At 48.0% G+C, this 72089-nt stretch overlaps 2 protein-coding genes and 1 pseudogene across 2 annotated transcripts; all 3 read right to left on the bottom strand.

Moving 5' to 3' along the window:
- Positions 1-19805: 19805 nt before the first annotated feature.
- On the bottom strand, positions 19806-25049 carry LOC133913532 (DNA replication licensing factor MCM4-like). Its single transcript, XM_062356711.1, has 18 exons — positions 24839-25049; positions 24011-24724; positions 23788-23916; positions 23132-23213; positions 22902-23034; positions 22730-22801; positions 22501-22623; positions 22308-22421; positions 22010-22222; positions 21814-21912; positions 21568-21728; positions 21390-21486; positions 21077-21238; positions 20919-20999; positions 20704-20782; positions 20474-20610; positions 20328-20378; positions 19806-20241 (listed from the first exon to the last, which is right to left on the bottom strand). Exons 1-18 carry the CDS (start codon positions 24870-24872, stop codon positions 20167-20169), a joined length of 2556 nt encoding a protein of 851 aa, XP_062212695.1. The 5' UTR covers positions 24873-25049; the 3' UTR covers positions 19806-20166.
- Positions 25050-60219: 35170 nt separating this feature from the next.
- Positions 60220-60399, bottom strand: LOC133891238 (U2 spliceosomal RNA; annotated as a pseudogene).
- A 1435-nt stretch (positions 60400-61834) lies between these two features.
- Positions 61835-63168, bottom strand: LOC133888445 (SPX domain-containing protein 6-like). The gene is made up of 2 exons (XM_062328697.1): positions 62571-63168; positions 61835-62475 (listed from the first exon to the last, which is right to left on the bottom strand). Exons 1-2 carry the CDS (start codon positions 62956-62958, stop codon positions 62099-62101), a joined length of 765 nt encoding a protein of 254 aa, XP_062184681.1. The 5' UTR covers positions 62959-63168; the 3' UTR covers positions 61835-62098.
- Positions 63169-72089: the final 8921 nt, after the last annotated feature.

The raw sequence follows: 72089 nt of genomic DNA, 5'->3' as shown, positions 1-72089 counted from the left end.
GAAGGAAAGCAAGAATTCAAAAGGGTTGTAATGAAATGCTTGTTTACTTCCTTGAACTAGCCACGTCTCTATTTATAGCCCACACTCCAAAATATGGCTGTTGCTATTGACAAGACAGCTCTACGACTCTAGCGGTCTGACCGCAGATCACATGGCGGTCAGACTGTCGCTTTTACAACGGCTAAAGAAATTGTCATGATGACCCTGACACACGTCAGCGGTTAGACCGTGAGCAGGGAACAGAGTGCCAAAACTCTCTGTTCCCTGGGCGGCCAGACTGCCAGCCAGACTAGAGAACCCAAATCTCTCTGTATGATTGGCGATCAGATCGGCACACCCTTCGGTCAGATCAGGACTGTGTTCTACTCAGCATCGATGATATTTAATACAGCGGTCAGACCGGCCTCTCTGGCAGCCAGATCGCAACTGGGTTCTACTCAGCATCAATGAGGTTTTATATAGTGGTCAGACCGGCCTCTCTGGCGGTCAGACTGCCACTACTCAGAAACACGCCAAAGATGAGTTTTTTCATGGGTTCTCTCAAACTAAATTTTTAACTCTGTATGAAATGCAAGTTTGAGCAATTTTGACACTATAGATACCTCAAGTAGACGCACATCAACCTCTCTTTATAGTACGGCCCTTATCCCATCAATCTGGTCAATTTCTCTTCTCTAATCTCCATTGACCGGTGAAAGAAAATACCCTACAATTATACCTTTGCCTTGAGCTAGCGATTCTTCATGTTTTCCACTCATGCATCTTCTAACTCCACAACATCTTTGTGACTAACCTTTTCATAAATCATTCAAACATGTTAGTCCACAAAAGATATATTATCATTAATTACCAAAATATGAATTAGGGACCTAGATGCTTTAGAGGCTCCAGAGATAGAGCCATCCAGAGCCTGGCAATGGTTTACCGGAGGCAAAACCAACAAGTTGGCCAAGGGAGGCAGCCTGTGACCCTCTCGGCCCTTAGCTTCCATGAGGCTCCAGAGGCAGAGCCATCCGAAGCCCTGTGTCAGTTCACCGGAGGGCGAAGTCGACGAGTGGGCCGAGGGAGCTAGTATGTGACCCCCTCGGTCCTTAGCAACCTCGAGGCTCAGGAGGTAGAGCCATATGGAGCATGGTGATGGTTTGCTAGAGGCGAAGCCAATGAGTGGGCCGAGGGAGGCAGCCTGTGACCCCCTCGGCCCTTAGCCACCGCAAGGCTCAAGAGGCAGAGCCATCTGGAGCATGGTGATAGTTTTCTGGTGGTGAAGTTGATGAGTAGGCCGAGGGAGGTAGCTTGTGACCCCCTTGGCCCTTAGCCGTTGCAAGGCTCCGGAGATAAATTCATCCGAAGCCCAACGATAGTTTGCTAGAGATGATGCAGTTGAATGGGCCGAGGGAGGCAGCCTGGGACCCCCTCGGCCCTTAACCACCGCGAGGCTCCGGAGGTAGAGCCATGCAGAGCCTGACGATGGTTTGCTGGAGGCGAAGCCAACGAGTGGGCTAAGGGATGCAGCCTGCCACCCCCTCGACCCTTATCCACCATGAGGGAGAGCCATCCGGAGCCCGGCGTCGGTTTGCTGGAGGGTGAAGCAGATGAATGGGCCGAGGGAGGTAGCCTGCAACCCCATCGGCCCAGATCCAGAGGCAGAGCCATCCAGAGCCTGGCGACGGTTTGCTGGAGGTGAAGACGACGAGTGGGCCGAGGGATGCAGCCTATGACCCCCTCGGCCCTTAGCCACCATGAGGCTCTAGAGATAGAGCCATTCCGGAGCCTGGCGATGGTTTGCCAGAGGTGAAGCCGACAAGTGGGTCGAGCAAGGCTGCTTGTGACCCTCTCATCCCTTAGCCGCTGTGAGGCTCCAGAGGTAGAGCCATTCGGAGCCCGGCGTCGGTTTGCCGGAGGGTGAAGCCAACGAGTGGGCCAAGGGAGCCAGCCTATGACCCTCTCAACCCTTAGCTGCCGTGAGGCTCGTCGGAGGGTGAAGCCGATGAGTGGGCCAAGTAAGGCAGCTTGCGACCCTCTCGACCATTAGCAATAGCGAGGCTCCAAAGGCAGAGCCATCTAGAGCTTGGTGATGGTTTGCCGGAGGGTGTAATTGCTTCGGTGGTGCTTAGTGGCATTGGATGGTAATTTTGAGGCACCCAAGTGTGTCTCTGGCATCGAGGATATCCCTCGGGTGCGTGGCATCTACACTACCAAGACTATGCCATACCTTTCAGGAGACCTAGGCATACTCTGCCTTCTAGGTGACCAAGGCATGCTGCGCCTGCAGGTGCGTCTCATCACTGAGGATGTCCCTCTAATGCATGGTATCCACACTACCGAGGCTATGTAATGCCTTCCAAGTGACCTAAATATGTTGTGCCTACAGGTGTGCAAGCTCCACTGCCTACCGAGGCTATGCAATGCTTTCCAGGAGACCTAGGCTCAATGCCTTCCAAGTGACCTAGGAATGCTATGTCTATCGATGCGTGGGCGTATCCACTACTCGAGGATGTACCTTGGGTGCGATGCATCTCCTCTACCGAGGATGTCACTCAAGTGCATGGCATCCACACTACCGAGGCTATGCAATGCCTTCTACATGACATAGGCATACTCTCTACCTTCTAGGTGACCTAGGCATGTTGTGCCTGCAGGTGTGTAGGCTCCACTGCCTGCTGAGGCTATGTAATGCCTTCCAGGAGACCTAGTCTCGATACCTTTCAGGTGACCCAGGCATGCTATGTCTATCTGTGAGTGGGTGTATCTACCACCCGAGGATGTCCCTTGGGTGCGACACATCTCCACTATCGAGGATGTCCCTTCGGTGTGTGGCATCCACACTACCGAGGCTATGCAGTGCCTTCCAGGTGACCTAGACATATTCTACCTTCCAGGTGACCTAAGCATGTTGTGCCTGCATGTGTGTAGGCTCCACTGCCTACTGAGGCTATGCAATGCCTTCTAAGAGATCTAGGCTTGATGCCTTCCAGATGACCTAGGCATGCTATGCCTATTGGTGCGTGGGCATATCCACCACCTGAAGATGTCCCTCGGGTGAGACGCATCTCCGCTACCAAGGTTATCCCTCTGGTGCGTGACATCCACACTACCGAGGTTATGCTATACCTTCCAGGAAACCTAGGCATACTCTGCCTTCCAAGTGACCTAGGCATGCTGTTCATGTAGGTGTGTAGGCTCCACTACCTACCCAGGCTATGCAATGCCTTCCAGGAGACCTAGGCTCGATGCCCTCCAGGTGACCTAAGCATGCTATGCTTATGGGTACATGGGCGTCTCCAGTACTCAACTACCTACCGAGAATGTGCTATGCCTTCTAGGAAACCTAGGCTCGATGCCTTCTAGGTGACCTAGGAATGCTATGCCTATGGGTACATAGGGATCTCCAGTGATGTGTACTATTTGAGCAAGGATATAGCTTAAGTTTGACAGTCTACTGTTGTCAGTGAAAAACTAGTTACATCATAAGTTATAGCTAGGTCGGACGACTATTCCTAGCACATGCCAAACTAAGATATAACTTAAGTCTTGTTGTCTACTAATGATTAGAGATATATCTTTAAGTTAAGTTTATGTACCTGTGGCATTGACTTGTCGGAGGGCCTTGTCGGTTGTGTGCTACATGGCATTTGCGAGCAATGGCACAATTTGAACCAAGTTTAATACACTATTGTTGAACTTTGATATAACTTAGGTTTTACTTTCTACGGGTCACGTGGCAGTTATCGGCTATAAGGGCTTTCAACAACTAGGCTTGCTAACTTCTATGTGCGATGATCTTACTGTATGAAAGATTAGTCAGCTAGGCAAGCTATTACTAGGGGGTTATAGGCGTACCTTTTCCAAAATGAGGCCTCCTTGGCGGAGTTAGAGGCCCGGAGGCCCTCGTAACCTGTAGATGGGGAAGGGCTGATCCTTCCAGCATATGAAGCCTCCGTAGCACATTAGGCTCCTGAGGCTCCAGAGGCCCGGGTCAGCCCCTAGAGGATTTTAGCCTGCAGACCTCCAGAGCGCCCCGAACCCTCTTGTCAGGGCCTCGGATCCTTTTACCGTGACCGACTCTGCCCTCACCAACCCTGACATGGGAAGATAGCTAAGGGCTCCGGCCATCAGGAGTTTATGGCAGGGCCCCCCATGTGGGAGACCCGTCGGGCTCTACTAAGACCAGGTTGTTGGTGTGACTCGGTCCTCATCGCTAGGGTATTGTATCGATGGTGGGGGCATAGCTGGCCGAGGGGGGCTCAAGGAGTCCCGAAGACCTAACATGTGGCATGCTCCAATTTCACAACTCCTGGGTCACCTATTACCAGCTTTTTCCCCCATCAAGTGTCTTGCCTGTCTCCCGAGGTATTCCTCCTAGAAAGTTGTGAGGGTTCGGCAACCATCTGTGTTGTGGCCACGTCCAGCCCCGTGCAAAATGCACTGGTACCCCCCTGGTGGTGCCAAATCATGTGGTTGGCATCGTGGACGCTGGCGAGGGCTATGCGTACTGGAGCCCATGATCCCCCTGGGTACCTTTTCCACCAGGAGAGGTCGATGCGGCTGCCGGGCGACCAAGCCCCTGGAGCCGAAGTGGTCCTGGCTATGCCTTCGAGACCATGGTGGATTGGAGCCCCATGCACGCAGTTAATGTTGCGACTGCCACGTCAACGGCGCAGGCGAGGTCTGTGCACCCTAAGATCTTGGGCCTCCTCAGAGCCTCATTTCACCAAAGGCGGTCGAGGAGGTTGTTAGGCAACCAGACTCTTCAAAGATGTCAGCTCGACAAACAGGAGACGCCTTGGGTTTGGGCCCAAGCGTGGGTGCCCCTAGGCTCGAGCGCCCAGAACCATTTGAGGGTGGTCTACCTAGCTGCGGCCTTGAGCGTAACCTCCTGGGGTGCAGCGAGGTCCTCGCCGTGCCACTGCTGGAAGACCTTCATGTCGGCCTGGAGCTCCATGCCAACCCAAGCTATTGGGTTGGCATTGTCCGGAGATTCAATGTTCCGCCTAGCTGCGAAGCTAGCGGGGGCACATGGTATGCTTGGTCGCAGCTGCCATGTGTATTTTTGCATGGGTGCAGTGGTGAAGAATGGCCGCTATGGTTAGTTCCTTGGTGTTTTTTGGTCATGTCCTACCTCCCCAGTTACTTCTATGTTCAGCTCCCCACGGATAGTACACTGTTGGTGCAAGAATATATCTTGCGCAAACAAGTGCGGCGAGAGTACACTCACTGGAGTGTGCTCGAGCTTGGAGAAGAAATAGAGAGGGAGGAACACAAGATATTTGATGGTCAAGAAGGATTGGTCCCTTGGTCTGATGACCAAGGGTCTATATTTATAGTGTCATACATGGTGTAAATGTACAAATATACCCTTACAGAGATAGCGATACAAACCATCACTATTCCACAGGGACCTAGAACCGGTCAAGTCACTCGGCCTAGGATGTAGTTTATCCCTAACCAGAATATATTATCTACCATCGCAATATAGTAGTGCAAGTGACCTTAGCGACGTGGTGCCCAGCTGGTCGCCTATTGTGGCACCGCACTGTCCAAGGTGTAAGTCTGACCCTCACTTGCACTTGGGATGTCAAGACGGCTCCCATATGCATCTCATTGAATGACGGTCACTTACTTGCCAGAGGAGGACAAATGGTGGGGGCCCTCTGGTTGATCTTTCTCCAAGACCAGACAGCCCCTCCCTCCGGATTCTGAGGGAGCCTACCTAGGCTACGGGAGATAGAGGCTCCGGAAGACTAGGGCTCCAGGAGGCATTCCATTCGTAGGTGATGCTAGAGCTGTTTTCTCATTAATTGAAGATGAAATTCTTCAATTCTTGATGCAGTACATCCGGAGTCAAAGAGTTCTTGGATTAATTGTCTTCGATCTCCGAGATAGTCTATTAGGGGTCTAATCATGTCAACTCACCTCAGAACTCATGTGCACATAATGACATGCTAGAGATAAGGATGGATGATGTGAAGAGTTTTCCGGATTTTTCAGCCAAAATCAAATACATCAAAACTCAACTCAATCATAATTCTCTTTAGGTGGACTCATCTCATGCAGTTGGAAGAGATGTGATTCGGGGATTTCTTAACTAAGATATCAAACCATCGACCCTCTTCTGAGCAGAGTTGGGGGCTAGCTAACATAGATGTATTATTATTATTATTATTATTATTATCGTATGTCTATAAGGGGTATATGTTGATCCTGCATATCTTACTCGATTCGATGTATATCATGACCACCACAAAGAAAGGTATAAAGATAAAATACAAGGAATGTAATCGTAATAAATAGCAAAACTATCCCTTATTCGGAGAGGTTTCCTATATATCCGAGGAATCCGGGTATGGTACACCTGAGTTCCCTCAACTATAAAAGGACGGGAGGGAGTACATCCAAGACAACTCAACTCAATCAAAACATGCTAAGCACAAGCCTCATAACAACTCACGCCTTCAAATCTACAAAGTTATGAGCCCCAAGAGCAAGTCTAATTAGGTAGAACATCAACACCTTTCGAATATCTATGACAAAAACAACCCTCATCTGACTTAGGCTTTAGTAGTAGGAACACAGAGAAATTCTCCTAGATTCTTAGGATTAGATCGATACACACTCCCCACTTTGTACTTTTAATCCTAGGATTAATCAAGGAGAGAAAGGATGCATGGCTATTATCCACTTGGAGGCTGAACCTATATAAATATGTGTCCCTCTTTGCGATACTCTTCGATGACCAAGTATGTATCCCTTTATTTATATTATAAATATTGGCATTCATGTACACATTCTCGACAATAGGTTGCAGGGTTTAGGTAATTTACCTGACCTAAACCTTGATACCACACAACATCACATTCAAACTTAATTTGACATGGTATCATCAATGGCAAGATATATCTAGCTCTCCAACATTGTCATTCAACTAAATTTCTATTAAAGAGAACTGATCCAATGAAATCCTAAAATACAGCTAAAATTATAGTTGACCCAAATCAGAAAAGTTACCTAAATCATTTACTATGTACCTAAAATCCTCTAAAACTCAACAAAATTACCTCATTGTGAAGGAGGTTGGTGTCGGGGTGGAGGAGGCCGCAATGGCTTGTGGTGGAGGAGGTTGGGGCTAAGGAGATGGTGGCATGGTGGAGGACGACAGGGAGGACACGGTGGCAATGGTGTCATGGAGGCTGACGATGGTGTAGGGCTAGAGCCAATGCGCCGGTGTGGAGGAAGTTGGAGAGGAATGGTAGCGGCGGTGTTTTGGATGCCGATGGTGGCGTAGGGTGGGAGTTGAGGTATAGATGTGGAGGAGGCTAGCGTTAGGGTGAATGAGGAGGCAGTGTCAGCTCTGAGATGTTGAAGAGGTCGCATGGTGGAGGTGGTAGCACGCCATGATGCCGGAGACGAGGCGTCAGTGTGGTGGCTTGAGAGCAACTAAGCGTTGAAGAATGGCAAAGAAGGAAAGTTATATATGACAATGATACTATCAGTGCTAGATCAAGTATCCAACTCGTGGTGATAAACTTATCACTACGCGGAGTGCGGGAACCAAGGTAGTTTATCACTACTGATTAGTAACTAGAACTGACAGTGATACTATTAACATAAATTGAAAAAGGGTGCTTGAGGTGCAATGCCAGGAAAGCCACTCATAAGTTCCCAACCACTGCAAGCTCAACGAACCCTTCAGTTATGCAAGTCAGAGCAGAGGTTGATAAAGCATGCAAGGTGTTCCTTGATAGACCGTGTGGTACTAAAGGATAACAAAGGTAGTAGGTTGCGATGAGCTGTGATCCTAATTGCGAATAACTAGTAGCGAGACTTAATATTAAATACAAAAAATAATAGATAAGTTCATTAAAATTATTACGTAACTCAATATTAATTACAAACTATAAAATAGTTATGATAGCAAAGGTAGCAGGCAATGACAGTATCACTGTCGGTTGTTAACCAGAAATGGCAGTGATAGTATCAATATAAAATACAACTAAAAATGCAAAGATAGGTAACTTAATATTAAGAAATACAAACTAGATGATAATACATAAAAATTCATATATAATACATGTATAAAAGTTCATTACACTAGCTTAAAAAACCCTCCTGATTTTTAAACTGGTTGATGGATCATATTCCTCCTCCACTAGGCTATCATAGCTCACTCTAGTGAAGTTGATACTATTGTCACCAACAATGTAAATATGACCTAGAACACAACAATAATTGTTGTAGGGATCAAAGACAATCCGGGAGGTGTTGCTCGGTCCCAGGGCGTCCTAGAGAACAACAGCAATGGTCATCCATCGACTTTTGGTTAAATGAACCTGACGTCCCCAAACTAGAAGCAAATGTTCCTGTGGGACTAGAACAAGACCCAGGTGACAAGCGACAAGCTGGCTGACCCTAATCTTATGAGGATTCAAATGAGCCATCAACAATGTAAAGGTGACCTTGAATAAGCATAGTATTTGTGCATAATGGGCAGAGAACATAGCAATAGTTGTTGCAGGAATCAAACAAAATCCAGGAGGTGTTGTACGGTCCTAGAGCATCTTGGAGAATAGTAGCAATGGTGATCCATTCACTTTGGGTTGGATGAACCTAGTGTCCCCAAACTAGAAGCAAATGTTCCTAGGGGCCTAGAACGAGACCTAGGTGATGAGCGACAGTCTGACTGGCCCTAACTTTATGAGGATTCAAATGAGCCATCATAATGAAAGAAGTAGACCTGCAAAAAATAACACAAACATAAAATAGAAAACTATAACATAAGACACGGGGATCAAAGATTTAAGTAAGGAAGAACAAAGCACTAGATGATGATGAAAAGAAAATCATGTTTCTTCACAAACCTCTCACGATAAAAGAAAGTAAGAACAAAGATCTAAGTCAGAAGAGTAAGGAAACACCAAGAACTCTACTCCCAATAGTGTTAGAGTGAATTCTCACTTGTGGCGTAGAGAAAACGATAGAGAAAAGAGGATTAAATAGATGTTGCAGTTTTGTCGGTTAAAGTTGTCGATCGACAGTAATAGATCAGGACCTTATTTCTTAGTGTAATCATATATTTCTTAGTACAGCTAGGAACTTATTTTGTTATTACCTTGTTAGGCTAAATTTTGCACTTTCAAGATTGCCGTCTTATTTTGCACTTCCAAGCTCGAGTCCCACATCACTGCTGACTTGTGGCATCAACTGGCAGTGATAAAGTGTATATCCCTACCGGTTTTAGCCATGAGCCAACAATGATGTATCACTGCTGGTTCAGCAATGATAAAGTGTATATCACATTCGGTTGATGCCATGAGCCGGCAGTGATGTACTATTGTCTGTTGGTTTATGATATGAACCAGCAGTGATAAGTGGTACCACTCCCGGTGCTAGCAAAATTGGTACTGATAAGTGATTGACAATTGGGGTTTCTATATGCAGTAGTACAATAACTTTTACATTATCAATTTTCCTAGAGTGCAGTCGACAGGAAATTGCAAGATTTCAATCTATGCCTGCTAGAGGTTCACGGTCCCCTAGCTTAGACCAAATGACTTATGAAATATGCCAACCTTATGGTGGTGGTGGGCACGTTGCTAACATTGCTGGCGAGAGAAAGAGACATCCCAACATCACCAAATTAATGCAGCAGCAATGGATCCGGCAGCAGGAACTAGTGTTGGAGAAGTAGGAGGAGGGCCGAGCGGGGACAAGCACATCATGTGACACTTTGTATTTTATACCATATAAAAAATAAATAAAAATACAACCTCTCGCTCCTCTCTTCCCCATCTATCTCTCCCATTGCGTCGGTCGTATTCGCCGACATTGGCACCATTCCTGTTGCCGTCATCCTCCTCTGCAACCACAACTGCCCCATCCCATTAACACACATCACCGGAAATCATGCACATTGTGGCCATGCCCCTCTCCCAATTGTAGCCACACCAAGATGCCTCACCACTGCCGCCCTATTTTCTATATCTGGTAGAATCCCTCACGGGACCGCCCTCTCTTGCGTATAAAATGGGTGACCAACCACATCATCACCACTCACCACCTCCCTCACTTCCGGATGCCAGCACCTCTTCCCCTTCTATTTTCTTCCCCAAAACCCGATCGTTGCTATCTCGACCCATCTTTCCCATCGATGACCATTGAGTCAGTCGCTCCTTTTTGCCGATAATCCCCCACCTCCCTCCCTTCCTCTCCCTTTCCTCCCTCTACCCTAGAACCGATCCAAGCCGCACCCTCACCCAAGCCCACATACCTACTCCACCATCAGTTTTCCCCTCTCTCGACCCATCTCCATCATTGGCTTCCTCTCTCTCTCACTCTCACTCTTTCTCTTTCTCTTTCTCCACTCTCTCTCTCACTCTCTCTCTCTCTATATGAACCTAACAAGTGGGCTCCGTGGAACCAACCCTATCACGTTAGCCCTGGTCCACTAACGGCGGTCCACGGTGGATCACACACTAAAACCGCCTCCTGTCCACAGCCTCGTGAACCCGATCCACAGAACAGTACCACGTATTGACTATTGACTCAGTCAATGATACTATTGATTGTAGGTCCCACCTATTAGTGTCTCAGCCATTTTCCAATTTGGCAAAAATATTTATTCAAAAATCCTATTTCAGAGAATATTCTCCCTTTTTCTTTTTCTAGAATTAACCTTCCGGTCAACATTCTAAAACTCATGTCTCCTCCGTTTCAACTCTGATTTTGATGATTCTTATTCCAAAATTCATCTATATTCAAGATCTATCCAACCATAACCATTTCATAAATTTAAAAGCTAATATGAATTTTAATTGAATTCAATTAAGTTTAAGTGTATTTTACAATATAGATATCTATAGCCTTTTAGCTTATTTCCTTAAATAGTCTTGAAGGTAGATGAAAGTGATTAACCATATTGTAGGCCTATAAGTAGCTTCAGTAGGATTACTAATAACTTAATTGGTGAAGTTAATAAATAAATACCTAATGATTAGGTAAAAATGGAAAATAATCATAAGAAAAGTGGCACAGATGCACACTTGTACTCATAGGGAACTTTAGTAGTCGTTTCATAGCTAGTTAACCTGTAGAGTCACTTTAAGTTAGATATAATGATTTGATCAGGTTTTCTCTCGATAGCATAATAACTTGATTTGGTTTTCACCAGATAACCGCACCTAGTGTTCACATAATAATGTAGAATGATAGCTTGATCTGGTTTTTGCTAGATAACCACACTTAGTTTTCATACTTTAGATTCACATAGCAGTAGATAATAGGAGAACCTATCCCTCTAGAGCAACCAGATCCATCTCACTTAGTGTTCATCCCTTCCTTGGAGTTCATGTAGGATTATTCAATCCAACGCTTAATCGACAATAATTTGTGTATCCTAGAGGAATAAGCATTTGAGGAGGAGCCTAAAAACTCAGACTAAAAGGAAGGAGCAGAAGAATACTTTGGTGAAGGCAAGTCCTACACCCATTTGACCATATTGTACCCATGTTTTATAAACACAACCCTATAGAGCCAACTATTGAACTACTATATAATTGCATGCTTACTTTAGTTAATTTGAATGATGAGATAGTTATAACCTAGCTTGACTAAGCCAAGGCTTGTTATAAGATTCATTTGTCTTCCATTGAAACAATAGAAGCTCCCCAACAGAAACTATATTGATTGTTTGGACGATTGCTTGATTACTAGCATGCTTAGGGTTCATGCTGATTTAATAAAGAATATGAGTAATTACTCATAACACTTATGCTATTGCAAAACATGTGAAATGATGTGTGTATGGTGGTGGTGTGAGCGGGCTAATAATGGTGATAATAATGAAACCTTAAAGTTTGATTTGACAAGGGTGAGTAAGGTACCCCACGGAGGTGGGATTATCTTAGGAGAAGTTCACCTGTATGATGTCCATGCTGGGAGACACATGCATCTATCATTTAAGGATTAGTTCAATATGACATCCTACTTAGTGTCAACAGTACAACCACATGTCTTATATGTGGTATGACTTGACCCAACCCCTCTGGCTCAGCTCCGTACCCACTCGTAGGATGGTAGTGGCAATGAGAGCCAGGAGAAGACTCAAACATTTTGTGTGACATCTGTGATCCAGCTAGGAGACTCTAAGTGAGCCATATTTACATGAGCCCCTAGTTGTGTGTCATATGAGTGGCTATTGTAGCGATGTTGGAAGGGTGCGATGTCACTAGTTGCTAAGGTTGGAGTCTACGCATATCTTGTGGGCAAAGTATGCAACATCTACAGAGTGAAAACTTAACTGGATAGTCGTGTCCACGGACAAAGAAATGCTACGGTTTGGTCACAATGATTAGCTCTATGGTGTGTGTACCTCCTTTATGTGTGAGTGGATTGTGCGTCCATGATTTGGAAGTGCAGGTTGGACGCTTGGAGTTGGAGAGGACTGGGTATCCACCAACTATTAAATTTGAGAACCAGCAAGATTGATGAATCTCCCCCAAGGCCAATTACCCCATAATCTTAACTTAACATTGCTTTTCCCAAAGTACATTGAGTTAGGCTTTGCAAACTAAACCCCTATTTAGAAACTAGCTTTCCACCAAAACATAAAGACTTAAAGCCTCATCCTTGGTTTATCCATTACACATCTATTTATCCCTTGAAGTAGGACTTGTTGAGTACCTTATGTACTCACCCTTGTTTTGTCAAATTCAAGTCAAGAACTAGAGGACAACTACGCCGATGTTGGCGATGAAAAGTAGAAGATTAAGGTTTTTCTCGCACCCAAGTTACATGCAAACCTTGGCCTTACTCGTACTTTCCATTGTGTTGCAGAACTCTATTATTTAAGCTTGCAAAGCTATGTATTGAACTATGTGTTGTATGCTTATGTAAGACTCTATTCCAGGAAATGTATTCGATCTATGACTATGAAGCATATTCTGTTAGAGATGTACGTATCAACTATTTATCTAAGGACTTATACGAGTTACACACTGGAACCCAAAAGGATGGGTCCGACACATCAAGAAGGAGGAAGATGATGAACAGTGCACACTGCAGAAAGTGGAAGATGTATGTGGATGATAGGATCTCGATCGGAAGGCTGAGAGAGATCGAGTGTAATATATTATCACTAATAGGGCCGAGATTTAGAGGCCTCCCAGTGCTCCGCTCGTTTCTTTGCCAACCCGCACCTGATAAGTGTCCCCCAGACTATCGCCAGCCATTGGATCCTCGTGTCTATTGAGGAATAATAAATTATATAATAATGAATATTCGGTAAATACGGTATATCCCAGGAGATGGTATATGTCATACACATGTCCTTAACCCAATTTGGTAGGTTGCGTAACCGTCATGGGGTAAACAAGACATATGCCGATATATCCGATAGTTTATCATGTTCTATATGAAAATCACCCCCGAGTTAAGAAAGAGCCTTCCAGATATTCGGAAGATACACAATCTAGGACAAGTACACTTGGAGGAGTCTATGTAGGTTACGCCTCTTCTGCCCTGACTATATAATGAGGGGGGTACGTTCGGAGGGGACATGGAGAGCGAGATCATAAGCTAAGCCCGGGACAGAAGAATCGCATCCTTAGCCAAAGTAGAACCAGATGTCAGAGAAACAAAACAAATCAAGCATAGTTGAGTTGGACCAGAAACACCCATTAAGATCCAAGACATCATTATTCTACAATGAGTACATCCGAAAAGGGCTTCACGACCTAGAACCAGAGATAATTTGCCGAGAGCCTTAGGATTAGATTTAGATAAATCTCTAGTTGTAATTGTCTTTTTCTGATATCATAATGTATCGTTATTATCCAAAAAAGATCTGAATCTGTATAAAAACTCATGTCTCTATCTTTGATACGTACATTGATACTAAGTATCCCTACTTTATTATAATTATTTGCATGATCGATTTTACCAATCATCGATAATTTTTATTATTGACTATAATGGTTACCGATTTTTATAATCCCTTACTTGCAGTCGGCACGAAAGTCTACGTACTATTGAAATGGTGATAAACCGACTGAAAACAATTTCTGTAGTAGTGAAAGCATCAACTACTCCTTTTGTTATACTGACTACCCTGTATTGTTTGTCCTCCTGTCTCTTAGAGGTATCAATGCAAGCATCATTGGATGATAGACAGATGCATGTGCTCCTGTGGAAAGTTGACACCAAGAAAGTTTCTTCCACTTTCTCTAACCACTCTTTTGCTACTGCTAGCAGCTAATGCTCGTGTGCATGCCTTCTAGAACCAGAATCTTACATGCACTGAGTTTCGATGAGTGATTGTTTTGAGAACTTTCGGAATTTAACTCAATCTTCAATTTTTATAAAGGTATCTACAGAAATACGTCAGAAAGATCGAGTTGCATTATCAACACATGAGTTCCTTACCGTCCTGTACGAAGTGTGAGGAATAAATGTGCCTATTCCTCGAAAGTCTTCATCGATCTTACCATGAAATTCTAGATTTGTTTCTTTTCAAAGCCTTCGTATAGAAAAGAGAGTAAAGCACAGCGCCAAATGCACCCCCGGTCGAGCGCCGTCCGATCGGCAGTGGTGGGTTGTGGTGGGCAGTGAGCTGAGCAAGTTGTTTAATCCATGTGTACACTAAGCATGGCAGCTAGCAAGGGCATGTTTGTTTTTTATTATGATTCTAGAATTCTGATTTTATAATCAAAATCGAAAATAAACCGACCGATTCTACAATCTGGAGGCAGATTATGTCATAATCTATAATCTAGTGAAGAATGATTCTAGATTATGAATTGTGTATTATGACATATATTTACTCAACATGCCATTACATAATAACATTTCGCTCCTTTTCTCCCTTCGTTTCGCTTCTTTTCTGCCTTCGCCACTGAGCACCGCCGCCGAAAGGAGAGCAAACCGCCGGCCTAAATCCGATGCCGCTAAGAATAGATTTGCGCCTCCCAAGCCTAGTGAAGCGAAGAGAATATCGCATCAAGCGCCCCTAAGCATTTCCCTGCTGAAACCCCTTTGGATTGAGCTTGTTGATGCCGTCTTCCCCAACTCCGGTAGCTTACGCCGCTGCTCCGACCTCACAACATCGCGCTGCTACCTCTCGGTCAAGATCAAGCCCATGGTAAGCTTCATCAAGATCCCCTCTCCATTCAACTGGTGCTAAGAATCTTTCTGCCTAGCAACGGTGCAGCCGGCTCTGAGCGCCGCAGCACCACCTCGCTCGCCGCCGACCCTCCTACGACCGGGCCCATCCATCGGGAGTCCCTCAAACAAGTTCCTCACATCATGTTCATCCTCCTGTGCTACCTATCGGGTAGAACCATGGTTGGAATCGTCGCCGGTGATGACATTGATGAGTTTCCTCTCCGCCGTCGGTCGTCCTCCCAACTCAACCCCTAGCTCTCTCTCTCTCTGTTGGACTTGTTCCACATGGGTTCCACTCCCACCAATCTGTAACAAGGGTGTCGAACCGGATGATTAAGTCGGGGAACACTATCTCGGCCAAACATCAACATTCGAGGGACTTGAGGTTGCCACTCCGGCAGCAATCGATGGCGAACTTCAGCCTCTAATCACAGAAGCAGAGAGAGACTCCAGAGAGAGAGAGAGCAAGTCTATATGGGACGAGGAGAGAGAGAAGAGATTCTAATAATCTGACGCTGTTTGTTTTAGATTGAAAATCTAAATAGTTAGAATCATAATTATAAGCAAACAAGCCCATAGGAGTCTGTTAGAAATTTTTTGGACGCATGCGCATGGTTCTGTACTCTCCCTCCTCTCTTTTCCACGGTGCACCCACTCCATTCATTGCTTTCTCTTTATTCGGTCTTTCTCTCATCCACCTCAATTCAAACATTTTCAACTGGATTCTGAAATTTCGAAGGACGTGTAAGGAAAAGCTGTAGAGGAGGAGGTATGACTCCATGATCCATGGATTGGCCCCTGAAACGCATTTATCTTCGAACATGTGTCATAAAAAAGGAAACGAGCCAGTTCAAAATTAAGCTGGCTCGACTACCGCAACCATCGCCATCGTGCCTGGTTGGCCCCCATGCTCCCCTCCCCGTCGATGCTAAGGACTCCACTGTTGTCACTCCCCTTGCCGCCGCCACTGCGCTACCTCCCTAGCCATCGTCCCTTCACTTGGGATCCCACCACCATCGCGACCCATGCTCCTACAGATCCCTGCTGACGGAGGCACGTGGAAGCTGACAGAGAGACAGTAGCCACCATGACTATAGCGTCCCAATGCGGTGAGGCGGGCCTACTTCCCTAGGGTCCTCATTGAGATGCCGCCATGGATGGTAGCCGGGAAGGGAGCCTAGGGAGGAAGGGATGGCGGTCGGGAGTCCGAGGGAGCTCGGGGAGGAAGGGAGGCGACGGGGGCGGGGAGCCTGGGGAGGGAGGGATGATGGCCAAGGAGGGAGCTCAAGAAGGGAGGGAGGGAGGCCGGCGAGCGAGAGAGGGATCTAGATCAAGAGGGAAGAGAGCAAGAAGGGAGAGAGAGAGAGATCGAGATCGATCTCTTGGCGTAGAAGGTCGAGAGGGGAAGGGAGTGAGCTGAAGGGAGAGAGAGAGATCGAGAAAATATCAGTCGAGCGGTCATGAGTGGACGTGAGCCAAAGGTCGATTGAACAAAAAATTTGGGTCTGCTCCAACCATCACTTCTAGCTTGAATTATAAACTGGCAGTCACTACGTGAAGAAAGTCATTAGTAACAGGTGATAACCGGTATTAGTTTCAGGTCACGTACCTATCACTCTTATCGTGTCACTAATGATAGATCATTAGTGATGAGTGATGACCCGTCACTAATAAGATCATTAGTGACAGGTCATAACCGTGACCCGTCACTAATATTTAGTCATTAGTGATGGATCGTAACTGTGACCTGTCACTATTGACTGAACATTAATGACAGGTCGTAATCTTGACCCGTCACTAATGACCGATGAATATTTCGCATTTCTTGGACAAAAAAGTCAAAAAAAAAATTCACTCAAACAATCCCAACGTAGACCCATTCCATATGCCTCACAATCCACACTTTTTCACATTGTTTTCAAGTTTGCGTTCAATGGGAATCGAACCCATGATCTCCTCCTCATGTGTGTAGCCATCTTACCACCTCTGCTATCACGTAGTTATGATAGAAATTGGATATTTTATCTTTTTAAACTTCTTGCCAGAGGTTATTAGTGACGCGTTATAATCATGACCTGTCACTAATGACTAGTTTTGCCAAATTTCGTCGAGGGTTATAATTTGATATGTGACCTGGAGTGCATTCGGTAAAACGGACATAACCTTTACATACAGACTCCGATTTCGATGTTTTTTGACTCTATGGACATCTAAAAACAAGTTATATCCATTTCTCCCCGATCTTGTTGGGTTCGAAGAATTTTTTGAGGCCAAAAATGGCTTGAAAGGTTGGGTTCTCGTCCCCAGAAGTTTCTGCACCGTTTTCAGAATGTGCGTTTCTATCCATAGCCATCACACCTTACATTAAATTGAGCAGAAATGTACAATAGTTTCTATTCTAGTGCTGCTGAGGTGAGACAAAATAAGAGAAAATAAAATAATAATAATAATATTTGCGAATACCGTCATTAGTGACTGGAGTTGGTCATTAGTGACGGATTACAAGTTAATCCATCACTAATGACTGGCATAGGATGACCCATCACTAATGACTAGCCTAGGACAACTCATCATTGATGACCTTACCATTAGTGACGGGTCACAACTTGACCCGTCACTAATGACTGACCTAGGACGACCTGTCACTGATGACCTAGTCATTAGTGACGGGTCACAACTTGACATGACACTATTATTATCAGTGATGGGTCATGTTACAACCACTCATTAGTGACAGATCTATATCTGATCTTGATCAGAATGGACATTAGTGACGTATCCTTATTGGACCAATCACTAATAGGATATTAGTGATGCGTGTTGAACAGCTGTCACTAATATGGTGTCTCGTTTGCTGGTTTCTTACGTAGTGAGTGACACTCTCATTGCCGGTTTTAGTTATAAGTCAATAGTGATAGTAACCTATCATTGCCGGTTCTTCGCTACAACTGGCAGTGTACTATTTTTTTTTGGGACCGGCAATGTAGAATGTATCATTTCCTGTTCTAATTGATACGACAGTGATAGACCGACATATAAGGTGTATTATGTAGTAGTGCGCTGTGCTCATAACATACTTTTGCAATAGAAAAATCTAAAATGTTCATGTGGGATGGGTTCTGTCTTGGTATAAGGGTAGATAAACAATTATCCTAGCTAAAATTAATGTACGTAGCAATAAGCTGACTACAAAAGAGAATCTAAGAGAGGGCCAAATCATCAAATAACTTCCTGTTGTGCCATGTGAAATCTACCAAACAGAACTGACTGTTTCCTTAAAATCTTTATCATTCTGAATGTGGCAAAATATGGCACTAGAGAGCAATCACAGCATCAAATTCATTAGTATATAATCTGATACAAATACAATGAACACAAATGTATGTAACTAAACACTTATTAATTGCAGCAACAAATACCTGTATGATATACCATTCTACAACCATTAATCACTTTGAAAATATTAAATCAGGATTACATAGTGAAAATATTGCTGTAATCATATGCCTGATCTGCTCATTGGAAAGTTAAATTATGAAACAATGCTTCATAACAAAATAGCAAATATTGTGAAATGGATGGAGTATTTCACAAGAATATAAATTATAAACAAGCAAAGGTTGCTATAATATATCATGCATACAACATTACAACATTTAGTAAATTTTCTAAAATTTTCCACCTATACATGTGTCCTTCAATCATTGAAATACGTTTTGTATGCTAGAATGCAAAAGGAGGATGAAATTTAGACAACCCATTGAGGTGTGGGTTCAATAATACTAGTTCAGTGTTGAAATATGTCTCTTTCTCCACAATGTTTGTTTTCTACAATAAAAATCTATGATATTCATGTGGGGTGAGAACTGGTTTCGAAAAAAAAAATTATCCATGATTCTCTGCGTGTAACAACCATTTGAATAAAGTATGTAAATTCATGTACTCCAGAATTCGATACGAAAGAACATGGACATTATTTGAACTTAATCCTTAGCATGTGGATACAATCTTCAACGCAAAGCAAGCCATCAAGCTCAATTTGTTTGGCACAATTCCACGAGAGTCGAAGCGCAAGTTATTTAAATTATAGGCCCATTGGCGCTGGTATAGAGATTCTTAGCTCAATTGATCCGTATCTATGCAGTTGCTTTTATTTTGCTTCAATTTTTTGCATGACGTCCGTTACCTTTTTTCAAACAAGTAATGACGGCCGCTATCAACTGATGCATCAACTTTGCACTGCCATGTCGATCTATGCAAATGCAAACGGTACATATGTTGTTGTCTTCATGCATGCTCTGTCCGCGTCATTGACCTATGGATGCATCTTCTTCGTTTCCGGCGACAAGAATGCACGACGTCAAGTCTTCATTGCGATTGGGCGGAGGATGGCCGGCGCACATCAAGTCTTGTCCCCTCGTCTGCATCTCTTCTGATGCGCCTCAACTGATTTTACCGATGTGCATGTACTTGATACCGTCGCTCTCCTACCACTCCGTCACTAGTTTAGAATGTTCAGGTTTGTGTTTCTGCACAAAGCAGACATGAATAATACCATTACCTCAGTCTGTGTACATGTGAGTAGGAGCCCACCAAACAAGAGAAAATGTGAGGTGGATCCAAGCAGATACAGAATGTGAATAAAGTACCAAGGGGATCAATAATATGCATGAACCTCAAACACCAACCAGCACATACTACACATACAGTTCAGTAACATCTGACACCGGGCATTCTTCTCTGATAAAAGTAACCTTGTTTCAGTAAAATCAACCATCGCAAGAACATACTGCTTTTGAGGAAAATCTACAGCTACCATACACTACTATCTAGGGAGTTACACAATCAGGAAGGACCTGTTTAAACTTTTGACCAAATAGGTTAGCACTCCGCCCTTCTGAGCTCTACAACTGATCAAATCTTTGCCATTTGAAACGGAGAGAGGTCAGGTCAAGGACATGGTAGATTTTGACTTTTTGAGTGAGAAGCATGGCTGCATCAAATGCCGCAGATTCAAACTCTCTTGACGCTGTCTCCATGGATAACTACGGCACCCTCGGTCATCAGAGTGCCAAGAGCATTGCGAAGCTGTGAAAAGTTTCCATGCATACATTAGCATATACCAAGCTACCAAATAAATAAAAAAGGTGGTGCAAACTACAGTTTAAACTTACTTCGTGCAGATGAATTTCCATAGAGCTCTGTTTCCTCAGTTCTTCCAGCAACTGCATTAGTCAGAACGAACACTTAGCTCACTGCTGAGGCAAATAATGATGCTAACAAGGAAAGAGGCAGGAACGAAAAGCAGAGGTTTCTTTACCTCCATCATACGCATTGAGGGACCTCCAAGCTGCATTTTCTCCATGATAAGGTTACGGGTTGCTGCAATGAGGTTTTCACGTCTCTGCCTTTCGGTTGCAGATATTCCCGTCATGATTAGATCCATATCAATCGTACCTTTTGTGATTCATAAAAATACCATCAGCACTAGAAACAATGGTTACAAGGATAAAAGGGCATGAAGAACAAAGCCAAGCAAGTTTATCTGACCAGTTGCGTGATCTGTTGCAGATTGCTGCATGGCAACTTCAAGAAGCCTGAAGGCCTCCAAAACATCTCGCACTTCGACCTGTAGACAGCAAGAGCAAACTTATCAGTAACAAGAATAATAATTTGTAATAGAAATAAACAATAATCAGTAACCATGATTCAGTTCTCCTGCGTGTTCAAGAAAATAAGAAACAGGATTCAGAAATAACGATTACCACTTCTGAGAACCGCATTCGGGCCAGTGCTTCACAGAGACGAATCAAACTCTCTATTTGTCTAGCTGTTGCAGTTATGACCTATCCACCAAGCAGCAATATATTAGGGGCTTCTCACCATTCAAAGTACTAATAGCATAGTAAAACAGAGACGCTACCTTCTTTCTGCTCCCTGGGCTATTCCCTCTTTTCCTCATCTCAACATAGCCACGAGTCAATTCTTCTGCAGCCTCATCGGATAACTGTGGGTGAACATACTTCCTTGCATAGCTTATGTATGCAACTAATGTGGGCAAATCCAAGACCTCATGCTCCTCTAACTGCACAACAGGATGATGAATGTGCAACTAATAAGGCACAGGATACACTAAGAATAGTGTTGTAATTTGTATACTGTTGCACGTTATTTGTTTCATCAAACATAAGAAGTAACTGAAGCATCAGGTATAAAAGTTGAGTCTGGTGTCTTACATTTGGATTCTCAAAATGCAATGAAACAATATGCTTAGCCAGGCGTCTATCAGTTTGCTCATCCGCCTTGTCCAAGATAAGATAAATCAGGTCAAACCTGCATATTAAGATGTGACAAGAGTTGAACATTTCCACACCACTCATTCACTTTGAAACAGCCAAGCATGTAGTTAGTTACCTTGAAAGCAGTGTTGGAGGAAGGTGGATATTGTCAATTACAGAAAGTCTTGGATTGTAACGTGATTCAGTAGGATTCGCACATGCTAGGACAGATGTTCTAGCATTTAAAGATGCAATTATTCCGGCCTTTGCAATGGATACTGTCTGCTGTTCCATCACCTACAATAATCACAAAAGAGTTAGCATACATGGATAATCGTATCTTGGCAGCCAAATTGTACTGGAAAATTTCAACGAGAAATACCTCATGTAACATGCTTCGGGCATTGTCAGACATCTTATCGAACTCATCTATGCAGCAAACACCTTTGTCACTCAAAACAAGTGCTCCACTCTCAAGAACCTGAAAGTTACCAGGTTATGGTTGAGGCCATCGGAGCAATTCAGTAAGATAAAAAAGGAACCAAAGCAACATTGTGAATGATTCAAGGAAAACTTACAGTTTCACCAGTCTCAGGATCCTTGGCAACGTAAGCAGTAAGACCAACAGCAGAACTTCCTCTACCACTTGTATAAATACCACGAGGAGACAATTTATGCATGTACTGGAGAAGCTGGGATTTACTCGTCCCAGGATCACCAACAAGTAAAATATTGATGTCACCTCGGAAGCTAGCTCCAGATGGAAGCCTTAGGGGATTGCCACCAAAAAGCTGGACATAGAACAGCATACGATATGTTATGGGTTAGCTATTTCACAAACTTTCAAAACGACATCTAAATATTACATGAAATTACCTGGCAAAGGAGGCCTCTTTTAACATCATCCAACTCCCATATGTTCGGAGCCAGTGATCTGGTCAATCTGTCATAGATATCAGGCAACTTTGAAAGCTCTTTTAGTTTCTCAACCTGCAGCTCAGAAAATATGAGTGTTACCAAGAATTCAACACAGGGTGCCATTTAAGAAGGTAAGGGTATTAAAAGACACCTTATCGCTAAGAAAGTTCTCTTCAGAAGACTTGCTAGCATTGGTGTTATCTGTGTCCATGGTGTCCTCCACATGAAGCCTGGACTTGTCTGTCTTCTTTATGTGAAGGCAATCAATGTACGTCTGAATGAAGGGATATCATCAGACAATACTTCAGCACAAGATTTGAAGCAATTTTGATGAGAAGGAATTCAAAGATGACAATGCAATAAAGTTCTGTATTCTTAACCTTGAATATAGACTTCACTGTCCTTTGAGTTGGTCCAATTCTAATACTCATAGCCCTATATATTCCAGTGATCTGTAATAGAAGCGAAGGAGGTAAATTGACAGTTTGCATAAACAAGAACCACATGCCAAGATTTGCGGTATTGATCACTGAAAAAGGTTCGAGTCCTAACCTCAACCCTATCTCCAGGCTTTCCAGCATCCACAAGCTTATCGTGCATCAAGACACTAACTGTATGCGGTGTACCACCTCCTGGTATCTCATCTGGTGTTTCCTGCAACTTTATGATCTGCTTGTCTGCAAATCTAGTCGTGTAACAAAAAATGTTACATCCAAAGTTAGGACTACGAATCTATTAAGCATGCTAGCAAAGACAAAAAACAGCTACAAAAGCATAGCTACCTGCATCGGTTATGCACTAGCGTCATAGAATTTGTGGCTTTACATTGTTCTTTCAGACAAACACGCGGCTCAGTTACTCTTCCTACGAAAGCAAAACCGTGATATTAGTTTCACGATAAAACAATACAAATAAATGAATATTAAACCATCTTCATATAACATGCACTTCTTTCCATATCAACCAGGAGAAGTGAATAAAAATCGTATACTCCTGGATAAAAAAAAAATACTCCTATGCATTTTCACAGCAGCTACAGTTCTAAGGTAAGAAAACCTCAAAGCCTGGGACTACCAAGAGATAAACAATTTCCAAAATGTCGTAACTAACGAAAAATTATGCCCAGCAGAAAGAAAAACTAGCAGACACATAATATGTTGAAGTATCAAATTTACTTCAATATGGCATACTTTTTTGGAGCTAAGGTCCAAAAGTTTCAGAGAACAATTGCACAAGAGATTGATCATCATGACAAGTAGCATACAAGGACAATTGAAGTGAACACTTTCATCAACACAACGGTTTTACAATATCTAAGCAATAACTGAAGAATTCAAGGCACATGGACTGATTATTCAAATGTCTGGATTTCAATGAAAAAAAGACCAAAATACAGCATTGCGCCATGTAAATATTTCATACTAGCATTATATTATACCTCTATCAACCATGACAGGCTCCGAGTAGAAACCACAAACTAGGCAGCGGAACACGGCCTCCTTGAGCTCCGGTATGACCGAGCTGCACCTAATTATCATACCCTTGATGGATACCATCTTCTCGATATCTATAACAGAAGGGGAATCACGAATCAGATCGAACAATGGACACCCACAAACAAGTTCGAACATTGAAAGCCTTGGCGCAAAGTAAGCAATTACCAGACGGGTTGAGATTCCTCAAGCAAATGGACGACTTGAGGTTGTAGATCCTGGTCTGGATGTGCTTCTCGAAGAGCGGCTCGATGCGCGCGACGAGGTCCATGAGCACGATGTCGAAAATGGCGAGCACCTCGAGCGGGTAGCGCACCATCTTGCTGTAGAGGTCGGGGTCGTGGTCGAAGACGTCGTGCGCGTCGACGTCGAGTGACTCCCCGCCCTCGAGCTCGAGGATGCGGTGGATGGCGCGCATGTACTTGCCCTCGTCCATGACCGGGTCGACGCGGCCGGCGTCGCGGGGTTCCCGGAAGTGGCGCAGGAACCGCAGTATGGCGGCGTTGACATCCTGCACGCTGATGTTAGTGCCCCAGACGAAGACCGGGGTGGCGTCGACGCCGGCGCCACCGCCGTCGGTCTCGAGGGTGTCCTCGTCCCCGGCATCGGAGGACGGTGGGATGTCGTCGGTGGACATGGGGGTGGAGGGGGTCGGCGGGAACCGGCCCGTCCAGTTCTGGCGCTGCGGGGTGGCGCCAGCGCCGGATGGCGTGCGGCGGCCAGGGTGCGGCGGCGTCTCGAACCCGCCGAGGGAAGGGGACGAGGCGTACGGGCTGGCGGAGCCACGCCGCCGCCGCCCGCCGGTGCGGCGCGCGGACTGTGGAGGGGAGGAGTTGGTGGCCGGGAGGGGGCTCGACGGCCGGACATCCGGTGACGACATGGCTGCCAAAATCAACAGAAAAGATTTAAGTTTTTTCGCACACGAATCGAAATCAAACAAAAAATTTATCTACAATGAAAGAATGAATGTGATCCTCAGCAGCGGTAGGATCTTACAGGGTGGGGAGCTGCCACCGCCGTTAGACGCCATGGCTTGCGCTCAGACACAACAGGCGCAGTGAAGAGAGAGAGAGAGAGAGAGAGAAGGAGGAGGAGGAGGGGGAGACGGGAAGGATGGGGGACGAGGTAAAATGGCGGGAGGTGGCGGCGGCCGGAAGAAGGGAATGGCGGGAACGAGGGCAGCGTTTCCCGCCAATTGATGCGAGCGGCACCTGACGAGCCGCGTTTGATATGGCTGGGCAACTAGGCCTATTCACGCTTGACAGAGTGGGCCGTGCGCGTGAAGATTAGATTGGACTAGATTTTTATTTTTATATTTTTTATTATTAATATTTAAATAAATAGTTTTACTGGTAATATTTGCACAAATAAACGTTTATTATCCTCTAACAGAGCTGATGGCAGCATAGCATGGGTGGCCTTTACTACTCTCTGAAAAGGTGGTTAGTCCTTATCGCACTTTTAATGGGCACGTAAGCCCCACTCCCGAGCGCCCGTGGTGCAACATCTCTTACCGCCCTCCTAGAAGGTGGTTAGCCCCACTGCTTGTAAATTTTTAATTTAAATTTTGTATATGTCAATTTGAAAAATAGTGCATATTTATTCAGTGAAAAAAATATTAGTTGTGTAAAAAGTGGTCAAAACGACATCGCGGAGTAGTTATTTTTTGAAAATTTTATATCGATGTAAATTTATCAATATTTGTTTATTTATTTTATATCAAACTGTATGAGTAATTTTTTATTGACGTAATATTGGGAGGATACAAAATCTAATTTTTCGAATAATTGTATTGTGAAGCACTATTAGCATAAAACCCGGTACGGATGTTATATACGCTGACAAACATTACATGAGACATGGGTTTGTCGTTACTGTGTGAATTGATCCTAACCATAAAAACATTACGACAATAATCATTGACATATACGGTACGCCTAAAGACTAATCTAACAGTATGCCGCTGCTAATCCTAACATGCCTTAGTGAATGAAAATATACGGGTTACAGTACATGCTATCTACTGAGCGCACCTAGGATATTTACTCTTTCTCAGAGCATCGAGCCCACCCACCTTAGCGCGACGGGCCCTCTCCCGCTTCCTTTCCTCTCTGCTTCGTGTGTTTGAGTCGCGGCGAGCTCCTTCGCTGCCTTCCTCATGTGCTCCTCCTTCTACCGCTTCACCATAGTTCCTCCTATTGTTGCTCGTACTCCTGATATTCGTACGCTTCCCTCCTCCACCGTATGCTCATATCGACCCACCGTTTCTGTTCTTTATTTTGCTCCATGTCAAGTCATTCCATGAAGTCACAAATAGGTGGAGGAGACTGAAAAATTGAAACAAGATGTGAGATTAGTAAAATAGTGCATGAAATCATTTGGGAAGTGTCATATGAGTGATCTATGTCACTATACCGGTGGGTACTCATACGGTCCATGTTGAGGCTTGTATTGGTAGTTGGTACACATGGAGAAATGTAGGTCATAACTATAGGAGATGTTCTTGACTCGCAAGCCTACAAGGACGCCACAGAAGCACATTAGCGATTTGACCCCCTGAGAGACGAAAATCCCCAATATTTCTTAGATGGGCTTGGTAGAAGTGAAAAAGACATTGCAGTTGGGAGAGCTGAGGAAGGAGTGGTCTATCCATATATAAGGATGGGGTTATTTATGGTGGCTGGGGGCTAGTGTATGGACTGAGTGCATGGGCTTGGCTGGGAGTTGGAGCATAGGATTTCCTATGAAAGATGGAAAAGTTGTAAAATTGATGCTAGGTAGAGATTTCATGTGTCAGGATAGATGTATTGTTATTTAATTTATGATTAAAGCTATGTCGTATGGTTACTTTATGTCTACAGGCTGCGTTAGGACAGCGGTGTTGTCATTTCATGGTTAAAGCTGAGTCGTGTTGTCACTTTATGTCTAAAGCCGGACTCACGATAGAGGTGTTGTCTTTTTATGCTTAAAGCTTTATTGTACTTGGATAGTACGCTAATATAATAAACTTACCATCACATTAATTAGACATAAAGTTCATAAATAGTTCATACACATAGTACATTAATATAAAACAGTAACCATATACTCATCGAACTAAATTAATAAAATGGAAATGTAAACAAAAGAAATAGTCGTGGCTGGCATTTGCATAGTTCTTAGTGGATAGATGTTGAATATCTAGATCATCTCAGGATGACAGAGGAAAGTGGCAGCGCAAATTAGCGGAAGAATGCTAGTTGTGCGAGTCAATGCTATCAGAGTAAGATGGTTGTCGTCTCCGAGGTGGTGATGTGAAGTTGTAAGGATGGGTACTAGCAAATCCATCATTATTTTTAGGTCATTAATGTCCTCCGGAGATGAAGGCCTCGGAGGGAGGGGTCGTTGTGGTATGAAATCTGTGTCGTTGTCATCGTCATATTGAGCTAGCATGGTAGTAGCATGTCCTATTTCCTTGTCGGTTGTACGCCATTTCGATGTGGTACGTGAACGTCCTCTTCTGTGTTCCTTAAACTTTCTCATATATTGCTGCTGGAACGTCGGGGCATTAAGGGCATGAAATCATCATCCTCATTGTCCTTATCAATTTATGGGTGAGTAGTAAATGACACCCATGTACCCCTTAGGTTCGTTGAACGTCATTGTCTTCTACACGAACCAGGCATCACACTCCGTCGAAGAGCATATACATCACAAGAAGTTTGTGATTTGTTTTGTTGATCAACTATGCGTCTTTCGGGAATGCCTAACGCAAAAGAGGAGCATTCGAATTAATGAAAAAACGGTAAGTAGTATGACCAAATAGAAAATGACAAACCAGAATGTGGGATGCATACTGGTCGGGCAATATCACTATTGTTCTTTGCCTCCTAGAGAAACCTAGCATAGAAGGATGGTCAGCCAGTTCACACACCTTGAGATACGTTTGACATTGTTCGTACAAGAGGGCCCTAATGTCGTCAGTGGTTACATGTTGGAGTGGAGAGGTTAACGTAGAATAAAATGGTCTTGTATGCAATTTGGCCATGGTTTGGATTAGGTATTTCTTCTTAAAGAGATCATCATTTCCTTTATGCACAACCTATAAGGAGGCATTAAGTGCTATATGGATCGTTATAGGTGTCTATGGAAAGCCTGTACTCGAAGATCCCGCCGTAGATTTATTGATCCTTCACTGCTACGTTATGGCTCTGTACCAAAGTGCGAGTCCTCGATTATGTAAGAAATCTTAAATAAATATTAAATATCATAATTAATATGTAATAAAGCTTAATAAATAACTAACAAATAAATTAAAAATACGAAATGGTGAGCTCTGGTATGCCTACGTTTGGTATACCACCGCTGTTGTACAAGTTCGGAATTGTATGCGAAATGAAGGTATCCTATGAGCTCGAAACCTATGGGAGGAGATTCTTTCGATGCTCAAACATTGATCCTTCGTTTGTGTGTCATAGGGTATTTAATTTATGTCATACTTCACATGATTTATCACTTTTGTTCCAGATAGGAACTAAATCATGCGTACAGTCATCCATTAGGCTTTGTGACTTCATAATGTGGATCGACTTCGACATTAAAGCTGAGGACGAGGAATGGGTCAACCTATTGAAGAAATGCAACTAGTGTGCGGTAACGTGGGATTAAGAAATGCAGTAATGACATGGTAAGTAGTACATAGAAAGTAGACACGTCCGAATATGTAAGACTAGTTCACGAATCGAATATGCATCATGAAACAAACATGTAAGTTATAAAAGCAAAGGTAAATGTGGAAATGAATGTATAGGTATAATATGCAATGTCGTACCTGTATGGTATGCAGGTGCAGCAGTAGACGACCAGGCATGAGTGTTGAAGTAGGGTGCGAATGGTGGAGGTCTGAACGATGGACGTGCGAATGGTCAAGGTGCAAATGAAGACGTCCCAGCTTCATCACCGTAGTAACCTGTGGACGGATGATTATATTAGATATACCATTGAACATATTAAATGCGGCAATATATTGGCGCCTATTACCTAAGAGGCATGCTAACGGTGAAGGTGTCAGCACTGGTCATGGTCCAGGTGTCAGTGTCGATAAGTATGTAGGTGCACCTAATATAATTTTTGAAATTAATGCATCAGTAACAAAAAAATATCGCTAACCGCTGTGCATATGAAAAATATGTACATATTGTGTCCGGCCCTAGAGGCCGTGGTGGAGGTGGCAGTGTGGATGCCGGTCCCAGTGGAGGTTGTTGCACATCAAACCTCCTAGACGACTCTGCATGGACCCCACCCAACCTGGAAGGAGCACCGACGACGTCTGCGGTGGATCGGCATGAGGTAAGCTTCAGGGCCCGCGCGGTCTTATCGAAAACCCACTTGACAAATCTCACTACATCTGCCGCACTAAGCTGCATCCCTTGACTGAGGTGCTCCATGATTCCAGTCGCGTCCCTATGGATATCGTATATGATATCGGCATGTTGAAACAAACATGAAATGAGAATTTATGCTTATAGTGGTTCTTATGGGATTATATGACATTAATTAAACATACCGCTAATGCAGCGTCCTAATCCCAATAGCCCGATAGGCCTCTGTAGTCGAAGTGACGTGCTGCCAGATAGTATCTGGAGTGTAGGTGACCCGTATATGTGTATGCAGGACGTACCACCGTAGGTACTCCTCGAAGCTCGGGTCATTGAAAGGACGAGGATCCTTGACGACATCCTCAAGGGCATGAGCCCATGCCAAGACGTATGGCGCCAAGTGATCTTCCTAGAGGTTGCCACCCGGTTGGCCCTTACGTGTATACCTTCAAGTCAACTGTGTTAGATAGACTATAAATGAGATGAATGATATGGATTATATGTTTAATTTTAGTTAAATGTGAATGTGACCTAGAACCGTGTGAACGTTGATGAGGGAGAACACCTTTTGAAGCGGCTGAACTGCCTCATCACGCGATGGGGGTGAGTACTCCTTGACGTAGATGTCGAAGACGAGCAGCTCGTTCGTAAGCCAGTAGTCCTCGTCGCGGTTGCACAACGGAGACAGACCAAAAGGTGCTCATATGACCACAACTGCAGTAGGAGTGGGCACCCAGCAAATGTGGGTTGTGGCTCCTCCGTGCACGCGTCGCACAAGGCTCGATACGTCGCCATTAGGACAATGGAGGCCCAGCTCAATTGGGGGACATCATCGGGTTCCGCATCTGTGATCCTCCTCGCGTACAGAATAAGGGTCCTCGACATCAGGTGGCCTTGGCCACTAGTGAACATAACCCAGCCGAACAACAACAAAAAATAGGCCTCCAAGTGCCTCAAGATCGAGTACACAACAACGTCCGGGTGGATGTATGCAGGCTTGAAGTAATGCAAATGATGATGAGTAAAATATCTTTGAAATCATAAAGTAAATGGGAAGGTAAATTGCAAGGTACCTGGAACCGGAGGATCCACTTCTTCATGGGTCCTCGCGGATCTGACAGGAACTCGGGCATGTAGGCGGATGTGTCGTCCATTCGCTGAACAGGGGTCGAACCACTGGAGCATGACGTTCATCCAGTCTACATCCACGTCGATGACTCCAACGACGGTTCCGATGCAAGGTAAGACTAACAGGTAGGCTACGTCCTGCAACGTCAGAGCCATCTCGCCGTAGAGGAGGTGGAAAGTGTGGGTCTCAGGCCTCCACCGGTCGACCAGTGCAGCGATCAGTGAGCGGTCAAAATAGAATCGCCTCGCGGCTACCTCAGGGTTCTCTGTCGCTCGGGCCTCCACTAAATGACATGGCGGTAGAAATTCAGATGCTGCCAACCTGTATCATTTGGAATATTAAGTGAATGTAGAGCATGCAATAAGTAAATAATCAGTCACATACGCAGCTAAATCACGATATATTGGTGCTTCTAACGATTGTCGATCGTAAGTAGCTCCCTAGGGCCACGTGGTCGGAAAACTTCTAACTCTGTCTGGTGAACGACAGACAATAAATTGTGGTGATGCATGTCCACTATAGGATCACGAAGCTCGGGGGTCAATAGGTGCATCATTTCTGCATTGAAACCAAATATAAACAGTATGTTACATGAACATATACACACAGTTACGTGAATAGCATATAACATACAAGTACACAAAATTGCATTAACATATTACAACATATAGGTACACAATCAAATACAACGTACATATGTAAGGCGAAAATCTTACAAATATAACATCGAGATATGCTAAACACATTCACACTTGACCGTCATCATGACCCCATCAACACACCAGGTGTATTTTTCGGACAGTACTTGTATGTGTGACCAGTTTCATCGCACTTGCTACATCACTTCACCCTTAGACCTGCCTCAGATTCATCCATATCATTTCGAATCCACCAAGTTTGTCGACGTTCCGGTGTGTACTTCATCCTCTCAAAGTCTAGCACATAGATTCGTGAGGGACCTGGATTACTTGTAAACGTATCAACAATGCATTAGCCATAAAGCTCACAGTTCCATATGTTCAATATCTTATCTTTCATAAAGTAGTGGGAAACATATTGTATGGGTAGCATATTGTGCTCTCCACATGCAGCTATGACGTGCGTACACGGTCTATGTAGCAATTATGGCTTCTGGCACGTACAAATATATGTTCCAATCCTAAGAACGCACTCTTACACATGGCGCTCACGTCTGCCACCCCTACGATCCTTATCACGACTCAAGACACTAAACCTGTGCTCCGTAGTTCCCTCCTGATTGGCACAGTGCATATGTGTCTTCTTTGTGGCCTTCTCTATGTACTCACATAGCATCGATCCATACAACATACGGTTATCTACCATTACCTTTGAAGCAGCTCCATAGCGATCAATGAAATATCTGCAAGTTCAATACACAATACCTTCAACAATTCCAACAAGTGGGAGGGACCTCATACCCCGCATAACCTAGTTGTAGATCTCAGCAAGATTAGTTGTCATTATCTTATACCTTGCCCCTCTAGTGTCATACATCAATACTCATTTCTCTCTTGGCTCATTTTGTATCTACTGCGAAAAGTTCCTAATAGCTGACCCTGACTTTCTTACTATCTGGGAAGTATCTATTGGGATGGGTCCAAGAGCAACCGGGTCATTTCTTGTGTCTGCTAGCTCAGCTGTCTGCTTCGTGGGGTTAGTTCATCTAGTCTTGCCTATAGTGCATTGAACTTTCTCTGGTGGTTTTGGCTGCATAATTTCTTGAAAAGATTCATCAAGTCCTTATTTTTGAATTGTCTATAAAAATTTGCACACATATGCCTTATGCATCACCTGCTCTTCAAGTCGGGTCACTTTGCTCCTGCACACTGTCAAACACTGATGTATTGCATATCTAGCAAAGCTTGCAACAGCCCTACATGTCTATTATGAATCAAACATACATCAGGCCGGTCCAGAACAATAACATGCTTGACCCGCTCAAGGAACCAATACCAGCTCTCCTCATTCTCGCTCTCTACAAAGGCAAACCTTGGTGGCATGACTTGGTTGTTCCCGTCTATCCCAATTGTAGATAATATCTATCATTTATACTTCCTAGTGAGGAACGTCACGTTCAAGAAAATAATGGGTCGACAGTGCCTAAATGCCTTGATGGTTGTCGCAAATATAAAGAAAGCAAGCTATAATACTCGCTTCCCTCTATACTTCACATCAATAGCCTTGTGTTTCGCCCTCCATTTCTTGGCGTAGTTTATTGTGTATTGGAACCTTTCCTCGGCAGCATGGATTATTGATCGTGGCTCGTACTTTAAGTTGTCCACAATCTCTCCGTACATAACATTGGCAACAAAAGCAGATGATAGGTTTCGGTGGTAGAACTATATTTCCTCAATGTTGACAGTTATGCTCCCTAACTATTGAGCACTCCTAGTAGTCAACCCACTTCCCCCAAAATGCATGCACCCGCCATGGATAATCAGGCACCAAACACTTGTCGTCGTCTCCCTTTTGCTTGACTTCAGAACCTTGAACTGTCTCCAAAGAGACTACGACCAGAATTTCATTGCATCAATAACAGCCTCTTTACTAGGGTACATAGCACCTGGGACACCTCATTGTCATGATATTTCTAAGGTGTCTGATGACCCTCACTCACCAGTAGCTTTGAAAATTCTTGATTCATCCACTCCGCAGAAACAGGAACATTTCCTTCTCGTCGAATGAATCCTCATCGGCAATGACTTCCTCCAGCTCCTGATCCTGCCTCACATCTCTTCAATTATGCTAGGGATGTGTTCCCCCTCATCGGCTACAACCCTTAGTTGCATCTCCAGCACATCCCCAACATCTTGCTCGTCCCCTACAGTTACCGGGTCTGCTTTATTCACCACTGCCTGACTTGTTCCTGCTACTACTTCCACAACGTTTATTTCTGTTGGATCCTTTTGGTACGCCTTAGCTAGCAACACAAGAGGGAGACAACGTTTATATGATATATCTACGTACTGTCTCCAAACAGATATCGCATTAATCGGGACGAGCTCCCCGAAGTACTCTTGAGTAGCACAACTCTTAGCTTAAGCTCATGTTGTTGGGGATCCAGTTAAAAATGATGCATCAACCACTTGCACATGCTCACTATGGTTTTCTCATTGGCTCTACTAAGTCCCTTGACGATATGCTAAAATCCAGAGAGATCTACGCCGCTAGGATCATAACCAATTTGACTTTTATCATAATATATATGAAAATATAATTTATCAGACATCCCTGGAAACATCCGAAAATATGTCCAATGTTAATATCGGAAAACTATACTTCTGATTATCGAAACTCTAACCAAATTACCGGTACCAATGATCACATAACAATACATTTAGTTCACTATAATCAATATTGCTCCTAAGCAAACTAACCAATTTAAACTAATTAACCATCTATCTTACTTAATAAAGCTTCTAATTATCTATAATTATTACCTACATCATTATTCTGTAAAATCTAGATAATCAAAACTACCGTACTCTAAATAATACTATACATATGATGACTATCCTACCATATTAAAATTGATCTTTACAAGACAGAAAAACATCACTTTCTGATAACCATTATAAACCCTAGGTCTCATATTTTGGCTTATTTTCAATCTTTTTATAGCGTGAAGGCAGTAGGAGGGGGACAGGTATGGGGGCTAAACGCTTCTTGAGTGAACGACAAGGGGGCTACCCGCCGTTTCAACGGGTGGAAAGAGGCGGTACGGCGGACGGGCATGGGGGTGGGGCCTATGCGCCCTCCCAGAGGACGGTAAAGAGCGCTGCGTTTGGGGGTGGTCCCTACCCGCCCTCTCAAATAGTGGTAAGGAGTGACGCTGCCACCATGACATCCTTACTAGCTACAACCCTTTCAAATGGTAATAGACGTCTATTTTTATAAATATTACCATCAAGGGATCGTGACAGGCACGTGATCTCAGCGACCTTCTCTGCCAACCTATTTTAGCACGTCCGCTCCATGATCGGGCAGATCGCACGGCATTAACCATGTCCTCTCCCCCGCCCCACCATGGCTGGCCTTGTGCAAACCACGCATGCACCTGTCTCCAGTCTCCCATTGGAATCCCTCGACCAGCTCTTCTTCGTCGATCTCCTTCCCGATCCAAACCCGCAGCGACGCGAGGAGAGAGAGGGAGGGAGAGATCGCGCAGGAAGGGAGCAAAGGGGCACGGAGATGTCGTCGTACTCATGGGCGCACGCGTTGGTGCATATCTCGCCCTACACCTTCTCCGCCATCGCCAGTGCCCTCTCTCCCTCTCCCTCTCGCTAGATCTGCACCAGCCCGTGCGTCGGTGCGTGCGTCAGCTTGTATCTCACTGGTCGCTGCGGTTCTGCCTCTCCAGGGGGATCTTCATCACGGGGAGCAGCCTCATCGGGCCGTCATCAAGGCGCCCAGGATCACATCCAAGAACCTCATTAGGTGGGGAATCTCCTTGAATCCTTGTTACCCGTGCAGTATCGCTTGAGCTGCTGTTGCTAGGTTTGACCGTGCTTGGTGGGCTGTGAGCTCGTGGTTGGTACGGAGTGTTTGTTGTGTTGTTCTAGTGGTAGAGCAACGTGCTGTAGTTCCGATAGTGCTAATTAGTTGGGGGAATACAAGCGCTAGCATGTTTCTCGTCCATGCACAATTTTCAGATGTGGATTGGGACATCAGCTTTGATATGTCCTCTATCTAAAAGTAAAATTCACGTCTATTGATTGATTCTCCGCATAAATTCACTAGCTGGTGGACTATCAAGTGCTAATGTCATAAATTGACTTAGATAGCTTTCTGGTTAGGAAAAATAAGGTGTCATCTCATTGCAAGTTGTGTGTACATTGATATCTGTAGAATTGAGATCCTTAAAAATGCCAGGAGCCTGCGATTATTACCGCCTAGCTAAAATTCCTATGTTCTAGATTTCAGGGAGATTGCCACGCTTATCACGGCAATCAGTTTAGCTGATTTCCTTTTCATGTCTTTTGGTTATGTACCTCTCGGCCTCCTTTGACATATACGGAATGTATATTTCCGTTTGCTTTGGATTAACTGTGAGCACTATCTAATTGTTACTACTGTTAACTATAATTAACATATAAAGTCACAAAGAAGCTGCTGTGGTTATTTTTTCACGCGTCTAATATTGTAACCTGTACCCTTTACTCATTCTCTTTTTGTCATTTGTCCAGTAGGATAGCTAGCAGTGTTAGATGTTAGATTTAGATTTTTTTTTACAAATCTAATAGGGTAGTTACTAGATGTAGGTTAGAATGTATATCTAGTTTTAGAATTATAGTTTGATATAGTTTAATAATTAGATTATGTTTATATGTATATTTTAGCAATTAGATGTAATATCTAGATATATGTTAGGTATTAAATGTAGGTTTTAGGTATAGTGTAATTATAATTGATGTGGTAGATGTAGGATTTAGAAGTGTTTGATGTATTACTCGAGAATATTTTGTTGTAGTATATATTACATGTTGGGTTATGTTTGTAATGAATTTTTTATTGTAGATGTAGTTTTATATAATTATTTATGTCATGTTGTAATAATATTAGGGTTTTTATCGATGTTTGCTAGGTATGTTGGATATGTGGTAGTTTAAAATTTTTTATATGGATAGTGAAATATTATATGGTCTGAAAGGGTAGTATTGTCCGTATTTCTGTCAATAGATAAGGATATCTCTAGATATATGCACAAAAATATCAGATACTGTATGCCTGGTTGATGCGGGGTTTTAAAATAGACATCTACCAATGAGGCTATAAAGGATGCTGTGACTCAATAGGTGGCATCACTTTGACGGTAGTTTTATGTTGTCAAGTCAAGCAATAACGAATATGATGTCAAGTGCGCGAATGAGAGTTGCTCGTGGTGGGTGCACGACTTTAAGGGGAAGTGGATGTTGATTGTGGTCGAGCACACTTGCATGATAGACAAACTTGAGCTCTGTCATAGGAACATAACATCATCCTTTGTCGCTAATGTGATGTACACCCAAATTATGAACAACTTGAACTACGAATCATGGTCCATAATCAGACAAATTAAAGAGGAGTAAAAGTACACTATCAGCTACAACAAGGCATGGAGGGTGAAGAGGAAGGCAATCGAGATAAGGTTCGGGATCTATGAAGCGTTGTATGAGAATCTGTCACATTTGATGCAAATCATTGCTCGAAGGAACCCGATGACGTATTACGCTATTGATAAGTATCCATTGTTGTCCAAACCTGGCAAATACGTCCTGAAGAGATGTTTCTTCGCAATAGGGGCATGTATTGAAGCTTTCAAGCATTGTCGGTCTATCTTGTGCATCGATAATATTTTTCTTACCGGCAAGTTCATGGGACAGATCCTAACTAATATTGGGGTCGATGGGAACAATCAAGTTCTACCATTGGCCTTCACGTTTGTGGAGTATGAGAACAACAACAGTTGGTATTGATTCATGTACCATGTGAGGATGATAATTGTTTTTGCTCGGCCAAATGTGTGCATTTATACATGACCAGTATGCTGGGATGCTCAAGGCAATTTTAGATCTGCAAAATGGAACGAACGATGGCTTGATTGGACCTGTGTGGCCAGATCTGCAAAGCAGGTTGTGCATGAGGCATTTGAGTGCAAATTTCTTTCGCCAATTCAAGAACAAGACCCTTAGGAACATGTTCAAGTGGTTGCGCGATTAGAACCAGCAGCAGAAGTTTGATGCTCTTTGAAAGACACTGGATGAGCTGACAAAGAAGCAAACACAGGATGGTGGAGGGAGTTTCATGAGGGAGCCTAAGGACAAACTAGTACCTCTTGAGTTCCTGTCAAAGGACAATGAAGCTGGTATCACGCGGAGGACCAAGTCATCTATCAGGTCATTTAGCGAGTGGCTTGACAATGAGCCGAAGGAGAAGTGGGCTCTTCTCTACGACCCAAATGGGGCTCCATACAATATTATAACTAAAAATTTAGTAAAGGTTTACAACATGGAAGATCAGACGGAGAATGCAAAGATGCACCGGGTAAAGATCCTGGGAACTGCATAGCACAGATAGGAAATTCTATGAAAGGGCAAAGGAAGGAGATGGGGCAAGCGTGAGAGAGTAATCCACGAGTGTACCATCTTCGATGACAGGTGTGTTTGCACCTACTATAAGCCGATGCTACTGCAGAAGATGCTCCCATGTGATTCTCACGTGTGTTGTGATAGGTATGAGGACTCGGAGGTACGTCTCCGACTAATTCAAGAAGGAAGCTTTGTTCGACATCTAGAACCATGATGTCTATGGTTTTGAGATTTATGTTTCTTTCACGAAGGAACCTGGGCCCACAGTGTTCACCCTAATCCTGACAAGATGAAGCAGAAGAAGGAATAGCGCAGGACTACGAGGCTTCATAATGACATGGATGAAACAGAAGTTGGGCGTCGCGTGAAATTGTGCAGCAAGTGAAACCGAATAAGACATACTTACAAAAAAATGTATCGGTTGTGTCCCAAGTGTGAACCCCGCGCAAGCAGGTCCTTCTGGGTCTGGTGCAGATGACAGACGTCCTCGGGGTAGTCGGTCGTCGGTTCATTTAGATCGATTAATGTTGTAATTCGTGGTGTGGTGGATATTTATATGCATACCATTGTACTTTACTGTTTTAGAACTGAGACTGTCACTATACGTGAGGTTGTAACGTGTTAGATTGTGATTTATTCATATATTTATGTATGATTTGAACAATTTATTATGTCATGTTATATATTGGACGTTTACTTATTTAGTTCACATAAATAAAGATCAGTTTAGACCAAGCTCACCAAGAAACATCGAATGATTTTCATCCCCAAGAGGGCAAACTGTCGATGTGCTTTCATGCGTGCCAATTACCAGTATGAAAAGCCTCATCATGGACTGTATGAGTACCAATCGGTATAGCGATATAGATCACTCATGTGACACTTTTCATATGATTTCATTCACTGTGTTACTAATTTTCCATCTTCTTCCATTTATCCAGTCTCCTCCACCTATCTATGACTTCATAGAATGGCTCGACAGGGAGCAAAATAAGCACCAGAAGTAGTGGATTGACATGGGCATATTGTGGAGGAAGGAAACGTATGAACGTCGGAAGTACGAGCAACAACATGAGGAACTATGACTAAAGCGTCAGGAGGAGTAGCTCGTGAGGAAGACACTGAAAGAGCACGCAGTGGCTGAAGCACGTGAATCAGAGAGGAAAAGGAAGTGGAAGAGGACCCGTCGCGTTAAGATGCAGGACCCTGAAGCCCTACAAAAGGGTAAATATCCTAGATGCACGTAGTAGAGAGCATCTATTGTAACCAGATATTTTTCATTCTCTAAGGCATGTTAGGCGGCATGCTATTAGGTTAGTCTTTAGGCATAACATGCATACCAACGTTTATTGTACTCTTTATGGTTAGGATTCTTTCGCATAGCGACGATAAATTTCATGTCCCATGTAATGTTTATCAATGTATATAACTTCTATGCTTGGTTCTATGTTAATAGTGCTTCACAACTATAATTTAAAAAAAAAAAATAGATTTTGTATCCTTCCAACATTACTTCACTAAAATTACTCATACAATTTTACATCAAATAAATAAACAAATGTTGACAAATTTACAACGAATCAAAATTTTCGAAACAATAACCACTGTCAACAACTATTTGCATGACTAACATTTCTCGTCAAATAAATGTACACTATTTTTCAAATTGTCATATACAAAAAGTTAAATTAAAAAAATAAAATTCTATATATGCACATATCGTCCGTTCAGTGGGCGAGTATAACATGTCGCCCGCTGAACGAGCAACATGAAGGTCTCGCCCGTTCAGTGTGTAAGAACTTGATCTCTCTCAAGGAATAGACGAGATCCTCCTATCTTCAGTTATTTAATTTGCTGACCGCTAGGGCCTACAAGATCTCACTCGTTCAACGGGCGAGAATAAGGTCTCGCTCGTTGAATGGGTGACGGTATGTTAGACCTGTGTTTTTTTATGATGGTGTATTCTTGAAAATATTAAAGAAATAAAAAATATAAAAAATTCTCCATATTGATTACCTTTAAAAAAAATTAAATGTTTGAAAATTTGCATGAACTATTTAAAATTTAATATATACTGTTTCTACAAATCTCATATAATTTTTTCATATTTCCTGCAAATTATTGAAGCAAGTATTTTAATTGTTGAGTGTGCATGAAAGGCAAGAAAAACTAAAATAAATTAAGGTTCACATCTAAAATTTAAAAATCAACAATCGAAAGAACTACTTCAACAATTCAAATACATTGTTTTCAGCAAATCATATACAAATTCTTGAACTGGTTCTTGCTAATTATTGAATTAATTTTTGGTTTGTTCTTTCTTTCCACTCAAGTCTTCTCAAAACTGTAGTATAAAATCCCAAGGAAAACTTTCAAAGGAAAAATAGAAAAAAAAAACGCAATTCGGCCTGTTTTACTTGGTTCGCAGTACTAATGGTCACACACATCTGAGCTCTTATCCCAAACTGACATACGCAGCCCACCTAAGCCCGCCCGCTGTTATCGGATTGGTGGGCTGGCCAATCTGAAGAGATGAGTGGTCAACCAGCTAATAGGAGCTCTAGCCTAGGATTTTTAAAATAAGATATATTTTTTATTAAAATATAGAAATATATGGCCATTTTTGAAATTGGCACAACTAGGCACTTGTCGCCCCACATATGGGCGACTTTTAAATGTCACCCAAACACAGTGAGATTTTTCCCGGTGGTTCACCAATAGGGCGACAGGGTCCTCAAGAGGTGAGGTGGCATACCTGTGGCTGAGGTGGAGCTGACATGGAACCTACTGCACTTCAATAGGGCAACTAGAACCGATCACCCAAGTGTCGAAAAGCTCATGTCACCCAATTGCAGGGCGACAAGCTAGGATGTGTAGGGTGTTTTTTTTATACATTTCCTTTCAAGTTCCATGTGAGTGATTTGTTAAACATTGAACTTTTAATTTTTAAGTCATTTAAGGTCAATATTTTTTAATATATGTTGCTTGTAAAAAAGGAAAATGTAGATAAATGGGTTTCTGGTAGCGCGACATCAATATGAAACTCAGAGAAGATTTTTTACACTTTAAATCTAAAAAAAAAGTTTTTAACTAATCATTAATATGAACAGCTTTTGTAACTGAAACCTGGTACTTTAGATTAAAAGAACTTTAAATCATACCCTAAATCTTTGCCTTTCTACTCCTACAGTACACATGGCAATTGCATTGATCATGTACCCTAACCCTACACAAACAAGCTAACATAAGTTACAATTGCATGTACGGTACACATCATGACTAACCTAATCATGTACATGAGCCAAACCTAATATGCCTTAAGGAATGTAAATTGTCGAGAATAGAACCGAGGCTCTATTGAGTGCAGCAATGATATTTTTGGACTCAAATTCCCCACCGTATGGTGGAGGCTTGGATAGTGGTAGTATGCCTCCATCCCCGACAACCATTGCATCAGCATGTAGAAGGATGTGATACCCTACTGCATCTCATCACTCCGCTATGGTGCCAACATTGGTCCACCTTCCATGTCCCATGACAAGTCCACCGCCATCATGCTCCCATTGTTGCGTTGGCTACTCAAACATTGTACTGAGAACTGCCGGTAGCTCAACATGTCGGCTCTAGGGGTCTACTTTAGAATGTCTTGGGAATTCTCCTCCACAATGTACTCCTAGTGTGGGAGACCATCTAGTCGGGACATGCGTACGGTAGCCCCGTCAGGGTTGGAGCGGTAGCGAGGAGAAGGGAAAAATGAAAATGTTATCTTCATAGTCGTAGCTACTTGTATAAATTTGTATGGGCCAGCCATCCAACCCTCGAAGAGCCTCTTCTCACTCTACTACCTACCCAATCACATGGGCCAACCTAAATTCTATGAGCTCCTAGTGAATCCATGGTACGTGAAATATCAGTGAACCATAGCATTGTGTCAATATAATTTTGGTGATTAATGTCAACATAGGTAATGATACTCACATGATTTGTTAGTATGAAAGGTTTAGTCTTGTGAATGCTATGTGACGAACATGGGGTTTGAAAGGTCACTGATGTCGCCTGGGGGGGGGGTGAATAGGCGTTTGTCGGAGGATTAACTCCTGTCGCAGGGATCCCGAGAGACCCTATTTTAGAGATTCGGCCAGGGGGATGATCCTGAATAAGTTCGTCGGAGAAATAAATGGGAATGAATGCAACGGCCGGTGGTGGGGGTGACGACCTAGCGCAAGAAGAAGTAAATGCACCGGAATTTAGACAGGTTCGGGCCGCACGGGGGCGTAATACCCTACTCCTGTATAGATGCTATAACTGTCCTGAGGAAGTCCCTCAAGGATGTTACTGGTTACAAGGATGTTGGCCTAACTATGAGCTTGAGGCTCCTTGTTCTTCGGCTGGAACTGTGCTCAACCTTGCTCACAGTGTCTCTCTTGCGCTGTGTTCTTCGTGTCTACTCCCGAACTCTCGTTCTGGGTCTGGTTCATCTTGGGGTTGGGTTTTTTCGCCGTTGTTGGTGTTGTCTCTCATTGTTCTTCTTCTCCCTTCTGTGTTGCCGGCTATTTTAAGTACTCGCCGGCCACGACATGCCCCGAACGGAAAGGAGGGGGCTCAAGTTCTGAGACACCATAAATGGAAAGGGCGTCATCATTTCTTCTAGGTGAAGTGACCGGGGGTGGAAAATGCGTCGCACGCCCGGTCGCCCGTCACCATAAATGCCCTGGCAACGGGCGCCGTGGAGAGGGCCCACAGGGCAGCCGCAGAGCAACCCGGCGTGCTCGCCCTGTCTTGTTCCCCTGCCACAGCAGTGCGGAAGACGGAACGCCTTGATCCTCACGACGTTATCCCGAGACAAGCCGGATGGCACGGGACGAGACCTGTGCAATTAATGACCCCACGCCTCTCTGCCAAAACGTGGCAGGAACTGACGCTGAGCGCGGCGGGAGCAGTTGTAGGTGTCAGGCCACGCACGCTCATTAAATGCGGCCTCGGACCTCTGGCTGGTTGACACCTCATCGGCAGGCTCCTCAGGGGCCTTTCTGGGTCGTCAGGGTACCGAGTGCTCGGGGGTACTGTTCACCTCCCCGAGCACTCTCTCCCGAGCACCCTTGCACGAACCCTCGGGGAACCGAGTGCTCGGGGGCTGCCACGTGCAGCCCCGAGCACTCTCTCCCGAGCACTCTTGTACGGATCTTCGGGGAACCGAGCGCTCGGGAGCTGCCGCACGCAGCCCCGAGCACTCTCTCCCGGAACTTAGCTCTTCTGATCGTCGGGGAATTAGGGTGCTCGGGGGTGACCGGGCACCTCCCCGAGCACTTTCTTCCCGGTACTCGGATTCCGTGGATCATCGGGGTACTGGGGTACTCGGGGGCCACCAACTGTGGCCCCGAGCACCTTCTCCCGGGACTTGGCCTTTCCTCATCCCGCAAGAGAGACCTAGCGGGATGGCGCCATGTGGCGGATGGCTGGCCTGGCCTCGGGATTCGGGGACCCCTGGTTCCTGATACACCGACAGTAGCCCCCGGGCCCATTGGTAGGCGATGGCCTAGAGACTGCGGATGGACCCTTCGTCGCGAACGAGGCCGAAGCTGGCGCGGACGCCATGTGGCAAGCTTGCAGAAGGTGGCCCCTTCGGTCCGGGCCTTTGGTATGGCCCAACGGGGAGATGAATGGACACGCGTCCACACAACTACCGAAGGGCATGACAACGGGGCGGGTGGCACACGCGGCAGCCGCGCAGATCGAGGAAAGTACGCCTGGCAACCGCTGACACCGCACGACCTGTGGGAGACTCGCCTGGTAGTTGCGTCGATCGAGGAAACGGTCCCGCCGAGTGTGCTGTGGCAGGAGACGTTTGAATTCTCTGAGGTATAAAAGGGGGAGGGGAGCAAACCGCCCTCCTCTTTATGCTGTCTCGCGATCCAGCCCTTGCTTCCCTCATGCTCTTGAGCCCTTAGAATCTCCTAGGCGATCAGAGCACATCTCCCTCTCCACCACCCAGACCACCTCCCCCTCCGATGAAATGCCGAAAGGTGGAGGAAGCCGCCGCGATAGGACTCCAGACGGGGTATTGCCGGAGTCTCGCCTGACGAACGAAGAGGCGGCGGGGAAGATCAGGAAGCTGTTGGTCCCCGAGGGCCAGCAGGGGGCCCTGGTGGTGACACCGGCGAGCTTCCCGCCGGCGACGACCCGCCCAGGGCGCATCGTCCTGTTCACATCTTTCGTGGCGGCTGGGGTGGTGCCGTCGTTCTCGATGTTTTTTCTTCAAGTCCTCGACACCTACAGCGTTCAGCTGGTGCATCTGAGCCCCAACACGGTCGTCGTCCTGGTGGTATTCGCCCACTTCTGCGAGATGTTCGTGGGAGTGGCGCCGTCGGTGACGCTTCTCTGGCATTTCTTCGCGCTGCGATCTGCCGGGAAGAAGAGGGGCCACTCCACCGCAGACGTTGCAGGCTGCTGCAATCTCCAGCTGCGGGACGGCATGGGGGAGCGATACATCCCCCAGGTGCTACGAAGCAAGTGGGAGGAGTGGCGACGCGATTGGTTTTACGTCGACGTCGACCCCCATGACCGTCTCACCCTGCCGGAGGCGGCGGCGGAGCCCCAGAAGGCGACCTGGGAGGTACCGCCGCCGTCGGATGCGCGGCTGGAGCCGGTCTTTGAGCGCATTAGGTTCCTGCGTGACGCCGGGCTCACCTCGGTGATGGTGGTGGCGGACTTCCTGCACTGCCGCTTGGCGCCCCTGCGGGAGCAGGTCCGGCCCTACTGGCTCTACACCGGGCCTGAGGACATCACCCGGACCCAGATCGACGCGGACTGGGACCTGGGCACGCCGGAACTGAGGGGCATGCTCCGGGTGGTGACCGGCGTGGATGAGATGAGCCGGGCAGAGCTCCCGTGGAGAGAAATGGCGCTCTGCGCCAATCCTGAGCGGGTGGCGATCCAGGCGAAGCTGCCGGAGTTCGACGCCCAGGGGTTGGTCGACCGGCCGAGGAGCCGGAGTCCTGAGGTTGCTGAAATCCCCGGGTTGGATGAGGCGGCCGGCGAGGGGGCCACAAGCGGTCCGGCGTGGACTGGTGGCCCGGGCGCCGCGAGCGGCGAGCCGCAGGCCAGCAGTGGGGCCGCTGCAGGCAGCAGCCACCGCACCGGAGGAGGAGGCAGCGCCGGCAGCGGAGCGGCGACAGCGCCGAAGGACCGAGGGAAGCGCCCCCGGCTCTTCACTCCTGTGCCGGAGTCCCCGCCGTCGCCATCGGCGGGGGCGGCATTCCCAGTTCTGGAGCCGCGCCTTGTTCAGCTGGGGCCCGATCCGGCGCTCGGAGACCACGCGACGGCCCCGTAGAACCCCCGACGGAAGAGGAGGAGGGAGGACTCCGGTCCAGCGCCATCGAGCCCGGAGTTCAGGATTCCGGCAGCCAAATGGCAGTACCGAAGGCCCACAACCGCGTAAGTCTCGTCCTTCATTCTTTCTTGAGCATACCTCGCCCGAACTAAGCTCTGGATTTTGGTTTTGATCTTCGTCCTTCTCCTGCAGGCCGCCTACGGGCGCCGCTGAGGGCCAGGGGCGGCCGGAGGTGCCGAGGTTGGTGCCAGCCCCCCGAGCCGAGCGCGCCAGCGGAGCCAGGGCTGGCAAGCGCGGTGGCGGGGCCGGGGCCAGTGGACACGGCGGCGGATACGGGGCCGACGGAGGCGGCGGCGGTGCCGGGGCCGACGGACGTGGCGGCGGAGCCAGAGCCGGCGGACGCGATGTCCTTGCTGGGACCGGCGGATGCGGCGGCGGAGCCGGAGCCGGCGGACGCGATGTCCTTGCTGGGACCGGAGGATGTGGCGGCCGAGGGGGCCGGCGGACGCGGCGGCCGGGACAGAGATGCTGATGCCGCCCGAGCGCCCGGCGCCGTCTGAGCCCGCCCCTAGCGCACCGAGCATGGGGCTGGCGACCGCGCAGCAACTTTTGGGGACCCCGAGCTCCCCGAGGGAGGCTCGCAGGGGACCCAGCGCCCAGCCGCTGCCCAGCCAGCCCGCCGAACCCCTCCCGGTCGCGCTGGGGAGCGTCCGGGAGGCGATGGGGCGACTGGAGGCGACCGTAGCGGAGGAGGTGGCGCAGCTGGAGGCGGCCGTAGCGGAGGAGGTGGCGCAGCTGGAGGCGGAGCGCGCCGCTCTGGCCACGGAGAGAGAGCAGCTTACCACTGCTTGGTGCTCTTTCGAATCCCGCCTCGTCGCGGTGCATGCCGCCAACGAGGATGAACAGCGCGCTATGGAGGAGGCCCGCGCGGAGGTCGCGTGGGAGCGGAAGGTTTTGGAGGACACCCGCGCGGAAGTTGCGCGGGAGCGGGAAGACGCCGCCCGCCTGGCTGAGGCGTCGTGGCAAGAAGCTGCCGGGGCCCTTGCCAGGGAGAGGCGGGCGCAGGAGCGGGAGGAGGCGGCCGTGAACAGCGAGAGGGCAGCAGTGGCCCTCCAGGCTGACCTAGCTCGTCAGGAGGGCGAGGTCGACCGGACCCGCGCCGATCTCCAACATTAGGCAGAGGAGCTCCAGCACACCGAAGGGGATCTCCAATGCCGGGAGGAGGACGTCGCAATCTGGGAGGTCGACGCCGAGATAACGGCGGCGGACTTGGGCGCCCAAGAGGAACTGCTGGCCCGCCGGGAGTCGGAGGCTGCTGAGGCGGTGGCGGCCGCTGCTGCTAGGGAGGAGCGGATCGCCAAGTCCGAGGCGGAGCTGGCCGCCCGCGAGCAGGCCCTGTCCGAGCTGGCGTGGTAGGTGAAGCTGGCCGCCGGCCATGCACCTGACGCCGGCTCTTCTGGCGCGGTCGGGGGCCAGGGGCTCGAGTAGCTGCGGATCGTGAAGGAGGAGCTCGAGGCCGCCTTTGTCGCGCGGGCCAGCCTGCAGCTGATGCTGGATGACATCCTCCGGCGGATGTAGCGGTCCGTGGCAGCGGCCGGACTCGGGCAACTCATCGTGGAGACGAAGGTGGGAGGCCCTGGCCGGTACGCCCTAGGCTTCCAGCAGGTCTGCGAGTGCCTCGAGGCGCTGCCCTGGGCCGTCCAGGAACTCGCCGCCCGGGAGGGGCATGGTTTGGCCCAAGCAGTGGCCGAACACGTCCTGGCTTGCTACCGGAGCCGAGACCCGAACTTCCTGCTGGAGCCGGCTCAGGAAGGGGTGGTCGAAGCCGAGGAGGAGGCCGCCCGGGAGGCAGTTCAGAGCACCGCCGCCGTGGTGGCAGCCAGCTTCAAGCGGGAGGTGCCGCCGCCTCCAGCCCCGAGGAGCGGCCACGAAGGCTCTGACTCCGACTTCGACTAGGCTTTTTGTAGTAGCTTTTTCTTCTTCTTTTCTTTTTGACTTGATGTAAATATGGGAGTGATCCCTCAAAATAGCTATCCTTCTTTGTGAATATAATGGAAGCCTTTCTTTGGGGTCGCAACTTCAGTATTTCTGAGTACTTAGTGTTGTTTCCGCTGTTTTCACTTGATGCCCCGAGGAGTACTCAGTCGGACCGGCCCCGACCTTTCTTTCCCCGAGAATGAAGTTGTCCCAATCGTCCTTCTCCGTGCGTTCAGCCCCCGAGCCCTCGCGAGTCCGCATCGGCTAAGTCAAAAGACAAAGGCACGAACTTCCTTGCTCGGGAGATAGGTCGATCCAGCACGGAGCATGCCATGACCGGTGAACACTTTTCCACCTTGCGACCACTCAGTCAGTAGACCGGGGACACGCGCGGGCGGGAATGCGACCAAGAGTCCCCATGGTTCGGTGGTGTCCGGGCTTAGGATGGACCGGACCGAGCACCGACAGCCCGCCCCTGAGGCCTAGGCTCCGGACTACTCGAGCAGCTCGAGCGATAGGATTACCCAGGGCGCCCAGGGACTCGGTAGTGCTCGGGGCCCTAAAAGCGGACCGAACACCACGACCACCATGAGAGACTTCGGTCGGACATTACCGCACGTACGGTACACCTTTCTACGGACCGTTCTGTCGTTCTAGGAAAAAGTGGGCACACGGTAGGGTTTTGTGCTCGAGGAGACCATCTCACCGGGCAGATTAGAATACGAGGGCCCCCGAGGACGACTCAGGAACAAAATATTATTGAGTGTAAATTCGTTTGAATTTAATCACTCATCGGACAGCTGTCAGCCTTTCGGCCAACCGATCCAGGAGGGGCGTGCGCTCCGAGCTCGGGGTGCCCGGGGACTTGGTTCCCTCAGCCGGGGCGCCTGAGCATCAAGGGGCGCATGAGGAGCCCGGGGTCAGGCGATCTCGACCACTCATACTTGAGCGGTAGGACCACCCGAGGACCCTTGGGGCCGAGCAACGACCTAGGCATCAAGGCCCTCGCGGTCGAGCTGCTTTTGCTCTGATTGTCGATCTGTGACTTGATAGAAAATGGAGAAATTCCTTGTTTGGTGCGCTCTGTTAGTGCGGCACTTGTTATAGACTGCCCTCGTTTTCGACCCGAGACCTCTCGAATGCCCAGACCGGCGGACAAGAGCAGACAGAGGCATAACCCAGAGGTCCCATGGTTCGGTGGCACCCGGGTATGACAGACCAGACCGAGCACCGACAGCCCGCCCCTGGGGCCTAGGCTCCGGACTACTTGAGCAGCTCGAGCGATAGGATTACCCAGGGCGCCTAGGGACTCGGTAGTGCCCGGAGCCTGCCACGACACCGAACACCACAACCTACCACATCAGACGTAAGTCAGCGGCAACTGCCCGCGCGCATACCGATCGGGATTCTTTTATCAGCGGGGAAAAAGAGAGAGCGAACTTTTCTCGCACAATCGAGCATCTCACCAGACAGATTAAACATATGGAATCTAGAAAAACAAAATTGACACATGATTGCATTTTAACATTCATACTGAATTGATAATTTTTTACAAGGTTGGGTGACTTACCCAGTTAGTGGTAGCCCTCGGTCAACTTGGGCGGGGGGAAGCCCCCGGCCTGGTTGACCTGAGCCGCGAGCATGGCCATCTATGGGTAGAACTTGCGCAGGTGCTCGATGTTCCATGGGTTGGGGAGCGGTTGCCCGTCTTCTGCAGCCAGCCGGAAGGAGCCTTCTCGTGGGACCCCGATCACGGTGAAGGGGCCTTCCCACATAGGGGACACCTTATTCTTTCCTTCGTGTGATTGGACGCGTCGGAGAACTAGATCCCCCACCTCGAGAGACCGGGCCCAGACATGGCGCTGATGGTAGCGCCGCAGACTTTGCTGGTAACGAGCTGCCCGGACGGCGGCACGCCGCCGGCGCTCCTCTAAGTAATCGATGTCGTCGCGCCTCTGCTGCTCCTGTTCGCCTTCAGAATAGGCATGCACCCGAGGGGAGCCTAGAGTGAACTCGGAGGGGAGGACCGCCTCAGCGCCGTACATGAGGAAGAAAGGAGTCTCCCCGGTAGCGCGGCTTGGCGTGGTCCGATTGTCCCATAGCACGGCAGGCAGCTCGTCGACCCACCCCTTCCCGTGCTTTGCGAGCACGTCATAGGTCCGGGTTTTGAGCCCCTTTAGTATCTCCGTGTTGGCGCGCTCAACCAGCCCGTTACTTCGAGGATGAGCGACGGAGGCAAAGCAGAGCTTGATGCCGAGGTCTTCGCAGTAGTCCCCGAACAGGGCACTTGTGAACTGGGTGCCGTTGTCGGTGATGATCCGGTTCGGGACACCAAAGCGACTGGTGATGCCGCGGATGAACTGGAGCGTCGTGTTCTTGGTCACCTTGATGACTGGGACCGCCTCCGGCCACTTGGTGAATTTGTCGATGGCGACGTAGAGGTACTCATAGCCCCCGATTGCTCGGGGGAATGGACCCAGAATGTCCAGCCCCCAGACCGCGAAAGGCCATGACAGGGGGATGGTGTGAAGAGCCTGAGCTGGCTGGTGAATCTGCTTTGCATGGAACTAGCACGCTCTGCAGCGCCGAACCAGCTCGAAAGCATCCTGGAGGGTTGTAGGCCAGTAGAAACCTTACCGGAAGGCCTTCCCGACCAGCGTGCGGAACGATGCATGGCCACCGCACTCGCCCTTGTGGATCTCAGCGAGAAGCTCGTCGCCTTCTGCCCGGGAGATGCATTTCAGGAGAATACCTCCTGCGCTACGCCGGTAGAGATCCCCATCTACTATGGCATAGCGTTTGGACTACCGAGCAACTCTTTCGGCAGACGCCTCATCCCCGGGGAGGAACTTTTCCTTCAAATACCCTCGGATGTCGTCCATCCACGAGGCATCTTGAGAACATTCAGCAAGTGCAGCGCACTCGCCGGACGGCGGCACCCTGACGGGGCTTCCCACTGAGGGCACCGCCGGGGTCCCCTGAATTGAGTTCGAGGTTTCCCCTTCGCCCTGTTCGGCAGGCAGGACGGAAGGCCGTGTGAGTCTTTCTTCAAAGACTCCGGTAGGGAAGCGCGCACGGGAGGAGGCCAGGCAGGAGAGGTCATCGACCAGAGTGTTGTCGCGGCGAGGGATGTACCGCAGCTCCAGGCCATCGAAGCTCTTCTCCAGCTTCCTGACTGCTGCCACGTACGCCGCCATTTGAGGATCCGTGCACTGGTACTCTTTGGATACCTGGTTGACTACCAACTGGGAGTCTCCCTTGACCAGGAGGCGACGAATCCCGAGACCCACCGCGGCTCGGAGGCCAGCAATGAGACCTTCATATTCCGCCATATTGTTGGATGCGCGAAACTGCAGCTGCACGATGTACCGGAGTGCTTCACCAGTTGGGGAGGTGAGAACCACTCCAGCCCCCGCGCCTTTCAGCGAGAGGGAACCGTCGAAGTGCATGATCCAATATCCGGGTGCATGATGCCCGGGATATGCAGAAATCTCTTCTGGGACGTCCTCGGGGACGGGTGTCCACTCTGCCACGAAGTCAGAGAGTGCCTGGCTTTTGATCGCCTGGCGACTGACAAAGTGCAAGTCGAATTCTACCAGCTCCACCGCCCACTTGACAACACGCCCGGTAGCTTCTCGGTTCCGGAGGATAGGTCCCAGTGGGTACGTGGTAACCACCGAGACCTTGTGCGCTTGGAAGTAGTGGCGCAGCTTTCGGGAAGTGATGAACATGGCGTAGAGCAGCTTCTGAGCCTGGGGGTACCTTGTTTTGGCCTCCCGGAGGACTTCACTAACGAAGTACACCGGTCGCTGTACCCGGCGGGCCCGGACCGCGGCCTCACCAGAGGGGCTGTCGCAGCCCCCAGGCTAGGCGGCGCGGTCGGGGCCGACCGGGTGCTCGGGCTCTACTCCCTGGCCGGGAGGAGCCGAGTGCTCGGGCTCGACCCCCTGCTCGGGGGGAGCCAAGTGCTCGGGCTCGACCCCCTGCTCGGGAGGAGCCGCGAGGACGGGGGGGGGGGGTGCCCAGGGGCGGCCGGGAGCTGGGACCCAGCACCTGGCCCCGTGCACTCGTCGCGCTCTACCACCAGCACCATGCTTACGACCTGAGGAGTGGCCGATACGTAGAGTAGTAGTGGCTCGCCTTCGGACGGAGCCACCAGCACGGGTGGTGAGGTGAGGTACTTCTTCAGACCGCGGAAGGCCTGCTCGACCTCCGGCGTCCAGTCAAAACGACTGATCTTCTTCAGAAGCTTGAAGAGGGGGAGCCCCCGCTCCCCAAGTTTGGAGATGAAGCGCCCGAGGGCCGCCATGCAGCCGGCGAGACGCTGAACCTCCTTGAGTCGAGCCGAGGGTCGCATCTGCTCGATGGCCCGGATCTTCTCTGGATTGGCCTCGATCGCTCGGCTGGAAACCAAGAAACCGAGGAGCTTGCCCGCAGGTATCCCAAAAACATATTTCTCGGGGTTGAGCTTCAGGCGGGTAGTGCGGAGACTATTGAAAGTCTCGGCAAGGTCTTCGAGCAGGGTGGCGCGGTCTTGGGATTTGACCACGAGATCATCGATGTAGGCCTCGACGTTGCGGCCAACATGCGAATCAAGGGTGATGCGAATAGCGCGCTGGAAAGAAGACCCAGCGTTGCGCAAACCAAAAGGCATTGGCATATAACAATAAGTCCCCACCGGGGTGGTAAAAGCAATTTTTTCTTCATCCTCTATGGCCATGCGAATCTGGTGATACCCAGAGTTTGCATCTAAAAAACACAAAAGATCACATCCCGCGGTTGCATCTACAATCTGATCTATGCGGGGCAAAGGGAAAGGGTCTTTAGGGCAAGCCTTGTTTAGATCGGTGTAGTCCACGCACATGCGGAGCTTGCCGTTGGCCTTCGGGACGATAACTGGATTTGCCAGCCACTCGGGGTGGAGGACTTCTCGGATTAATCTGGCGCCAAGGAGCTTGCTGACTTGCTCCCGGATGAATTCCTGGCGCTCAGGCGCCTACCGCCGGACCTTCTGCTTCACCGGGCGTGCGTCCGGACGCACAGCCAAGTGGTGCTCAATCACCTCCCTAGGGATCCCGGGCATGTCGGACGGTTGCTATGCAAACACGTCGGCGTTAGCCCGGAAGAAGGTGACGAGCGCGCTTTCCTATTTGCCGTCCAGGTCACCGCCGATTCGGATGACCTAGGAGGCATCTTCGCCCACCACGACCTCCTTTGTAGGGACAGAGGTGTCGGCGGCGAGTAGGGGTTTGGATGAAGAGGGTCCCGGGCCCCCTGGATAGCCTTTGACCTTGGCCTGAGCTGAGACCAAGGCCAGGTATGACTGCTCGGCGCAGGAAACGGCGCCGCCGGAGTCAGCAGTCACGGAGATGGGGCCTGCTGGGCCTAACATCTTGACCGTGAGATACGCGTAATGCGCAGCCATCATGAATTTGGCGAGCGCCGGACGCCCGAGGATGGCGTTGTAGGGGAGGGGGAGCTCCACGATGTCGAAGAGGACGTTCTCCGTGCGGAAGTTGTTCCGACTCCCGGAGGTCACGGATAGCTCGACCTGCCCGAGGGGCAGGGAGTGCCCGGGTGTCACTCTGCAGAATGGAAGCGACGGCTTTAGGTGCCTGGAGGGCACCTGCAGCTTCTAGAAGGCCTCCTTGGATAGGAGGTTGAGGCATGCGCCCCCATCGATCAGCACTCTGCCGACCTTGATATTGCAGATGGTGGGGGACACCACCAAGGGTAGTCGCCCCACGTCTGCAGTACTGGCGGGGTGATCGGCCATACTGAACGTGATCGGAGCGTCCGACCATCTCAAGGGCCTTGTGGCCTCTTCGCTCGGGGTTGCCGAACACACCTCGCGACGCATGGTCTTGATGCCACACCGCGAGGAAGGCGTATAGGCGCCTCCGTCGATGAAGGTGACGGTATGCTCGGGCTCCTGACAGCCGAGCTCTGCGCTGCCGGGGCGGCCTCAATGTCGCCTCCCCCGCGGGACTCGTCACGCTCCCTCTGGCGCTGCTTGACGAGGCCTTTGACCATACGACACTCTGTGAGGTCATGCCATCTGGTCTGGTGGATTGGGCACCATTTGCCTGGCTCGGGCCCCGCATGAGCGGGGGCCCTTGCTGGAGCAGGAGCCCGGGCGGGAACCGGAGCCCTTGCGGGAGCCAGGGCCCTTGTGGGAGCCGGAGCCCTAGGAGGGGCCCTGGCCGGGGGTCTCGCTGGCGCAGGCCGTCTATCGGCGATCGCCTGGCGTTCTTGCCGACGTTCGGGCTCTTGGACCGGCCTATGGGCAGGGCCCTGGGCCGGTTTGACGGGAGCGGCTTCGCGCCTTCTTCTCTTTTTCTTTTCCCGCCTGTCGGACCGGGAAGAACTTGGTTGGTCGGCGGCGGGGCGCTCAGGGCGCGGAGCGTGCCAAGCCTGGGCCTCCGCCACCTTGGCGCACTTGTCGGCCAGCGCGAAAAGTTCCGCAGTGGTCTCGATTTCGTGCGTACCTAGCTTCTCAAGCATCCGCTCGTCGCGGACGCCCTGCCGGAAGGCGACGATAACAGCGTGGGGGGCTATCCGCGGGATAGTGTTGCGGACCTGGCTGAAGCACTGAATAAAGCGCCGCAGCGTCTCCCCCTCCTGCTGCTTGATGGCGTGGAGGTCGCACTCCAAGTCGGGGCGCGTGAATGTGCCCTGAAAATTAGCCACGAACTGGTGGCAAAGGTCATCCCAGGAGCTAATAGACCCTGGGGGTAAGTTCGTGAGCCAAGAACGGGCAGAGCCCCTCAAGGCAACATGGAAATAATTAGCCATCACCTTCTCACTGCCACCGGCCGCTTGGACGGCCGTAGTGTATATTTGGAGGAACTCAACGGGGTCGATGGACCCGTCGTACTTCTCCGGCAGCTCAGGGCGGAACTTGGAGGGCCATTTGACCCGTCGGAGCTCACTAGTGAAGGCACGGCAGCCGGTGCCGTACCCTGTGGCGCGGGTGGCGTTCCTTGGCGATGAACGCCGGCGAGCCGGGGAATCCTGACGATCGTGGGCCGGCAAAGAGGAAGCCTGGTCCTCAGCCTCGGCCTCCTGCCGGGTCTCCCGCTGGCGCTCGAGAGTGACACGCGCATCTTCGTGGCCCCTCCGCTCGTTGAGACGCAAGCGGAGGTCCTGGGCTTCGGACGCGGCCAGGGGGTCGGCGCTCCGCCTGGAGGCCCCCCGGCCTGTGCGAACGTTACCCGACGATGGGCTAGTTCTGGCGGTGCCACGCTGGGTGGTGGCGCGAGAACTCTCGGCCAGCACCTGGCGGCGAGCAGTGCCGACCAGGGCAGCGACTTCTTGGAGCCAGCGACCCTCCGGGGTTTCCGGCGTCGCCTGGACAGGCGGGTGCCTAAGGAGAGTGTGCGCCGCAAGCAGCGCGCTCCCGGGGCTGGCCTCGCCGAAGGGGAGCCTACGCCGGAGAGGTGCCCGGCGCTGTCCAGATGCGGACATGGCGGCCGGAGTCTAGACCACCTACTGGGGGTCGGATGGTGCACCGGCGGCGGCGGCGGCCCGGCTGGGCCCTGCGCCTTGGCCCCCTTGGGAGGGGAACGTCGCACGTGCAGATCGCGGCTGCTGCTGGGACGCAGCAGCGGCTGGGGCCTCCTGTGCGAGGGGCTACATTTCCCCGCTGGAACTGGAGCTGGAACGCTGGAAGCGGTGACCACCGACCATTTTTCTGCGGAAGAAAACAAACAAACAGATTCAGGGATGCTTTCCCCCTACCTGGCGTGCCAGCTGTTGGAGGATTAACTCCTGTCGCAGGGATCCCAAGAGACCCCTTTTTAGAGATTCGGCCGAGGGATGATCCTGAATAAGTTCATCGGAGAAATAAATGGGAATGAATGCAATGACCGGTGGTGGGGGTGACGACCTAGCGCAAAAAGAAGTAAATGCACCGAAATTTAAACAGGTTCGGGCCGCACGGGGGCGTAATACCCTACTCCTGTATGGGTGCTATAACTGTCCTGAGGAAGTCCCTCAAGGATGTTGCTGGTTACAAGGATGTTGGCCTAACTATGAGCTTGAGGCTCCTTGTTCTTTGGCTGGAACTATGCTCAACCTTGCTCACAGTGTCTCTCTTGCGTTGTGTTCTTCGTGTCTACTCCCGAACTCTCGTTGTGGGTCTGGTTCATCTTGGGGTTGGGGTTTTTTCGCCGTTGTTGGTGTTGTCTCTCATTGTTCTTCTTCTCCCTTCTGTGTTGCCGGCTATTTTAAGTACTCGCCGGCCATAACATGCCCCAAACGGAAAGGAGGGGGCTCGAGTTCCGAGACGCCATAAATGGAAAGGGCGTCATCATTTCTTCTGGGTGAAGTGACCGGGGGTGGAAAATGCGTCGCACGCCTGGTCGCCCGTCACCATAAATGCCCTGGCAACGGGCGCCGTGGAGAGGGCCCACCGGGCAGCCGCAGAGCAACCCGGCATGCTCGCCCTGTCTTGTTCCCCTGCCACAGCAGTGCGGCAGACGGAACGCCTTGATCCTCACGACGTTATCCCGAGACAAGCCGGATGGCACGGGACGGGACCTGTGCAATTAATGACCCCACGCCTCTCTGCCAAAACGTGGCAGGAACTGACGCTGAGCGCGGCGGGAGCAGTTGGAGGTGTCAGGCCACGCACGCTCATTAAATTCGGCCTCGGACCTCTGGCTGGTTGACACCTCATCGGCAGGCCCCTCGGGGGCCTTTCTGGGTCGTCGGGATACCGAGTGCTCGGGGGTACTGTTCACATCCCCGAGCACTCTCTCCCGAGAATGCCCATCCTTGTCCTCGGGGTGCCGAGTGCTCGGAGGTACTGTTCACCTCCCCGAGCACTCTCTCCCGAGCACCATTGCACGAACCCTCGGGGAACCGAGTGCTCGGGGGCTGCCACGTGCAGCCCCGAGCACTCTCTCCCGAGCACTCTTGTACGGATCTTCGGGGAACCGAGCGCTCGGGAGCTGCCGCACGCAGCCCCGAGCACTCTCTCCCGGAACTTAGCTCTTCTGATCGTCGGGGGACTAGGGTGCTCGGGGGTGACCGGGCACCTCCCCGAGCACTTTCTTCCCGGTACTCGGATTCCGTGGATCATCGGGGTACTGGGGTACCCGGGGGCCACCGACCGTGGCCCCGAGCACCTTCTCCCGGGACTTGGCCTTTCCTCATCCCATAAGAGAGACCTAGCGGGATGGCGCCATGTGGCGGATGGCTGGCCTGGCCTCGGGATTCGGGGACCCCTGGTTCCTGATACACCGACAGCGTTCCAAAAAAATTAGAACTTCGCAGCAGATTATACAAAATCTGGAACTTCCCAGTTTAACGCAACTTCCGAGTTCAGAGCTTTGGAACAAATTATACAGAATTCAAAACTTCTGGGTTTAATCTGGAACTTCTGGGTTCAGCTCAGAACCTAAACACGCTGCGTTCAACTAGTGCTCTAACACCCTAAACGAAGTGTGATTGATTGAAATCTAGGGTGATATACATGTATGACAATTCTAAGCATGATATGTATGAAAGTTCAAGAATTGATATAACAAATATAGATACAAACATGCAATTCAATTCTATACAAGATATACAAAAGGAGATAGAATGAATTGCAAGCAAGCATATAACAATTAAGCACAACAGTAAAGGAGACATGAAGACACTTGATTTGTTACCGAAGTTCGGACACCTCCATTTGAGGTTCCTACATCCCCGTTGAGGGGTTCGGTCACACTTGAGCCGGGTCTCTTTCAACTATTTTTCTCACCAAGCTCGGTCACACTTAAGCTTGGGCTTTCACTCTTGATTTCTTCCCTTGCAAAGTCAAAATCCAAGCATTCACAAACTTCCCGCAGCACACCACAACCTTATGTGCTCGTCGACAATGCCTAGACAAATGGGAGCTTCTAGCTCCTAGAGTAACAAACTCCCGAACCCACGTACGATCAACGCCAAGTGCTCAAACACACACAACCTATGCAGCAATTCATGTGCTACCAAAGCATCACACCCTCTCACACCTCTCTCTACTCACTAAGCCACCAATACTTGATTCTCACCAAATCATGTTAGAGAGAGAGAGGGAGTATTGAAAGGTGGAACACCAAGTTCAAAACACCTCATACCACCAGCACAGAGCCAACCAAGTAACCTCCTCCGCGCTAGGAGGACAAGGGGTATTTATACCCCACTCTTAAAAACTAGCGATTGGGTAGGTTCTACACAACCCGGAATTTCCGGGTACAACCCAGAACTTCTGGGTCCTAAGAATCCCAATGGTCAAAAACTAGCCGTTACATAGTTTTCTGTCCTAACCTAGAACTTCCAGATTGGCATGAGACCAAGGCAACAGAGGACCCCAATCCGGAATTCCATCCGGAGGGTTTGGATAAAGATCGCTAGAACCTGGAAGTTACGAACCCACCTAGAACTTTTGGGTCCATACACGAAGAGCACCTAAGAATCCCAGTCTGGAATTAATCCAGAGGTTCCGGTGCAGGACACCAAAATTCGGAGATTTTGGTGCAATCCGGAACTTTCAGGTTAAACTAAAAAACCCAAACCGAGCACCCCTGTCCAGAGCTTATCCGGAGGTTCCTGCTATCCGGAACTTCCAGATACCACCCAGAACTTCTGAGTTCAGCACAACCAACCCTTTGAAAAATGGTGATAACTTTTGATCCCAAGTTTGATTTCGGTGAGTTTAGACTCTATGAAAAACTTATTCATAGGGTTACACATCCCTACTGAATTTATGATCTCAAACACATTAGATCAAACTAGGAACACTCCAAAACTCAATTTGGACACTTTCACATTTTTGACACCAGACTTCTAAAGCGAACTCTCAACACAAATCTATCCCGTACTAGGCATATGGTTTGAGCACTTGACACAACAATCGAGCAACACTTTCAGCAATCCCTCTTGATAGTGTGTCAAACCTATAACCCGGTTTCCCACCAAACTCCTTGAGACCGGCAAAACTAAAAAACATATTCTAGTTATACTTTTGCCTTGAGCAATCCCATTAGACTTGACGAACACATCATCCAAGTCACGATGCTTCTCATAGTTCTTTAAGGTGTGTCATCACTTGAGCATGATGACGATGTTCATCCTCGCTTCCTTACTTGATCTTTATGTGGTTGATGCGAATCACCCATAGCTTCCTATGACATTGTACGGTCCATTGGTGCAAAGCCTTTACTCACCCTTCACCACCGCATTGGTCCCTCAGTGTCAAGCCATTTGCTTGCCCTTCACCACCAGTTGGTCTATCGCATCCAAGTATTGCTTTCCCTTCACCGTCTTATCATAGAAAGCCACTTTGTATCTGGCATCTTCACGCTCTTCACTTTGTTCACTATCGAGGCATGAACCGAAAGAATTCAAGCCTGTAAGTTGTCTATTAAGCTTGTCTTGCTCTTGCTCTTTCAAATTGACATATTGAATATCTCAATTCAACTCATGCCTTCTTATAGAATCTAACCCCAACTCATTCTCCATCAAAGCATATGGGTTAATCCATAAAACGTAATTGACAATCTCATATCTTTAGTCACTTAAGTCTCCATAAGTGACTGAGCCTTCATGCATATCGTTGATCTTCTTGAGCTTCTCCTTCTTCTCATGAACATCACTAAGAGCTCAATAACAATGATGAATTTCTTTTGATCTTATATCATTCTTCAATGAATCTATGCTTCATTTCTTATCCATCTCCTATGGAATAATCTAATAACAATTATCAACATAATTGTTCGTCCATAGATATTGTCATTAATTATTAAAACCACACTTAGAGGCTAGATGCACTTTCAAGGTTTCAAATACCTCAAAGGGATCAATATCAAGGTCAATGACAAGCTTCTTGAAGATATATGAGGACTTATTGTTTATACAAATGATCATAGTGTTGAGAGCTTATGTAGATTTTTTTTCTTTGGTGCTCCTCAGAAATAGGGTTAAGGTTTAGTAGCTTAATATAGTCTCTTTAGGTTAGTTACCTAGTAGGTGATGCATACTAGATTCGGCTAGCCCTAATAGACCAGAGAAAAATCCAAGACATTAAGAAAGAGAATCCATGAAGATCCGAACTTAGTTGGATTGAATTGGACAAGTCTCTTTGAAAAAATAGGTCATTGTACAATATGGTTAAGAGAGACAGAAAACAATTCAGTTTTTCAGAGTCATCATGTAATATGGCGGTAGTCACCTTACAATACAGTGAGGTTATCGTACAATAAGGTGGTGGTCGTCATACAATATGGTGACATTGTTGTACAATAATGTGACTAGAATTTCTAGGTAGATTCCCCGAACGCCTAGTTTTTGTGGTTAGCTTTATAAATACCCCATCCATCGGCCATATAAGGTTGCTCACTCCCATCACAAATGCATATACATATATTGGAGAAGGTTGGGGGCACCTTGGAGTTGAAGTTGAAGATCAAAGCAATTAGCACAAGATTAGTGATAGTTTAGACATAGTGTGAATCTAGCTAGTTGATTAGCATAAATTTGCATCAAGTGGGTGATCTATACTTGTTACTCTTAGTGTTTGTCTACACCTAGATGGCTTGGCGATGGTGAGTCTTGCAAGACCCTTTAACCAAATTTGTGGAGCGGCTGCAAGCATTGTGAGCAGGAGGAGTAGCTCATACTGGAGTGGTGAAGCACTACCGTAGTGAAAATGACGGTGAGTATCCGGGTGTGCCTAGAAGGAGACCCACTGGATTGTGGGGAGCTCTAATAGCTAGAGTAGTGGACTTATCTGACATAGTAGCATGGCTCTTGTGAGGGGCTCCAACGTAGATTAGTGGTGAGAAACAACTCACTGATACTATGGGAAAAATTCATCATGCTGAGGCCCTGTTTGTTTCCTGCTTCTGCTACTGGTAGAAGCCAGAAGTCAGAACAAATGGGGTTATGGAGAAGTGACTTCTTGAGAAGCCAGAAGGCTGCTTCTGAGGAAAATAAACTAAAGCTGAGAAGCTCGCTGAGATACGCTTTTCTAAAAAATTACGTGCTGAGAAGCCAAAATTTGTTGTAGAAGCTAACATCCTATTTTCAAAAGCAGCTTTTCAGACAAGCCAAAAGCACAACTTTTCAGAAAAGCCTAAAAGTAGAAGCTCAAACAAACAGGCTCTGAGTTTGCGATCTCTATCTCATTTACATTCCACACTTTTATATTGCACCATTTTACCTTCACTATTTACCTTTTCTAAAATTGACATATGTAGTTTGTAGGATTAGAATTTAAGATGCAAAACTTTATTGTAATGGAGTAATCACACTAGATAAACCTATAGTATATTTAGATAGAAGTAATTTAGGTTTATCTTTTTAAATTGAGACGAATGATTTTTAAAATTAATAATTCATCATATCTTAAGGCCCCGTTCGCACAACTAACCACAGTACAATGGGTTCAGAGGGCCAGATCTACCATCGCCTCTAGATTTATAAATTGGACTTTGCCTTCATTTTAAATTGCACTATGAGTTTTAGTTGGGTGTGCCAAGCTCATGCTGTAGTGCAACACCAGAGCGACATGTGAGTGCCTGGTGGCAAGGCACTTCAGCAAATCCTCTTCCATAAAAAATAATTTAATATCAAAGTGCACACCTGAACCACATATTGTAAAAACCATTACTACGCTTGATCTTGCCAAAAATCGAGAGAGATACGAGTTTCTTCGGAACCTTGTGTCACCTTTTATCCCCCCACACAACCAACCCCTTTCCCCTTTCTCAATATTAAGTCTATTCCTGACTAAGAGCGAGTTTGGTAAAACTTCAGCTGAATTTTTAGAGTTGGATATCTCTAACTAAAAAAACTCATAAAACTAAAGTTGAGCGTACACAAAAGGTATTTAGATGAGCCATTTGGTTTTTTTAAAACTAAAATAGATATGTAAATTGTTTTATATTACCATACAAACTCTAAATCGGAATGGAGCTAAAAGTTGAAGCCATATCAAAATGGGTCTAAGTCTCCACAGCTTCACAACGGGTGTGTACTGTGTAGAGAAAGAAAAATGAGTATTACCTAAGATGTCGCTTTCGAAAAGCATGTGTATGACTTGGATTGTAGGGCAAATAAATCACACAATTCCTGCCTGCTTCTAGTTCCATGAAGCGAGGACGACCATTCGATCGGTGCACGCATGGCATATCTTATTCTGATGCCATCACTTCCTAACCAACCTTACTCTGATTCGGCGACATCTTGTTAAAAGAGAGCTCTAGTCTTCTCCGCCCCTCTCAAATGGCTGGTCTTGAAGAAGCAACTTGGCATCATCCCATGTTGGACTTCCGGCATTTCAGGGGAATATCCTGTAAAAATCCTTAGACAAGCACATCGGCTCTGGTTCATCTGCCTGCCTGCCTGTCCTCGCCTACCAAGAATATTCCTGTCACCTTCCAGCAATCTTGAAATAAAGAAAATGAAATGGAAACATCAAACGTTCAATACAGGTGCGTATTAATACTTTTGAGTACCCGTTTAGACTTGTATGCCAGGAAATAGTTTCTAACGATGGGTTGACCCCTGTATGATCTGATCTGACATAGCAAGGGTCGAGCAGTTAGCATCAACGATTGATTTGTTCAGAGTTTTGCCGTTGCAGTGTCCTCGTCCATGTGTTTTTCCTTTTGTGATATCCTTTTGACTTCTGACCGATCAGAAGCATGCCACAGCTGAAATTGATAATATTCTATTCCTCTGTTGCTTGCTAAGCCAAGCTTTCTGCACACTAACTACAAGTTCATACTGACTTAAGTTAGTGCATATCCGCAGCAGTGTGACGCTGTCGCCATAAAAAGCAGTTCAGACTTCCATGCAAAGTCGAGATCACTATTTTGCAGCGTCCCGTGTCCAAACAAAATTTCCTGAACCCGAATGGTGGGATCGGTATTCCTGACATAATCGGAGGGATCGGTATTCTGACGTTATGATATCGTCACTTACTTGTGAATCTTTTACATGTCGACCCACGATATGAAGTCAGGAGATTCCAGCCCCTTAGATTATAATAACCTTGCTCGTGTCTAGTGTCTCGGTAACACTACTGTCGTGTGGAATTCAAGTTCAATCAAGTCACACGAAAAGAAGACAAGCACAAAAGCAGAGTTCTTCATGAGAAAAACAAGATTTGTACTTTTCACAAATCGCACCAAGCTCAATCAATTCACAACTTACTATCTTACATTATTTCGTTTAGCACTACTACTAGCTACTTAGTTTTTTTTTTTGCGGGAATATTAGCTACTTAGTTAGCAAGTGGCAAATCCCATTAGAACAAGAGAGATTAAAAAACTTGGAAATTACAGGCAAGAAAGCACAGCATTTTCCCAGCGTGCCAATCACAGAGGATGATGGCAATTGTCATTGGAAGATGGGGATCGGTGACGGCGGTTGGAAGGAGCGGAGCCAGTCGGAGTCTGGCAGGGTGAGCGGCGGCAGCGAGTGCCTGCCTTCGGTGGAGCTCCCGGCGCGAACGTCCTGCATGATGAGCAGCGCCGCCACGGTGTTGCGGAAGATGCTTTGCTCCGCGACGGCCAGCGCCTCGCAGTCCCGGCGCGCAGCGACCTGCCCCTCCGGCGCCGTGGGGGGCACCGCCTCCAGCATGGCCTCGCACTCCCGCACCATCTGCGAAACCGTCTCCGTCTTGTAGAAGGGCTGCTCCTGGACGGTTGCGATCACCGGCAGCAACAGAACCGCGCCCGTGCGCTTGTCGTACTTCTTCAGGATCTTGGCCAGCCCTGCAAACACGGATCGAATAAATCAAACAAACATAAAAAAAAAACAATCCTTTTCCTCTTTCTTGATTGCCTGATCGATTCGGTAGAAGAATTACCTATGTAGTTGATGCTGCTGTAGTTGAGGAGCAGCACCATCTCTCCGTGGAAGTTGACGATGTCCCTGCGTATGGCGGCGACCTCCGCCTCGTGCTGCGCCGCCGGCACCCCCGCCGCCGCCTTGCGGTCCAGCGCCCGCTTGATGTCCTCCTGCAGCTCCCGGTGTCGGATGACGAACTCCTCCTCCTGCTCGATGAAGAAGGCGTTGATCTTGTCGATCTCGGCGTCGAGGGTGGCGACGAACTCGGCCTCCTCGGCCAGGGAGGGCGGGCAGCAGCCGGAGACGGCGTTGACGCGGCGCTTGAGCTCCTTGTAGCGCAGGAACTGCTCCCGCCACTCCGGAAGACTCTGCTCGATCTGCTTCTTAAGCCACTTGCCAAACTTCATCTCTTCGATTTAGCTGGTCGAACTCCCTGTTAATTATTGTTCCCGCAATCAATCGCTAGCTACCAATTAATCTCGTTTCTTGGAGCGTTTGTGGATTGTGAAGGGTAGAGTGCAGCGCCGATAGGGTGCTGGTGATATAACAGCAGAGATGCGGGTGGTGAGGTAAGCGTCGGGAGGGGAAGAAGGCCGCGCGCGGTTCTCCGAATATTTAGTGGCATATGCTAGGCGTGCTAACCGGGGCACGGGGTGCGCGCCGACTGCCGGTGTGGCGGCGCGCCTAGCTCCGCGCACCCGGTGGCCTACCTCTGATTTTCATTGTTTTTCTTTTCTGCTGCGTATACTTTAGCTATGATCAAAATCACGAAATGCGAGTACCCAAACAGTACGAATGCCATATCCACCGGTGTTGGAAGATGCATTACTGTCCGTTCAAACTCTGTATTAAGGGTTTACAGTCAGATTTAGAGAAAGTATGAGCTTCTCCTAGTTACATATATTATCGTGATTTAATAAAATTTAGTTTTTGATAAAGTATATTGGCTATTGAAACATGTCGCCTTGCGCCTTAATACTTGCAAATCATATGCAGCGTGGCGGAGGCCTAGTGGATTTAGTGATTTCGGTAGTGTGGAGAGGAGAGGAGAGGAGGACGGATAGAGAAAGAGTGGTGACTTCGAAGCATACAACAGCGGATTCCTGAGCCAGAAACTATTGGTGGCAAACAACGACTTTAGCGTTTGTTTTATACTAATTGCATTTGTGGGCAAAAGAGCTGAAATGAATGTAATTTTTTTAAATAATATTATTTTATATGTAAATTTTAAAAATAATATGCAAATTACAAAAAAAAAAACCTATTTGCGGGATGGGGACGCGAAAACCTGACACATGGCAGGTTTTCGCATCTTGGGGGTGCGAAAACTGCTGGCCATATCCCGACCGTGCAGCCCCTCCTCCCCTTAGTGTCATTTACGATTTCGGCCGAGTGCTCAGTTTAGGAGAGCGAGAGAAACAAGTGAGGAAGAAGAAGGAGAGGAGGAAGGAGAAGGAGAGGAAAAGGAAGAAGGGAGGCAAAGGGAGTAGAGGAAGAGGAGGAATATGGTAAAAAAAAATTATATTTTTGTTAGTATTGCTTTTTTTTTGTTACAATTAGATATTTGATTGTTATAAATAATGGTAAAATAATTAATGAGTATGAAAATAAATTATAGATTTAATAATATTTTCATAGATGTAGAATTTAATTTAAAGTATATGGTAGTTGTAGATGTCCATAGAAATAATTAATATTAGGTTATAATTATTAGGCGGATGCAATATTTACTAAAGGATAAATGAGTCGGGAAATAAAATATAGATTTTGTAATGTTATCAAAGATGTAAAATTTAATTTGAAGTATTTTGTAGTTGTAGATATACATAGAAATAATAAAATTAGGTTGTATTTATTATACATACGCAATATTTACTTTAGGATATACGAGCCAGGAAATTAATTATAGATTTAGTAATAGTATCATAGATGTGTAATTTAATTTGAAGTATTTGTTGCATGTTATACGTATTAGACATATGTAACATATAGTTTTATTTGAGACATTTGTTCTAAGTTTAGTTATGTTTTATACAGTTTTTGAATATATAGTTAATTATGTAATTTTGTAATATTTGACTGCTATAATCCTAGATGATATAATGTTTTATTTAGGCTGAGAATAATTATATTTCGTTGAAAATTATGTCATATCATAAATATGTCTTGAGCACTATAGATCTTAGAGCAAAGTAAATATTTTATAGGTAATTTTTGTCTTTGTAATAATGTTTTAGATTTACGTAATTTTAGGAAGCTATTGTTGTAGATCTATGTAAGTTTAATTAGAGATGTACAAGGATTATTTACATTTTAGGTTATGAGGAATTATATTAGGTTACATGTAGGGTTCACAAAATTTGATATTGGGCGTTAGATTAAGCAATTTAGAGAAATATAGTTTTGTTTGCTACATTTGAAGTTAGTTACATGAAATTAACTTGGTAATTTATTCAATATATTTATTTTAGGTCGCAGTTGTGTCAAACACTATAAATCTTAGAGTTTTCTATGGAAACGGTCAAATCCGTAACGGGCTATAGGGTATTGATTTGAATATTTTTCCGTTTACTATCATTGAGTACCCAAACCCTGAGGGTATAAGGATGAAGGAGATGAGAATGTGGTTCACCCAATATTTTCACTTGGATCCTAACATTTATTATGTTGTGGTGCATTGTATGTGAACTTGTATGTTAGATCCAGTTTGTTGGGAGTTGAAACCTGTATATCTGACGGACAAGTTGTTGAAATGGTTGGAGTGGTGCAGGCGTGTGGGGCTGGGTTTAATATACTGGTGCAGACTAGTCAAAGAGAAGTGTATGATGATAGTAGTGCAGCAACACCTGCAGAAGAAGAGGATAGGTGGGGGCATGCAGTGTCGAGGGAAGAAGTTGTGCAACGGCATACGGCGTAGGCAGAGGCTGTTGTGCATAGGCAGGTGGCAGAGGTTGAGAGTCAGGTTGATGCGGGGGAGGAAATTGAAGGAATTGTTGTTGATCTTGAGAACGTGGACTGTAACATGGTACACCAGGAAGAATCTTTATTGCATTCTGCAAATGTGGAGGATGGTGATGACGATGACGACGATGACGATGATGAGACCTCTAAAACTACCGTCCCAGATCAATGGAATTTGCATGAGAAAGCGAAGATACAGGTTATGGAAAACCATAATTCCGCTTGGAACTATGGATCAAGTCAAGGTGATATGCCCCAGAGGCAATCATAAATATGATTATATCACATGTCTCTGTTAATGTACTTTTGAATAATATGTTATTCCAAAAATGACTACCTTTTATATTGATTGGCAAATATGTGACTTGTTCATGAAACTTTTTGTTTATATCATGATGTTATTCTTAGTTGATCCCTGGTCGCATATCATTGTGATGATATATAAGACCAGCCCATGTATTGATTGATGATCACGTTTCATGGATCATAGGTATAGAGATACCAAGTCAATCATGTGGTCATTTATATTAGAGAACATGATGTTGGATAGACCCACCTTAAGATACTGTTGAGATTGTTATTTATGATATGCCATTAGTTGTTATCTCAAATAGTGTATCTGTAGGATCCTTAGACCTGAGATTGTCATTGATTCCTAGAATGTGTAGTGGCATACTTTGATGCTGTCAAACGTTATTCCATAACTGGGTTGTCATAAAGATAGTTTTCGGGCTTGTTATGAAACATGTCGTGGGGTGTGAGCAATAAAGTGGAATTTGCCCCTCCTTGATAATGGAAGAGATATCTCTATGCCCCTCGAGGTAGTTGGATCGAGAAAGTGCATGGGCATGCCAATATGATTAAAGAGTTAGTCATGATGAGTTCACTACTTGATCGAGTGAATGGTCGAGATATCACAAGGGTGGCATGTATCTCGCTTTGAGCTTGATTGGTATCATGAGGCGAAGAGATCGGTGCATGTGTATATCAAGATTCAGCCGATATGATCTTTTGTGTATACTCGGGAGTCAACATGTCCTATTAGGGACCGCTGTTGATTTCGGTTTGGAAAGGGTTTCCGAGTCGTAGCTGTTTGTACATGAACTTAATAGGTCACACACTTAATGGGTTGGAACAAAACATGCGAATTGGATTCATATATGGGTTTTGATTGGATTGTGATCCATGAAAAGTTAGAGGCCTAAAGGGCTTCCAACATGGGAGCCCATTGGCGAGCTCTATATAAAGAGAGGCGTGAATAGGGCGTGCTAAGGCTCAGCCACTCCAAAACCCTAGCCACAGCCTTCTACATGATCTCTCAAAACCATAGCCGTGTGTGCGGTGCTAGCACATCGGTGCTTGGCATTTCTGCCCAGTATGTATGAATACTATAGAGGCGTTGCTGCTATTGTGGCGCTGATCTCCTCGGTGAGTTGATCGCGACGTGTTCAGGTCGCAGGCCGTGACAAACTGGTCGACGTACCTGCTCGTCTGATCGCAGAGCACAATGCGACCACTCGGATCTGGTCGGCCAGCATGACACAACCACTCAAAACTGGTCGAGGATGCAACAGACCAGATCAGGAGCTGGTCGAGGAGCACGATTGCATGCTCGGAGTTGGTCGGGGAATGTGACCACCTTCGTGGGGCTGGTCACGGATCTGATCGAGAAGCTGCTCGAGGAGTTTTATGCGCACGACGTTGGATTGGTCTACTCTAACTCTTCTTTCGTAGCACTGCATGTCGAGCAGCAACGTTCTATGATCTCCTACTAGCATGGTTTCTTGGGTGAATACAGTAGAATTTTTTTGTTTTAGGCTAGTGTAGTCTGCCCGTTACCCAACACCAAGTATGATTCACCTAAATCAGGTCTTCCCCAATTGATGTAAAATGAAAGATACAGTGGCACAGTGGGCAATGACATCACATAGGGAGGTATGGGTTGCTGTGTCGACCCCAAAAATGTACAGTGTAAAGGGCAAAACTACTGGATGCAGCTTTTATGTTCATACATACAAGCCGAAGCATTCAACCTATTGGGTATCCTCTAGAGTGGTTGAACACAATTGTAAGCTAGAAAACGTAGGTTGTAAGCATCGTAACCTCACTGATGCACTAATTACAAATAAATTGTTCATTGAGATTATTCAAAAGCAGGACATGGAGTGCTTGTTCATCCAACGATCAATATTATAATAGTTCAAATATGAGATTACTTAACAAAAGGCTTGGGGTGCGAAGCATAAAGCCTTGGACAAGCGATGGGGTACTTATGAGGCTTCTTATTACAACCTTCCGTGTGTCCTTAAAATTCTGAAGAAAAGGAACCTTGATGCATACACCACTTTCAAGGAGACTGAAATGATGAAAAATAGCCTAGGATTATCCGACGTGCTTTCTTTTCTGTGGGTTAGTGTATTTAGTCATTCCAGCATTGTCGTCCTTTTCTCTGTGTGGATGTCACATTCTTGATTAGAAAGTACAAAGGTCAGATTCTCACTGCAATTGATGTTGATGCGAATAGCCGGATACTTCCTTTAGTATTTGCATTTGTTGAGGGTGAGAGCAGGTTGAGCTGGCTTTGGTTTTTAGGCATCTTAAGGCTGGGGTTGTCCATGATTTACCTAATGTTTGTATTATAAACGATCAGCATGCTGGGATCTTATCTGCTATAAAGATATTGCAAGAGGATTCAAGTGAGCCATTCCCATGGCCTCACCTGCAGAACCGGTGGTGTATGCATCACATGGGAGAAAATATCTACAATCAATTCAAGAACAAGGCACTGGTGGACATGTTTAAGAGGTTGTGCAGTCATAACCAAAGTCACATGTTTGATGCTTTGTGGAATGAATTGGATAAGTGCATAAGGACGCACATTCAGGAGAGGAATAAGAATCCGCCTACTTAGGATGACATTGTACCAGAGGCACTGCTGCCTCTTGGAGTAGGCATTGACCCTCAAAATGTGAGAAGAAGGTCGGCAAGAAACATCAAATTCTCACACTAGATTGAGGCAGAGCTAGACGAGAAGTGTTCCTTACTCTACGACACCGAAGGAGCTAGGTGTATATTGATGAATAATTGTTTTGATGCATTTTGGTAGGTATGGCGTCATGACTACTAATGCAGCAGAGGCTTACAATTGGATCATTAGAGGGCTACGTGGACTCCCTCTTATTCCAATTGTTGAGGGCATATTGCATGACATTATCAAGTACTACCAAAAGAGGCATGCTGCTGCTGTTATTCACTGTACAACAATGCATACACCGTATGCCAACCGAATGATGGAACACATGGAAAAGAAGAATGAGAAGACAGTTGAACACATGGTTCGTAGCATGGGCGTGAATAAGCACCAATTTGAGATAAACTTGAGATCAGAAAGAGGGGTGGTTCGAATAAATTTACTCTCCGCAGAGGTTATACATTATACCCACGTGATAAGCTCAGGCTCCAACCATTGCAAGCAAAGGAGCGAATCATACCGAGACTCAGAAGAATACTGGAGTTGCGACCCCAAAGAAAGGCTTTCATTATATTCACAAAAAAGACATCTATTCTGAGGGATCACTCCCATATTTACATCAAGACAAAGAAAAAGAAAAACTACAAAAGCCTACTCTAAGTCGGAGCCCTCGCCGCTGCTCCCCGGGTCTGAGGTCAGTGGTGCCTCTCGCGTAAAGCAGGCCGCCACTTCGGCGGCGGCACCCCAAACTGCCTCCCGGGCGGCCTCCTCCTCGGCTTCAACCACCCCTTCCCGAGCTGGTTCCAGCGGGAAGTTCGGGTCCCGGCTTCGGTAGCAGGCCAGGACATGTTCGGCCACTGCCTGAGCCAAACCACGCCCTTCCCGGCCGGCGAGTTCCTGGACGGCCTGGGGCAGCGCCTCAAGGCGCTGGCTGATCCTCTGGAAGCCGAGGGCAACCTGGCCGAGGCCAGTCCCCTTCGCCTCCATGTCGAGTCGCCCGAGCCCAGCTGCCCTCACGGACCTCTGCATCTGTCGGAGGATGTCTTCCATCATCCGCTTCACATTGGCCCGTTCGGTCTCGACAGCCTCGAGCTCCTCCGTCGCGCGCCGCAGCAGCTCCTCGAAGCCATGTCCCCAGGCCGCGCCAGTCGCCTGGGCTTCAGCCCGCTTCACCCGCTCCGCAAGGGAGAAGAGGGCCTGCTCGCGGGCGGTCAGCTCGGACTCCCACTTGGTAGCCCGCTCCTCCCGAGCAGCCGCAGCCAGCACCGCCTCAACGGCCTCCGTCTCCCGGAGAATCAGCAGTTCCTCCCGGGCTTCAAGGTCCGCCGTTGTAATGCCGACGTCAGTCTCCCTGATGGCGACGTCCTTCGCCCAGCTCTGGAGCTCCTCCTTCCGGTGTTGGAGTTCGGCGTGGACCTGGTCAGCCTCGCCTTTCAGGCGGGGCAATTCAGCCTAGGAGGCTTCCGCCGCCCTCTCGCGGGCCAGAACCGTCTCCTCCAGCGCCTGCGCCTGCCTCTCCCTGGCGAGCGCCTCGGCAGCCTGCTGCTGCGACGCCTCGGCCAGGCGGGCGGCTTCTGCCCGTTCCAGCGCGGCCTCCGCGCGGGTGCTCTCTAGGGCCTTCCGCTCCTCCTCCAGGGCGCACCGCTCGCCCTCGTTGGCGGCGCGCGCCGCGGTGACGCGGGCCTCAAAAAGGCGCCAGCCCGTGACAAGCCGCGCCCTCTCCGCAGCAAGGGCGGCGCGATCCGCCTCAAGCTGCGTCATCTCCCACATCACGGCCGCCTCCAGCAGCTTGATCACCTCCCGGGCGCTTCCCAGCACAACTGGGAGGGGGTCGTCGGGCTGGCTGGGCGACAGCTGGGCGCTGGGTCCCCTGCGAGCCTCCTTTGAGGGGCTTGGGGTCCCCGAAAATTGCCATGCAGGCACCGCCCACGACGAGGTTGACCGCCCCACACTCGACGCGCTCAGGGCGGACTCAGCCGGCGCCGGCTGCTCGGGCACGGCCGCTGCCACCCGCTCGGGGCTGGGCGGCGCCTGTGTTTCTGTCTCGACGGGCGCGCTTGGCTCAGGCGCGCTCGGCTCAGCGGCTGGAACCGGCCTCGGCGCCTCCACCGGCGGCCTGCAGAAGGAAAACGAAGGTTAGTCTCCAAAGCCGCTCTGGGCGAAGTATACTCACAAAGGAAAGGGGGAAAACTTACGTAGATTTGGGTCCTCTGTATTGTCATCTCGATGCCGGGATCCTGTACCCCGGGCCCGATGACGTAGGCCCGGAGTCCTCCCTCCTTCTCTTCAGCGGGGGGCTCTGCGGGGCCGCCGTTTGGTCTCCGGGCTCCAGACCAGGCCCAAGCAGATCAAAGTCTGGTTCCAGAACCGCAGATGCCGCCCCCGCCGATGGCCCCGCGCTGGACGACTGACCGCCCCTAGGCGATGGCGACGGCGGGGACACCGGCGCAGGAACGAAAGTCCCGGGGGGCTTCCCTCTGTCCCCCGGTGCTATCACCGCCCCGCTGTCGGCGGCGCCTCCTTCTCCGGTTTGGCGGCTGCTGCCCGCAGCAGCCTCACCGCTGGCCTGCGGCTCGCCGCTTGCGGCGCCCGGGCCACCAGTCTGCGCCGGATCGCTTGCGGCATCCTCGACGGCCGCCTCGTCCGCTCTGGGGATCTGAATGGTCCCGGGGTTTCGGCGCCCTGGCCTGTCGACCAGCCCCTGGGTATTGAACTCCGGCAGCTTCGCCTGCAGCGCCACCCGGTCCGGATTGGTGCAGAGCGCCATCTCCTTCCACGGGAGCTCCGCCCGGCTCAGGTCATCCACCCCGATCACCACCCAGAACAGGCCCTTCAGCGCCGGCCTGCCCAAGTCCCACTCCTCGCCGATCTGGGTCCGGGTGATGTCCTGGGGGCCGGTGTAAAACCAGCAGGGCCGGGCCCGCTCCCGTAGGGGCGTCAGACGACAGCGCAGGTAGTCCTCCACCACCATTACCGAAGTAAGCCCGGCCTAGCGCAGGAATTCGATGCGCTCCAGGACTGGCTCCATCGGTGCATCCATCTGTGGCGGCACCTCCCAGGTCGCATTCTGGGGTTCCGCTGCTGCCTCCGGCAGAGTCAGACGGTCGTGGGGGCTGACGTCAACGTAGAACCAGTCGCGCCGCCAGTCCTCCCACTTGCTTCGCAGCACCTGGGGAATGTATTGCTCCCCCAGGCCGTCCCACAGCCGGAAGTTGCAGCAGCCGGCGATGTCTGCGGTGGAAAGACCCCTCTTCTTCTCGGCCGACCGCAGCACGAAGAAGTGCCAGAAGAGCATCACCTACGGCGGCACCCCCACGAACATCTCACAAAGGTGGGCGAAGACCGCCAGGATGACGACGGAGTTGGGGCTGAGATGCACCAACTAGATCCCGAATGTCTCTAGGATCTGAAGAAAAAACGCTAAAAATGGCGGCACCAGCCCGGTCGCCACGAAGGAAGTGAAGAGGATGATGCGCCCCGGATGGTTTGTCGCTGGCGGGAAGCTCGCCGGCGTCACCACTGAGGCCCCCCGCTGGCCCTCGGGGACCATCAGCTTCCGAACCCTGTCCGCCGCCTCCTCGTTCACCAGGCGGGACTCCGGCAGTA

Source organism: Phragmites australis, chromosome 1, assembly GCF_958298935.1.
Source record: "Phragmites australis chromosome 1, lpPhrAust1.1, whole genome shotgun sequence".
NCBI lineage: Eukaryota > Viridiplantae > Streptophyta > Magnoliopsida > Poales > Poaceae > Phragmites > Phragmites australis.
Note: the sequence above shows the minus strand (reverse complement) of the source record. Positions and strands in the feature narration are given on the sequence as shown.

Bases quoted from the DNA above. Each gene is read 5' to 3' on its own strand.
- LOC133913532 (XM_062356711.1), bottom strand. From the start codon at position 24,872: ATGGCGTCTAACGGCGGTGGCAGCTCCCCACCCT. The intron at 22,624-22,729 runs GTTAAGAATACA...CCCTTCATTCAG, and splicing joins CAGTGAAGTCTATATTCAAG to ACGTACATTGATTGCCTTCA. The intron at 21,913-22,009 runs GTAAGTTTTCCT...GGTAACTTTCAG, and splicing joins ATCCTGAGACTGGTGAAACT to GTTCTTGAGAGTGGAGCACT.
- LOC133888445 (XM_062328697.1), bottom strand. From the start codon at position 62,958: ATGAAGTTTGGCAAGTGGCTTAAGAAGCAGATCGAGCAGAGTCTTCCG. The intron at 62,476-62,570 runs GTAATTCTTCTA...CCGTGTTTGCAG, and splicing joins CAGCAGCATCAACTACATAG to GGCTGGCCAAGATCCTGAAG.